Source organism: Gracilinanus agilis, chromosome 3 (genome assembly GCF_016433145.1).
Source record: "Gracilinanus agilis isolate LMUSP501 chromosome 3, AgileGrace, whole genome shotgun sequence".
NCBI lineage: Eukaryota > Metazoa > Chordata > Mammalia > Didelphimorphia > Didelphidae > Gracilinanus > Gracilinanus agilis.
In genome coordinates this window covers 174,321,888-174,393,976 of record NC_058132.1, presented here as the reverse complement: position 1 = coordinate 174,393,976, position 72,089 = coordinate 174,321,888, and the positions used below count along the sequence as shown (strand labels likewise).

At 35.6% G+C, this 72,089-nt stretch overlaps 2 protein-coding genes across 3 annotated transcripts; one reads left to right on the top strand and one right to left on the bottom strand.

Annotated features, from left to right (window-relative positions):
* Positions 1-16,075: 16,075 nt before the first annotated feature.
* Positions 16,076-18,077, bottom strand: JRKL (JRK like). The gene has a single exon (XM_044666238.1). It carries the CDS (start codon positions 17,696-17,698, stop codon positions 16,094-16,096), a length of 1,605 nt encoding a protein of 534 aa, XP_044522173.1. The 5' UTR covers positions 17,699-18,077; the 3' UTR covers positions 16,076-16,093.
* Positions 18,078-18,709: 632 nt separating this feature from the next.
* On the top strand, positions 18,710-67,023 carry CCDC82 (coiled-coil domain containing 82). 2 transcript variants are annotated; one of them, XM_044668389.1, is made up of 9 exons: positions 18,710-18,793; positions 23,756-23,970; positions 25,852-26,585; positions 27,100-27,286; positions 29,524-29,616; positions 33,651-33,775; positions 35,079-35,249; positions 62,793-62,978; positions 66,843-67,023. In XM_044668389.1, exons 3-9 carry the CDS (start codon positions 25,866-25,868, stop codon positions 66,906-66,908), a joined length of 1,548 nt encoding a protein of 515 aa, XP_044524324.1. In that variant the 5' UTR covers positions 18,710-18,793; positions 23,756-23,970; positions 25,852-25,865; the 3' UTR covers positions 66,909-67,023. The 2 variants fall into 2 exon arrangements, with proteins under 2 accessions (XP_044524324.1, XP_044524326.1); XM_044668391.1 differs by lacking the exons at positions 18,710-18,793; positions 23,756-23,970 and having other exon boundaries at positions 25,785-26,585.
* Positions 67,024-72,089: the final 5,066 nt, after the last annotated feature.

Genomic DNA, 72,089 nt, shown 5'->3' with positions numbered 1-72,089 from the left:
CTGCTCCTTTGTACTGGCTCTTCCTCAATTCCTGAAATGCTCTCCCTTTTCACCTGCACTTCTTAGTTTCACAACTTCCTTCAAGACTTACCTCAAATCTCACCTTCTGCAAGACACTTTTCCCAGGCTAATTGATAGTTTCTCTGCTCTGAGTTCTTGTGATATATGTACTACTTCCTTTTCTCCATAAGAATGTAAGCTCAACCAAGGCAGGAAGAGTCTAGCACTGTGATGGCAAACCTATGGCATGTGTGCCAGAGACGGCATGCAGAAACGTCTCTGTGGGTACACATGCCAAGAATCCAGTGTGCCCATCCCTGCAGCACAGAGTTCCTCACAGTTCTTAACTAGAAAGCCAGAGGGAGGCACAGCTGGGTTACTCCCCTCCCCCTCTCCACACCGCCTGAGCAGTCCAATGGGAGTGCTTCCTCCCTCCCCTGGGTGGAGTGAGGTGGGCGGGTCATAATGCAACGTGAGTGTACACACAGTGGCAGGCTGGCGAGTCTGCGAGTCTTCAAGTCTGTGGTAAAGGTGATTGCCGTGGTGGGGTTGGAGAGGAGCTAGGTTTGAGGTGAGCACAGCTTGCAGCGGGGTACATAGAGGGGAGCAGAGTGCTTGCGCCCCTCACCTCTCACACACCCAGCACTCTGTGGGGGGAGGAGCACTGAATCTGGTGGGGAGGAGGGGCATGGGCATGGCACTCCATCTCTAAAAGGTTCACCATCACTGGTCTAGCACAATAAGTGTAAAGCACAATGTCTTATACATGGCAAGTATTTAATAAATGTGTACACTACTCTCTTCTCTTGAGTACCTTGTCCCCTTCTTTGCTGATTATACCTTGCCATACCCAAGTTTTGAATATGTCCTACCTTTGTGCTGACTAGATCCTCTATAAATTTATGTTACATAATGTCAAGAGGATTCTCATTGCTGCCAGGCAATCCTTCTAAACCTCCCTAATTAACTAATTTATCCCTCTCCTCAAAGATACTCTTCTAAACTTTTTCATCCCTCCTGAAACCTTCCATGTATCCTCTTCTCCTTTTCTCACAACTGAGAGCTTTACTTAATGTCTGTACATAGCTTGTTAGTACATAGCTGTTTACATGTTGTCTTTCCCATTAAACTGTGAGCTCTTTTAGAACAGGAACTGTCTTTTGCCTTTCATTGTCTTCCCAGGCATTAGCACAATGCCTGGCACACAGTATAGTTGCTTCATAACTGTTTAATGACTAATAATAACAGTTGATCTATACCACTCAATGATTACAAAGCATTTGAACCTATTATTTCCTTTGAGCATCATGAAGTAGTACTTTGGGGGACTGGGTATCTCAGGGGCTGGCACCTGTGATTTCCTTGGTATAAGTAACTACAAATTGTAAAGCCCCCTCTAACTGTACAATAGTCTCAGAAAGTTGCCTGCAGCCATGACATTTTAAGTGACTTGTTTACAGGCATAGAACCAGTCATTTGTCAGAGGCAGGAATGGACTTGAGGTCTTGACTTCAAGGCCAATCTATCAATAATGCCACATTGCTTAACAAGGCAGGTACTAGAGTTATCATTAGCCACATTTTTAAAAATGGGAAGCTAAGCATAAAGAGATCAAGTGAAATTGTCCATGTTATATAGCTAAGCAATTCAAACTCAGGTCTTTCTGGATTCCAGTAAAAATATATATACTGCAAATATTTCTAAAATAAAACTATTAGTATGTGTCAGACCCTATCTAGGTAATAAGGATTTTTTTAAATGAAACTCTCTTTGCCCTGTAAAAGCAACATGCAAATATGCAGGTAAATATTAGCTACAAAGAATAAATGCAAGGTAATTTGGGGAGGAAGGCCCTAGCAGCTGAGATGTAAGAAGAATGGCATCATGTATAGGATATATTTGAGCTGAGTTTTGAAGGAAGCTAGAGTCTAAGAGTAGACTTCTTAACACAAGGGAGTATATTCCAGGCATGGGAAAACTTGTGCAAAAGACATAGTAACAAGAAATGAAATGTTATATGTGAGGAAGAACAGAAAGACTAGTTTGCTTAGAACAGAACATATATAAAGGAGGATAAACTTGGAAAGGAAGACTAGAGCCAGGTCATGTGCTTGTACCAAACAGTGAAGCCTGTGCTTTATATTAGGAGCAAGAGAAAGCCACTAGAGCTTTTTACATAGGAAACTGACATAGAGATGTTTGTGTATAAATATTACCTGTTTGGTAGCTGTATGGAGGATGCCTAGAAAAGGAGTTAAAGGAAGGAAGAACAACAATTAGGAGCCCATTTCAATAGTCCAGAAAAAAATGGTGACAAGGGACTAAAATAAAATGATCAAGCTGGGGAGTTAAAAGGGGATTAATAGGAGATATGTCTTGGGGCATAAAATTAACAAAATTTGGCAACTTACTGGTTATGAGCCTGGAAATATCCTGCTTTGCTTTTCTCTACCACTGGTTCTTCAGAATGAACAGCCTAGGCCAAAATTCTTCCTGTTCACTTTTAAACTCTCTGCTCAAACTGCTCATACTTGGCCCTTCTTCTGCCAACTGGAGAATGCATGGTTTTTTGGAGAAAAAAAACTCTCTCATTCCACTTATGTTGGTAGAAATGAAACCTTCTAGCTGCTTATAAGGTTATTTCCACTATGCTTTTTTGTTTATTCCTTTTTTAAAATTTTTGACAATTTTTTCTCCAATCACATGAAAAATCAATTTTTAACATTTAAAAAATTTTTGAGTCCCAAATTCTCTCCCTCCCTACTTTCTCTCCCACTTAGCTGAGTCAGTAAACAATCTGATATAGGTTTTATATGTGCAGTAATGTAGAAAAAATTTCCATATTAATCTTTTTGTGGGATAAAACAAAGAAAAAAACAATGAAAAATAAAGTGAGATATAGTATGCTTTGGTCAGGATTCAGACTCTATCAGTTTCTTCTTTGGAGGCAGATGGTATTTTTCATCTCAAGTCCTCTAAGGTTGTCTTAGATGGTTATATTGCTGAGAATAGCTAGATTATTCACAGTTTTTCATTGTGCAATATTATCGTTACTATGTACAATGTTCTTGTTTTGCTTACTTTGCTCTACCTCAGTTCATGTAAGTCCAGGTTTTTCTAAAATCTTCCTGCATTTTTTTTAATTTTACCACTTACATGTAATAACAAATTTCCACATAAGCTTTCCCAAGTTATATGATTGAACTTATCTTCCTCCCTTCCTTCCCTTGTATTCTTATATATTTGACTCATTTCTCTATGTATTTGAGAAATGAGGCCTTTATCAGAGAGATGTAAATTCTTTTCACCATTATAACTGTGGATTAAACTCCATCTTAGTTTCCCCCATTTATCCTCTTTTCATTCATTATCCTCTAACATATGTTGCTTCTTTCTGATCACCATTTCCTATAAGTTGGCCTTTCTTCTATCAGACCTCCTCCCTGTCCCCTTCTCTTCCTAATTCTCTGTAGGGTAAGAAAGATTTCTATACCCAAATGAGTATGTATGATTTTCCATCTTTGAGCCAATTCTGATGAGAGTAAGGTTCAAGTACTTTCTCCTCCTTCCTCACTTTCCCATCTTCTCCATCCACTGTAAAAGCTCTTTCATGTCTCTTTTATGTAACATAATTTACTCCCATTCTATTTCTCTTTTCTCTAGTACATTCCTCTTTCTCACTCCTTAATTTATTTTAGCTATCATCTCATGATATTCAACTCACAATCTTGCCCTCTATCCATATCCACTTACTCTAACTGCTCTAATAATGAAAATGTGCTCAGGAGTTACAAGTATCATCTTCCTATGTAGGGCTGTAAACATTTTAAGCTTATTGAATCTCTTCTTCTTCTTCTTTCCAGTTTACCTTTTCATGCTTCTCTGGAACCTTATATCTGAAAGTGAAATTTTCTATTCAGCTCTATTCTTTTCATCAAGAAAGCTTAAAGGTCCTCTATTTCTTTTGAAAACCGATTTTTCTTCTAGAAGGATTATCCTCAGTTTTGCTGGGTAAATGATGCTTTGTTGTAATCTGAGCTCCTTTGCCTTCCAGAATATTATATTCCAAACTTTCTGATACTTAAATGTAGAAGCTGTTAAATCTTGTTTATCCTGTTTGTGATTCCACATTATTTGAATTGTTTCCTTTTGGCTGCTTGAGTTATTTTCTTCTTGACTTGGGAGTTCTGGAATTTTGCTATACCATTTCTGGGAATTTCCATTTGGCAAACTCTTTCAGAAGGTGTTCAGGGAATTCTTTCCATTTCTATTTTATCCTCTGGTTCTAGAATAACAGAGCAATTTTCCTTGATCATTTCTTGAAAGATGATACTTAAGTTTTTGTTTTTTTTTAATTATGGTAGTCCAATAATTCTTAGGTTATTTCTCCTGTATCTATTTTCCATGTCAGTTGTTTTTCCAATAAGATATTTCACATTTTCTTCTATTTTCTCCATTCTTTTGACTTATTTCTTGATGTCTCATAAAGTCATTAGCTTCTACTTCTTCAATTCTAATTTTTCTATTTGACTAATTTTACTTAATAAAACATTCTTTTCCTAAGTGGATTTTTGTATTTTTTTTTCCATTTGGCCAATTCTGCTTTTTAAAAACTGTTCTCTTCAGTGGATTATTGTTCCTCTTTAACCAATTGGCCTATTCCAGCATTGGTGAATGTTTTTGAAATCATGTGACCAAAGTGTCCCTGACAGTGGAGGAAAGTAGTGCTTGCTTTGGGTGGCTGGACAGAGGAGTGGGGCATGCAAAAAGTCCTCAAGGGGAAATGGAACAGCCTTCTCCATGCCTCCCCAGCAGCCATGCCACGGCTTTTCCAAAACAGACCTATTCTGTTTTTAAAGGTTTTATATTCTTCAGTATTTTTTGTGCTTCTTTTATGAAGTTTTTGACTTTTTTCATAATTTTCCTATACCACTCATTTCTTTTTTCACATTTCCTTTTACCTATCTTATTTAATTTTAAAAATAATTTTTGAGCTGCTCCAGTAATACTTTTTGGGCTTGAGAACAATTCATATTTTTTTCCCAGAGGCTTTGTATGCAGCATTACTAACTTTGTTGTCTTCTTCTGAATTGGTGTTTTGGGCTTCCCTGTTACCAAAATAACTTTCTATGTCATTTATTATTTTTGCTTTGCTCATTTTCCAGCCTTTTTCTTGTCTTTTAATTTGAAAGGCTGTTATAGGTGGGCAATGATCCTATGGTGAAGGGGGCATTGTTCCAAGCTTCAGGTTTTTTATGCAGCTGTTTTCAGAACTAACTCTGGGGATGTATAAGTTTTCAGTTTCTCCAAGGTGGTACTGCCTAATTAGAAGTGTGCTTAATACTCTCCTGACTTATGCTATGGTCTGTGAGCAACCATAGACATTCTTTTTCATCCTAGAACTATGACCAGGGAATCCTGCTCCCCTGTGGCTACAAACTCTGAAGTGTGCTAATGCTCCTACTTGCACTGGGACTGTACGTGGACTGCAAACTAGATCTATGTATAGGCAATATAACAGTCCTACACCCAGGGTGAGCTACGGGATCCTTGTATTCTTCTTTTGAGCAGTTGTCTGACCCCTTTACTATCTGTGGCTGAGAACTCAAGAAACCTTTGCCAATGTGTGAAGGAAATTTACTCTCCCTGTTTTCTGGGGTCACATAGGTGGCATCATCTCCTCCCAACTACCTGCATACCTGGTGTGAGCCCGAATTTGACCCAGAGGGTAGGACAGGGGGAAGGGGACCAGGAAGTTATAAAAAGCTCCACCTTTGGCACTCTGCCTACAAACTTCCTTGCCAGGTCTACTAGAGGAGCCAGGTGGAAAAGGTAGAGTAGGGTCCCTTTTCTATCCATTTCTCTTCTTCTACCTATCCAAATGATCCTAATAAAATTTATTAAAATCTAAGAGATCTACTCCTATTTTAATCTATACACCAGCTGATTCAGCCTCCCTTAAGACCTGAGCTGGCTTGCCAAGGTAGGAACCTGGTCTGCAATCCACTCACCACCCTGTACAACAAACCCCTCCTGCTGAGTTTCTAAGTTATCTTGGCCTGAAAAATCATTTCACCCTATCCTTTTGTGGGTTCTGCCACTCCAGAATTTGTTTTGAGGACTATATTAAAGTTTTTTAGAGGGTAATTTGGAAGAAATCAGGTGAGTCCCTGTACCTTCTCTGTCATCTTGACTCTGCCCTTCCACTCCTGTTTTAAGGAAGGTTTCTTATATCTCTAGCCTCCTTTCTGGGCTTTTAGATAGGTCTTTAGATAGAACAACCTCCTTTGAAACTATTAGTTTTAAGAGCACATTTTACCATCCTTTGGAACTAAGTCAACCATATTACTCTCAGTACAATGAAAGCACCTAGACTAACTTTTCTAGCATGCTATTTATTAATAGATCTAAATATCATATAAGCTCTAATAATTAATATGTCAAATATCAATGAATATCAATCATATATTTCGTTAGCCTTTCTCTTCTACTCTCTATATTCTTTTCCTTCGAGCAATAGGTGTGAATTAAAGCTTGGGTTTTTTGCTTGTTTGTTTTACTTTATATGTATTTGTGCATATGCTATATGTCCCTAATATAATTATTTCATATTAATCTCCTTAATGCATAATCATACCTAATAAAACTGGCCAATTAGCTATTTCCTACAGTTGGCAGTCAAGTTCCTACCTCTATGCCTCTGCACAAGTAGTTACCATCTTGTCCATCACCACTTGTAGAATTCCTAGCTTGCTTCTTAGCCCAGCTCAGGTTGTCATTCAGTTATGCCTATCTGGAGTTTTCTTGGCAAAAATACTGGAGTGGTTTGACATTTTCTCCTCCAGCTCATTTTACAGATGAAGAACTAAGGCAAACAAAGTTAAATGATTTGCCCAGGACCACATAGCTAAATATTTGAGGCAGGATTTTGAAATTATAAAAATAAATCTTCCTGATTCCAAGCCCAGTGTTTTATCTACTCTATCACTCAAATAAGAAATTACCTCTTATTTGAGGTTTTTCCTGGCCTCCTCATTAATAGCCTTCTCTTTAAAAATTTTATGTGTAAAATTTGCATTTACTTGTATACTTATGGTATCCCTCATCTTAATGAAGGTTAAGATAATTTCAAGTTTGTTTTTATGTGTCCAGGAAGTAGTACCGTATCTTAGATGCTTAATATTTTTTTACCCAAGATGAATCAGTCCCCTTCTCTCTAGTGATGGCTTTTTAGTTCTATATCTTCTTAAATAAATACAAACATAAAATACATGAGAAATAAGTCAATTATCATAAGAAGCTGGAAGAAACACTGGAGATCAGGTAGTTAAATCCATTTGTATTACAGAGGCAAAGAGAGGTTAGATGATAATAATGGAGCTTCTATTTAAACCTAGGTTTTCTGACTCTGAATTCAGTGTTCTTTTATTTACAGCTCAGTGTTTTTCTTGTCCTTTCTCTCCTTCCCTCCCTGCCCCACCCCCAAACTACATGAGAAAGAGCTGATAGGACAAAGTCAACCAGCATTTATAGAAGATAAAGAAAGGTGATCATAAATGTACATATTTTTAAATTTTCACTATATAAGATATTTAAAGGTTAGAAATAAGGTAGTTATAACTATGATTCAGATTCAGAGACTTTACATACAGTTCCAGTGTGGGTACAAATTAGCTTAAAAAACTAATTAGTGACTAATAGTCTTTTGTATATCACAATTAAGTTCACTTTGTTTTTCACTACATTTGTAATGCACAGAATCAAAACAGACCAGTCTTAAATACAAATGGCAAATTACCAGTCTCAGTCAGGGAGCCTGATTACAAGACTGAATGCAGCTGCTTGCTTTTGGTTGCCATGGAGTCCTCATACAACATCCCACTGGCAATTTTCTTTAAATGCCTTGCTTGTACAAAAAGCATGGCTTTTTTTCAAATGAGACAGGCTTTATCATAAAGCATAGGCTTCCTAGATTTTAGGCAATACATATATACAGGTAGTGGAAATGTCATTTTTCAATTATTTAGGCTGAAGAAGGGCAGCATTAGCCAATGTAATTCCAGAAAGGCTCTCTTAGGCTCATTCCTGGTTGTCATGGTCACACTTGAGTCATAGACAGAGAAATCAAAAAGGAAAAGGAGCTGTGAGGCAGACTCTGGTCAATAGTAAGATTACCAAGAAGGCAAACACAGTCTGCTTGATCGACAAGTAAAAGGCATTACTATATAAAAGGAAGGAGGCTGCTTAGTTGTTATTACACCGCCATTTGTCTCTCTATTCCAGGCTGATAGCAAATATCCCTGTCAGCCTGACCATCCTTCAGACCCTACTGGCTACTACAATCCCACAAAGGAACATGAATCAGTAGTTGGAGGAACACCTCATTTCTCCTATCCTGTCTGTGCTGGCTTCAGGTTCCTCCCATTGACCTTCACATCCTCACATTTGGCTGACAGTACTTAGATTGGGGAGCTGGAGGGATAGTAAAAAAGATCAGAAAAGAAATTCCAGCCTGAATTAGAAGAGAAAATAGGTTTTTCAGCAGAAAGGAAGTGAGCCAAGAAGCAAAGAATGCTCTTGTTTAGTGAAGCATATTGGGCAGGGGAAAATGGACCCCATTATTCATGGATAATCATATGCACATTTTGTATTGGTTTTATCATTTGTTGACTAGAGAGTGTGACTCATATTTTCTTTTGTTACCTGCATAATGTCTGAAAGATGAGCTGCTGTGCAGTATAGTCAATCAATCCAGAAGCAGTTAGTATCTACAAAGTGTCAGAAGACCTGATTCATATCCCATTATTTAAGGTCTTTGAATACATTGAGACAATGTAGTAAGTGCTGGATAGTACTTAAAACACTATATAAATGACAATTATTATTATTAGCAGGTATTCATTTATTGATAATTTTGAGGCTTAAGTAGTAATTTTTTAAGCCAGAGTATCTCTGGAGTTGGGGGCAGGGGAAAAGGAAGGTTGATCAGAGCAAGAAAGTGACTTAGTTCCCTTTAAAAGGAAAGGAAAACAACTCTCAGCCCCAAGCATTTTCAAGCATTTTCTCTGGTTGTCCCCCACCCCTGCCTAGTCTCCCTTCTCATCTCTGCCTCCTGGCTTCTCTGATTTCCTTAAAATCCCACCTTCTATAGAAAGTCTTTCCTAGTCCAGCTAAATGCTAGCATCTTCCTGCTGTTTTTTCATATTTCTCCTGTATATAATTTGTGCATAGTTGTTTGCATTGTTGTTTCTCCTCTTTGACTGTGATCTCCTTGAGGGCAGAAAATATCTTTTCCTTTCTTTGTATCCCAGCACTTAGCACAGAGCCTGGCACATACTAAGTACTTAATGTTTAATGACCAAGGATGTACACAATATTTCATTTGGGCCAGGTGACTCAAACTCAACAAAGGCAGCTAGCTAGATGTTCTCTTACTATCTCTTTATCATATGTAGTAGCATTACCCTTTACAGGAAAAAAAAAAGCAGCAAAATTAGAATTAGCTTCACCTTCTATTGTCTGCTATCACTTCTTTATTCGTCCTCAGCAGCAATCTTCACCTCCATACTTCCTCTTTCCCTCAAGATGAGTAGAACAAAACGAGTGTGGGGCAATGGATAGGACATCTGTCTTGGTATCGGGGGTGCTCTAGTTTCAGCTACCACCTCAGACATTTTCTCATTATACAGGTGAAAAAATCTAAAACATAAAGGTTTAAGTGACTTGCCCAGAGTCACAGAGGTAGTAAGTCTGAGACCAGATAGGAACCCTGATCTTCTTGACTTCAAGGCTTATTATCTTATCCACTATGTCAGATTCTCTGAGTCTAGATTGAGAACTTGTTTTCATTGCACCAGGCTGCTCCTGGTGTGCCTCAATAGGACAAGATTAAGGATATTCTGATGTGACAGTTAATAAAACATAATCTAAATAATTAATAATTAGCAAAACTTGATAACATAAGCATAAAGCCAATTAAAAACTAAATTTAAATTATAAATACATGTTTTATCTCCAAATGGTATATGTTACTGTGAATAGGATATTTTGGGAAGGAAATGGTAAACTACCACAGTTTATTCCCTTTTCCCACGGAACAAAAAAAAAACAGCACAAAACAATTGAGTAATAACCATGAGTATTCTCCAGGCCATGTTTCTAAAGGGATGTGTGACTCTGGCAGCAGGAACTGCTTAATGGAAGGAATTTTCATCAGTTATACATACAGAACAGGGAAAATTCTTACTGAGAGAACTGTTAGTAACATGAGGAATAACTGCTTTTATTAAAACTATCTGCCAATTGCCTTAAGCATACTCTGAGGGAAAGGGAAGGGTCTCAGAAGAGCTTATCAGTCTCCTTGCAATTCCTGAGGCTGCTATATACCTTCTTATCCTTTTGATGCTTTCAGTGCCCAAATCTCCAACAATGCCACAAAGGGAAAGGATATCATTAGAGTACAAAGACAGAAGGAGGGCACCTTGGCTATCGAAGAAGGTCCATTGCCACCAATATAGGTCTGTAGCAGCAAGAGTATACTTCAATTTAATTTGCTTCTTTGTTTCCCCAACAGGAATCACAGCTTATCTCTATTTTGTTAATTTTTAATTGTTTTCCCACACTTCTAAATAATAGAATATAAGCTATAATACAATAATATGACAATTACATATAATATTATTTCTTTGAAGGCAGAATGTATTTTATTTTTGTATCCCCAGTACCTAACATATAGTAGGAGAGTAATTAATGTTGAATGCATAGATTTGGACAAGGCAGTTTGCTCCTGTCATCTATAGAATAAGGCTGAAAAAGATTTGACAGATTAGGACACCTAGGCGGTGTAGTGGATAGAGTGTTAGTTGAGCCTGGAGTCAGGAAGACTCATCATTCTAAGTTCAAATCTGGCCTCAGACACTTACTAGCTGTGTGACCCTGGACAAATCACTTAACCCTATTTGCCTTAGTTTCCTCATCTATAAAATGAGCTTAATGGAAAACCACTCTAGTAGCTTTTCTGAGAAAACACCAAATAGGTTCACAAACCGAACACGGACAGGACTGAAAATGTCTGAACAACAGAGATTTGCCTCTACAATCTGACATCCTGCTCTTCCAGCTTTATTTTATGTTATTTTCCTTCCTGTACTTTTTCTTTCAAAGTAGATTACTTTCATATCCTAAACATGGCCTTTACTTTCCAGCCACTGAAACTTTGATCACATTCTTCTCTGTTTATGAAGTATCCTTCCTTCTTCTCTGTAGCTACTGAATTCTGATCATTTGTTAAAAGCTCAAGTTAAATGTCATTTTTTCTATAAATCCTTCCTTGATACTCCCCTCAGGATTTACATGCAGGATAGTATGATATAACACATATTTAGTAACTGTCAATTGGGTACAGACAGCTGGAAGTATAAAAGTTTAGGTAAGATGTAGTACCTTTCCTCAGAATATTAAGTCTAGCACAGATATGCAAGACCAAGACAGACAGAATACTACATGATAAGGACATTAGAGAAATGCAAATCAAAATGTTATGTGAGAACAGCAAAGTAAGAGGGACAGACTACACATGGTAACACTCTGGAAGCTAAAGGCAAGGAAGGGAATTAGTGAAACTGCTTAATTTCTCACCCATTCCCACCCTCCTTGGGAATTGGGTGAATGTTGGGCTAGTGCCTTAATAAAAACCAGCTCTTCCTATCTTGTTTTGTTTGGAGTCTTTGCACAAAATAAACATCTGGTTGAGCCCACCAAACCACTCTCCTATAAGCAAATGTTAGAAAGTACACTTTTTCCAAGTTTTCTTAAATCTATAATTTTCTAGGACTTAACTTGATTCTTTTATTAATCAACTTGCTTTTCCTTCCTTTTTAAAACTGTCTCTCTCCCCATCCCACACTCATGCCATTTATTCATTCTTTACTTCCTGCTCCAACTCCCATTTATCTTCCTTGTTTTAAAAGAGATCCAACTATTTCCTGAGACCAGATACTAAAGTTGTTTTGACAGGGAGTTACAATGTGTGCATCTTGGGCACTGAGGGTTAGCAAACATCTCAAACTTGAGTGTGCTTTAGAATTGTTCTCAGGTTATTTGATGTATGGGTATCTTATTGGCTCAACCCAATAAGAGGAAGTTCTGTTCCTACATGGCACCTACCACAACTCTTGGAACAAAACAAATAATCAATCTCTACTGAGTTGAATTGGCTTTGAAATCCAATGAGAATTTTTCAAACTCTAAGCAACACTGTTTCTACATTCATACCTACTTGTACATCTGCCACTACTTTTCTCCCTGAATCAACTCTAAAGAAACATCTGGTAGTGCATCTGAGTTTTAGGGAAGCACCAAAGGGCTGCTGCAAATTGGAGAAAGACAAGACTAAAAATAAGTTGCATCACAAAACACTCTGGAATTGAAAGAAAAGGATCTGATTTGGAACAAGATCCTGTGTTAAAATCTCAGTTCTTATTACTTCTATTGAACCTAAGTCAAAAACATCCTAAGCCTGTTTTCCACATAAAACACCTTCTCAAGCCTCTTCTAAGTATGAAGCAAAAATGGATTGTATCACAGACTTCTTTTCCTAACTTATCTCAACAACCTTATAGCTTTGAGTTCTTTGAGAGTAAGGACCATATGTGTACCACTTTCCAATATAAAGCTTTGTATTCGTTTTGTTGATTCCTATTGTTTTCTTGTGTTCTAGTGTTTCTGCTTTCCATTCTCCAACTAAAAAAAAAAGTTTCTTGCCTCTCTTTATTTTTTCTGCCATCTTCCTTTCTTCTGACCACCTTTCACCATGCATGCGTGGAATTCCTCCTGTAGTTTCCCTATTCCTGCCCTTTCTGCTCTTTCATTGAAGTTGTTAAGTGCTGTCTGATTCTTCCTGACCCCATTTGGAATTTTCTTGGCAAAAATTCTGGGATGGATTGTCATTTCCTTCTCTAGCTCATTTGATAGATGAGGAACTGAGGCTAAATGACTTGACAGAAATGCATAGTTAATAAGTGTCTGAGGTCAGATTTAAACTTAGGAAGATAAGTCTTCCTGACTTCAGGTCCTGCACACTTATCTACTATGCCATTCCTTTAGGTTTATAAGTACCGATGCAGATATTTATTTGTGAGATCAGTTTCTATAAGTGTCCATGGCTCAGCTAGTGCTACCACCTAGGTAGCACTGCTTTAATTTTTAATTCTTATCTAAATTGGCTCATGTGCTTTAGAAAGAATGGGGAAGAGTTTTTGGCAAGTGTTACAAAGGTTTTTTCTAACTACTCTACTAAGTACCATGGAAGTGAAATAGGATCTTCACTAGTCATGTGAAAAAACCAGCATTGTAGAACTAGCCTTGGAGCCAAAAGAACTCTCTGAAAGTCTACCACTTGCTAGCTGTGTGACCTTGGGCAACAATCCTACCTCTCTGAAGCAACTCATATTCATTACCTATAAAATGAGTATAATTACAAATTTGAAGAAACATGGAAAACTTTCTATTGCTTAAAAATAAGCAGACCCACGGTAACTCCAACAATGTAGCTGAAAAGATCACCAAAAGGAAGTCAGAGTAACTGAAAAACCAACAAAAGTCCCAGAGGAAAGATAATGTGCCTCCCCCTCATAGAAGAGGCAGAGGACTAGTAGTACAGAATATTATATACAATGTCAGATGTGATTACTGTATCCAGTATTCTTGTTTTGCTATTTTTATCATAAGGGAGTATAATAAAATCTGTACTATCCCACAGAGTATAGAAGATTAAAAATAAGGTACATGAAAATAATTTGCAGTTATAAGGAACTAGAAATAAATGTGCAAGTATTCTGTGGGACTGTGAATATAGACTTGGGGGTAGAAGGGGTGTTAATATTGAGATATTAGACTATAGAGATGGCAGTAAAACATATTCAAATATGTGTTTTGTTTGTTGTCATCGCAGGACTGTGGGAAAACACATCAATAAAGAAACATCTGGTTCTGCAGCTGTGTTTTAGAAACATGTGAAGCGTGCTATCAAGAACCTACACAGGGAAGCTTCAAAACCTAAGTTGTCAAAGAATATAAAGACTAAAGATAGGACTGCAGGGAAGGACTGCAGGGAGCTCAAAGGCTGGCTGGCAATCACTACTTTTATTTCTGGGGGAAAAAAGTACCAAAGTAGCTAAGTTACCAATAGAGGCAGTTTTCAGATGAGAAAGTGGTTAGCTGAAAACAGGCAAGGATGCAATGGTCATATTGAAAATGAATTCCTTATTTTAATATCAATAGTTTAAAACCACATCACTTAATATGTTCATTTACCACTAGGTGGCAATAATACAGGCTAGATTTCACTAACAAGGAAAGTCAGAAATCATGGGCAAACCTGGACAGAATTTTTGAGATTTTTAGTACAGACTTTTCATTTTAAACAAATGTATGGTTTTTAAAAAACTACTATTCTGTTATTTGTTTCTGTGACCTGAAGCAGTTCATGCAACAGATAGATGCTACTTTAAATCCTAAATATGTTACAGGAAAATTTCATATGGCAAATATGGAAAGTGAGAAATGTCTGTAAGAGGTTTTTAGAAGTCTAAGAAAGGCACTATAAAGATGATAAAATATGTAGATGATAAAGCTAAGTATTATTCTTAATGACTAATGAATTCAAGGGCATTCTTTAAAATTCCTTACATATTAGAGCTAAACCAATAAGTACCAACTTCAGTACAAAGACACTTTCAATTAAATTACAAACTTCTTAAAACAATATGCATATGGTGTAAGTCTCTTGAATGCTTCAACAGCATTAGGTAAACATACCAATTTCACTATGCAAACTTATTAAAACTGATTGCCAAGAATTATAAACCAAAGGAAAGAAATATTACTTTCAAAACACACATCCCCACACACACCCCAATTAAATTCTTTATGGTCTGGAACATTCCAAAATAACTTGTTTCAAATATATGGCTTATTTAAAATAATCACTTCACCTTTTCCCTTTAAAGTTTTCTTTTTCATCTTACAAAGAAGGGGAGAAAATTTTTGTAACTTTGATTATGTAATTCCCAAAAGCCCCAGAATGGGATCTTTTGATTGCTTTAAAATTTTACAAATGGATTTCCTCCAAATTATCAAGATAGAAGGTCTCTGGATTTCACGTATAGTAAGTATTCTTGAACTAGTCAACTGCCTGTCATTGCTCTAATTGGTCAGGCCCACTTAAAAGAGGTCCATTTATTTTCCATTATACATTATCCTGTACTTATTATGAACCCAGTGGCTTAGCAAAATTTAAGACAATATACTTAACTTTAATCCCCCACCTCAAGAGATGGGGTAGAAAATCTTAAATCTTGTTCTCTCAACTGTGTCTATTTTTCCCAAGCAATTTAACAGTAAGAAAATCCAAAATTACCCCACAATTCACATTTCCAGAACATTTTTTTTTCTCCTGCCCCCTTCATTAATGAAAAAGGGAGTAACTACAAGTTTTTGAGCTATTTAAGAAAAACAAACAATCCACATACAATCATTCCCTGTTATCGTGGATACTTTTGAATTAATTTTTAAATATAATTATTACTTACTTTGGGTCTAATGCTATACAATAGATTTTTCCTCATCCTGACAACCTATATAAACACACAAAACAGACAATTGTTCAAGATGGTGGCAATACCTGGCACAAAGAAGACAAATGTAGCAGCCCCTAAATTAGGCAAAAAAATCACTCTGGATATAAAGAAGGTGCTCAGTAATTATTTGTTACTTGTAGAATCTTGCCATTAATACTTAGGAAAATGCCACTTGTTCAAAAATAAGGAATGGGAAAGTGACAGATAAGAAAAGTTGTACATATGTCAGTACTGGTACATTTATATATCATCTCTCTTGATTACCTGCAAAAATGGAGGGGAGAAAGAAAAAGAATATAAAACAAACAATCCCCAAACCATTTATATGGCTTTGGAATACATTTTTGCACTTGAATTTATGACTTGAGAATTTGGAACACTTAAACTAAGCTATATTGCAAATAGATTAAGAGTCAAAAATACCATTACCAGGACAATGAAATTTTAAAATACTGTTATTGAGTTGGATTCATTGTCATCTTCTGTTTATTTCTTATGGTGGCCCGAAGCTTGCGTATTACTAGTTTGTCAGGCAGAATCATATCACCTTGCTGTTCTAAATAATCCAATAAATTTTCAGTCCACTTGAGAGCAGCTGCATGATTGATATTTTTTTCTGGAATCAGTTCTATTTCCTCTTCCTCATTTTCACTTGATTCATCTGTTTGGCCCTGTGCTCTTCTGATTATTTCACTATCTGTTAGCACCTTATAACCTGGTTCAGTACTGTCCACTTCAAACCACCGTTCAATATTATCAGTGTCCATCTTTTCACATCCTTGCGTATGCTGTAAGATGGTGGCTAAAGCAGCTGCCGAAATCTCTTCTTCATCAAAGTCCAAACTTTCTTTCTCTTCATTGCCAGGGAAAATTTTGTTCCATGCTCTTGTAATAGTAACTGGCTTAACCATGTTCCATGCCATTGAAATTTCATATAAAGCATCTAATAATGTTAGTTTCTTCCAAAACATTTTCAGATCATTACCCTCCTCTAAGTTGTTTTGGAGAAGTCCTGCTCTATAGTGCCTTTTCATTATAGCTATAACACCCTGATCCATAGGCTGAATCAATGAGGCTACATTAGGTGGCAGATATTTTACAAATATTTGGCCATCATCTGACCTCAGGACATTTTCATTTGGATGTGTTGGTGAATTATCCAATAACAGCACTGCCTTTTCCTGAAGGCCTTTGGATCTTAAGTACTCTCGAACTTGTGGCACAAAGATCTTGTCAAACCATTGTCTGAAAATAGAAAGGTCCATCCATGCACCTTTTTGACTGAAATAGGAGACTGGCAGATTTGAGGTGTCAGTACCTTTAAAGGAACGTGGTTTTTTTGCTTTTCCCACTACACAAAGTTTAAGTTTGTGTAAACCTGTTGCATTGGCACAACACATGACTGTGATTCTTTCTTCAATTAATTTTCGCCCAGAACCAGTGAATTTACCCTTAGCTGCTGATGTTCTTGTTGGAAGGCACTTCCAAAACAATCCAGTTTCATCTGCATTATAGATTTGCTCAGGATGTAAATTCTCCCTCTTAAAAAATTCCCTAAAATGGCTACAAAATGCATCCACAACGTTTTCATCTCCATTTAACTTTTCTCCTCTGATGTTAATCTCACGAATGCTATGTCTTTGCTTAAAACGAGTTAACCAACCAGCCGAAGGATTAAAATCTCCATCCATTCCTAAGGCATAGAAGAAAAACTCTGCCCTTTTTGCACAAATTGGTCCAGATACAGGATTCCCCTTTGCTCTTTGCTGGTTAAACCATTCCAGCATAGCTCTGTCCAGCTCTTCATACATGGACGGCTTCATTGACTTTCTCTTGGCCAAAAGACTTGTTGAATCAGAACTGCTAGCATAAGTTATAATTTTTTCTTTATTCTTCCTTATATCCCTAACTGTTGTTTCACCAATCCCATATATCACTGAGAGTTGTTTGGAGGAGCTGCCCTCTTCAAGTTTTTTTATTATGTCAAGCTTATCCTTAATGGTCAATACCACACGCTTGCGTTTCCCTGACATTTTAAGATTCTGGGAATGGCACAACATAGAATACTGAAGGAAAACTCTTCCTTCACAGGAGCTCTCCCTTTCCCACACTTGTCACTTTCCGGATCTAGACTCAGTTACTGTGGCACTGTCCCTTTCAGATTGGGCTGGCAAGTGGGATTCCAAAGGAGAGAGGGCCAGAGAGGGAAGGCCCAAGGACCCAGATGGGCAGCCTGGCTGGGGGAGGAAGAAGGCCCAGAGTCTCCGCGGATAATCCGGATTATGAATGTTTGTTTACTTCCTCCTCCCCATCCCAAACCACTGCAGAGGGAGAAAGAACACAATCTCGGTACTGGTCCCACGCGGGGACGGAACAGGTGTCCCCTGCTACCCTGCGAGAACCTAAAGTTGAGCTCGGAAGAGCCACAGCAGGGGAGGGGCCGGAGTCCGCCGCCTCCCTCTCCCCAGGGGACTAAGCGCTGGGGTCGGAGCGGTCGTTCGTTCCCCCACAACCACGCCGCAGGGACTCTCCCTCCAGTTGCCTCGGCCGGGTCGCCAGAGCCTCCCCGCGCCCCTTTTGGACCCACGGGGACCCGCTCCCCACCTCTGAGCTCTCTGCCGGGGGGCCCCCCAGCGCCGCTCCCTCACTATACAGCCCAGCCAGCTCCTCCCCCTCCAGGACGCGATCCCGGAAGGGAGCCCCTCCCACCCTCGAGCCCCGCCGAAAGAAGGCGGGACTTCCGACCTCTAGCTTCCGGAAGGAGCCGCGGGACGCGCCTGTCCGCGGAGCTGACGCTGGAGGCGGAGGCGGGGACGTGGGCGGAGGCGGAGGCGGCCGAAGGCGGTGGCTGCGGCGGTTTGAAAGGTGAGGGAGCGGGACCGCTTAGGGCGGGGGTTTGTCAGCGCTGCCTCGCAGCGAATGACTTTCCCAGAGGGGCGGGGTAGAAAAGCACCCGTCCCTCGGTGCCTGGCAAATACTCCCTCAGCTCTCGGGCGAGGGTGGTGGCCTCGGGTCGGGAGGGGCGGGGGCGGGAACGGCCAGTGACAGCCCTTCCCTTCCATTCCCTTCTCTTCCCAGCGGAACCTAGGCAAGCCGAGCTGCCTGCAGCCTCTGGGGACGCCCCTTCCCCTCCGGGGGAAGCTAGGGAATAGCAGGTAAGCCTAGGCTGGGAAGCCTAGGGTTCTGTTTTCTCTGGGCTGTTGATTCTCCCACCCTCACCCCTCCCCTTCCCACTCCTCCTCTCCTCTCCTCTCTCCTCAGCTCTGTTCTGTCTCTTTGCTCCGCCCTGAGCTTTTCTGTGGCGCGCTGTTATCCAAAGCTGTGCCTCAGCATCTGGTTTCTCAATTATGTTTCCCATCCCGCCTCCCTCTGGCAGAAGTGGCGAAGATGGATGTATGCGTGTGCCTGTGTGTGTGTATGTATATGTATGTGTATGTGTGTGAGTAGGGGGTGGGGAAGGTGCGCAAGGTGCGCGTGAGTGCAATAAGAGAAATAGCATTGCTTATTTTTAAAAAATGCACCGTGTTTGTTATCCTCTCACATTTCCAAGTAAATTTTACTACACACCTTGTAAAGGTGCATGAACACTAATGGATTAACATGGCCAATCTAGAGAGCCAAGTCTGCAGGTTTGACCCAAGTCAAAATTGTGAGGGCTTAGACTGATGTTTGATGTGCATCTGAGGCTCTGAATAATGTGAGTGTGATATTTGTTGCATTATTTTTAAGGCAACGAAGACCTTTGCATGCCAAATCTCATTTCATCCTTACAAAGACCCCGAGGTAGAGCTAGTAACTATTTTTAATCTCATTTTTTTTTACCATTGAGGTAATGGAATATGTCCAGAAAGGGCTTAAGTGACTTTTCTCATGTAAATAGAGGGGATGTAATTCATGCCTCAATTTTCCCACTCTTGGACCATTGATTTGTCTATTGTTCAATGCCCTTAACCCTTCTGGCTCAAGGACCTTATATTTGTTGCCCAGACTCTGGAGAAAAGACTGAATGAACTGTTTCATAATTACGCCATTAGGTCTTAATGAATTCTTTGAATTGGAAGACATCTCAAAGGTAAACTAGTACAAAACCCTACCTGATAAAAGCATAATTCTATTCTGCCCTTGAAAAGTTGTCTTACATTCTGCTTGAAGATCTCTAATGCATCTTGTACAATGTTAAATATCAAATAAGGAGAAAAAATAGAATGGACATGCCTGTATCTACCTATTCCCCTATTTCATCCTTCACTAGAGGCAAAATAGTATTAAGAAGCTTAACCGAATTGTGATTTTATGAAATGTAGCATAAATGAAATTTCCAAATAACTAAAACTGTTCATTTGGTTTCTTAGTTAAATATGCCCCCCTCATCCTGAAAACAGAGAGATAGTTTATCTCTCTTGTCATGCCAGCTTCACCTTCACAATTCTTTCCTCAGTTCTCAGATTTCAGTTTTTCTTTGACCTTTAACCTCTCTCTTCCTGATGACCCAATCTCCTTACCCCTTGAATGTCATTATGAGATCCACTATTAGAGAAAATGAACCAACCATATGTCTCCTTTTTTAAATTAATTTTTAAATTAAGTTTTATTTTCATTCTTTCTCCTGCTTTGTTTTTCTACCAGAAAAAGAAAAACAAACTCAAGGCACATATCCCTTTTAATGCCTTTTTTAGTAACAAAAAATAAAGATTGTACTAAAAGACATCTAGTGATTAGGAAACTACTTGTTTTTAAGGCAACCCATTACACTTTCCGGAAAACTGTGATCAGAAAGTTTTTCTTTACATCTAGCCAAAATTTGCTATTCTACTGAAGTCCATTATTGTAAGACCCTATAGGACCAAGCCAAGCAGATTTAATCTCATTTCTACAGAATGTAATTTGAAGTACTTAGAGAACTTTCATATTGTTTCTCTCCCTTTTATCAATGCTTTCTCTTTTTCAGGCTAAATATACTCAATCACTTCAATTGATCCTAGTCTGGTTTGGTTTCTAGTTTTCTAACTTTTATTCACTTTGCTAAACCTGATTGCTGAGAGGCTCTTGAAGATTCAACACCCAAAACTGAACAATATATTCCAGAAGTAATCTGTCCAGAGCAGTCTATGCTGAGAAACTGTAATTTCTCTCATTATGGACACTCTGCCTTTTTATAAAGTCTAAGATTATGATGTATTTTGGCTGCTATATACCTACCTTATCTCTGAGACTACCTCCAATTTACTCTTTATATATTTTTGTATGAGTAAATTGTTTGCCTGTTGTCTCTCCCATTAAAATGGAGTTTCTTGAATGTAGTTTTACATTTCTATGTATTCCCAGTACTTGGCATAATCCTATTTTATATATATGTAGTATATATAGTACATATAGTAAGCATTTAATAGATGCTTATTGACTACTTGACTGCTTATACTCCAAGTTTCTTGATCTGTTTTGTTTTTTCCCACACAAATTGTTTTCTAGCCATGCATCCCCCACACTGTTTGTACAGTTGATTTTACTTTTGTCCTTAAGTTTCATCCTGTTAGATTTATACTATCATTTATAAGATTTTTTAAATCCTATTTTCCATTGAATTAGCTGTTTCTTCTAGATTTGTATTTTATACAGATTAAATAATCACACTGCTATATTTTCACGCAAGTCTCTGACAAAAAAATTTATTGAGACAGAAAAAGGAGATATCTAAAGAAAGTAACATAGTTGTTCTGGAAGTACTTTGGTGTCAGTGATATTTTTAAAAGGATACATACAAAAGATGAATACAAATTCACAGAATCAAGGACAAATATAAAAGAATAGCATAGACCTATGAAAATAATGTATGAAGGTTAAAGTCCAAAATGTCCTGAAGCATGTGAAAAATACAATGAAACTTTTAAAAAATCTATATTGGAGACATTAAAACTAAGGGAAAAAATTGCCTCTGCATAAGGTAGGTAGGATGATATTAACAGATAAAATAAAGCAGAATTTTTTAACTCCCTTTTTTATTTCAAGGAGAATAATCTTTAGACAGAAAAGGATAGAATTAAGATTGTCATGAGGAAATTTCAACCACAGGTAAGTGAGGAAATTGTATGGAAGTATCTAAATTAAATTATCCATCCAGATTACAAATCTGGGCTTTAGAAAGAATTGTAGATATGATTGCTGACTCAATAGCAGCAAACTTGGAGATATCATGTAAAATGATAGCTGTACCCCCAATTTGAACAAGATGAAATTTGTTGGAGATAAATATAAAATGCTGAACTTAAATTAAAAAAAAATAAATATACAATACCAGATGCAAGATATAAGACTAAATAGTTCATTGGGGAAAGACCTGAGGTTTTAGTTAATTGAAAATTCAGTGTGAGTGAACTGTATGATAAAGTAGGCAGAAAAACTATGATCTTAGATTACATTAATGATAATATAAAATATCCAGAACAAATTACTTGAAAGTCCCATTGTATTCTGCTAGTCAGACCTCAGATAGAGTTCCATTTTAGTGGAACTATTGATAAGCTGGAACTTTTCTCAGAGGAGGGTAACAAGGATGGTAAGAGAGATGAAAATTATAACCTACAATTGATTAACTGAAGATGATCAATGTAGAGAAAAGATTTAGGGAAGAAGTGATAGCTGTTTGTGGAAGAAAGATTAGACCTACTTTGTTTTTTCCCAGAGGGGAGAACAAAGTACAAAGAGTAGAAATTAAAAGGAGGCAAATTTTAGCTAATAGTAAGGAAGAATTTCCCAAGGATTAGAAATGTACAAAAATGGATTGTCCCATGAAGAAGTCATAAAGCAAAAGTTAGATCATCACTTGTCAGGGATATTGAAGAAGAAACTAGTACCTTAAGTAGGTGTTGGACTAGATCACACTAGTAAGGGCCTTTCCAACTCAGGATTCTATAATCCTTAAATTCTTTAATAATCAGCAAGCATTTATTAAGTTGTTACCCAGTGCTAGAACTTTTCTTCTTAAGAGATGGATCTCAAGTGTTCCAAAAGAAATTATATTCAAGGTCTGGAGACCAGTGCAACCACTGTTCTTTGAAAAAAAGGTTGGTTTTTTTTTTCTTAAAAGGAATTTATATTTTAACATTATAATTGCTTAATATCAATGATATGTATAGATAGGGTATGCACATTTTCATCAGTGCTCTGTATTCTCTCCCTGCCCCTGCCCCTGCCCTATGGCTTTCATGGTTTATATAAATTTATGGGTTATGACTTCACCAAAATAGGCTAAGATTTAATATTTTTAAAATCCTGATTTTTCATTTTTGATTTAAGGAATTTTTTCCTAGCATTTTATCCTGAAATTATAATTTAGTAAGATTGCTATATAAACTACTGCCTACAATGTTGACATATGTAATTTTATAGCTCTGGATTTTGTGTCCTAATACCTTTTCCATTTAACATTTCTGTTATCTGGGAAAGGTCACTTAGCTTCTCTGTTCCTCACTTTGTTTTATAGAGGAAGAAAAACAGTAACTCACATCGATATAGTGACTTAATGTCTACATGGAATTTCCGAGAGGATAAAATAGTATTATGGAAAAATGCTTTTGAAAAAATGAAAAGTACTATTACAAGTGTATTCATTTTTTTTATTGTGCAATATAAGTCCTATTTAACCAATTTCATTACCTTAGCATATAATTGGTATATAAATCTTAGTGATGTAACAAGTATTTTAATAATTGACTTATTAATTGGTGCTAAAACAAATTAGATACATACAGTTACATAATGGGACCGATTAATATTTATAACATCATTTTGGTTCCTGAGATAGCCAGCTTTAATTTTATTTCCTGTAATCATTTTATTTGCTTTTACTGATTTGCTAAAATTCTTTATTGGTTTCTTCGTATGTTTTCATACTGGCTTAATTTATTAGTCACATTTAACTAAGTTTATTAGATGTATCGATTACTATATCTTTTGATTGTTATTTTCTAAACTATATTAGGTTTCATACTTTAATTATTTTCTAAAATAATCCCAATCTGAACAACAAAGCTAATTTCTGGTGTGTAACATTAGCAACATTATTGAGTTTGTTGCTAGAAGGTGTGACTGTAAAGTAATATGATTCATTTTTTTAACAGACATACCAGAGCCTATTTCCAGAGAAGAATTGCCTCCCCCAAAGTAGTCACTTTGGAGGCTCTAGTGATGCATCTGTTGCTCTATACATTTTTGAAATACCTCTTTTGGAATTGCCTTTGTAACCTGTAGCAGCGCCAAAAACTTTGTCCTTTGAGAGTGGATTTTATTTCTGGAAAGATCCAAAAGTCATTTGGAGCCAAGGCTGGTGAATAAGGTAGGTAATCCAGAAAATGAGTTGTTACTAGAGTTTTGAGAGTGGCATATATGTGTGTGTGTATATATAAATATACATATAAAATAACTTGCAAATGTTTTGAAGGCATTTCCAAATGAAGAGATCCACAGATATTTTGAGTAATGGTTTCATCAATGAAATGCATACTCCCAAAGTGATGCCTTTGAAGGACAATATTTATTTTGTGTGTGTTCTCTTTTTTTTTTTTTTTTTAAACCCTTGTACTTCGGTGTATTGTCTCATGGGTGGAAGATTGGTAAGGGTGGGCAATGGGGATCAAGTGACTTGCCCAGGGTCACACAGCTGGGAAGTGGCTGAGGCCGGGTTTGAACCTAGGACCTCCTGTCTCTAGGCCTGACTCTCAATCCACTGAGCTACCCAGCTGCCCCCAATGTGTGTGTTCTCTTTTAGTTAAATATAATATTTTTCTACAACCTCAACAGCTCATCATCTGTTCCATTGCTTTGCTAATCACTATATATTTTGGCCTCTATCGTTAATTAAGTTTTCCTTTATTATTTCCTTGTGAAAGTGTTTTGTGGCAAATTGTCATATTTTCATTCTGCAATAAAGTGCCTCAGGGGGCAGCTGGGTAGCTCAGTGGATTGAGAGCCAGGCCTAGAGACAGGAGGTCCTAGGTTCAAGTCTGGCCTCAGACACTTCCCAGCTATGTGACCCTGGGCAAGTCACTCAACCCCATTGCCTACTCTTACCTCTCTTCTGCCTTGGAGCTCATACACAGTATTGACTCCAAGATGGAAGGTAAGGGTTTTTAAAAAAACAAAAAAACTAAAAAACTAAAAAAAACAAAGTGCCCCAGCCATAAATTAAACATAATATAGGTAAAGATGATATGATGAGGTACAGTGTTTTGATAACTGAATGTTCTGTTGAATTATTTGTAGTTTTTTGTGTGTTTTACTCTGCCTTCACATTCTGCTGTTTTATAACTATGATCATGTTTAACAACCAGTTTCCATATGTTAAAGTCTTACAAATTTCTGTAGAATTCATTTCTGAATGGTTCATTTGACACTTCTTTAGTTTTTTGATATTACTTATTACCCAACTACTTTTTCATATAGTTGAATGATTTTTTCAGTTTTTGTTAATTTCATTCTCCTTCTGAGGAACCACACTTCTGACAGAATAAAGTTCAACTTTTCTGCCTAGAATTTAAAGCTTTCCACAACATGGTCATACCCTTCTTCTGAACATTCATTGAACTCAAAAAAAGCTCTATGTCCTTGTCAAGTAGACCTTTTCATTGTCCTCTAAAATATGCTGGCTGAACCTCAAACCTTTATTCTTGCTGTTTTTTCCTACCTAGAATGACCCCCCTCAACATTTCTCCTTTTCCAAACCTGTCAGCCATTCAGGGTCCATGTCAAGTCTTATATTTTCTGCAAAGTCTTTGATAATCCTACCTTAATTATTCTCTTTTGTCTCTGAACTCTTGTAGCATCAGTGTCAGTTTCACTCATTACACTACTAAATCACAGTCCCCCTTGGATGCTGTTACTTAACTGTTTTATGTGTGTCTTGTTTATAAATTTAAGTAATACATTTTTGAAAGGCAGGGAGCATGTCTTGTATTGTTTGTAGCCCTCTCAGGATCTGGCAGTCATATGTACATACTGTAGACACTCATTTTATTTATATATATATATATATATATATATATGTATATATATAGTGAGTAATTATTTTATTAATGCTGCTAAGGATACTATGTGTGATTTTCTATAATGACATAGTATGACACCAGATTAATATAATTGGCATCATAGATTTATTACCTTAACCTGACTATCATCTTATTTATTATAAGATTATTCCTAATAACATTTTTTTTTGTAGAAGCTTAAGTGAAAATGGTACATGTTAGAAGATATGAAACAAGGAATAATTCTAAGACTCAAGTGCCGGCGTTGAAATCCCGGGTTGACTGGAGACGGACTAAGCGAAATAATATCTTACAGTTACTTGATAGTGATGAAGAGCTTGATAGTGATGAAGAGCTCGATAGTGATGAAAGTGTTGATAGTGATGAAAGTCATGACAGTGATGAAAGTCATGACAGTGACGAAAGTATTGCTAGTAATAAAAAGCTTGATGATAAAGAGCTTGACTTAACTAATAAGGCAGAAAATAACAAAGAACACATAACTAAGAGTGGTGGCCTTTCAGATCATGAGGAAGAAAAAAATGAAAATAAATGTAAGAGCATTAACACAGATTATGAAAAGGATCTAAGTCAACAACATATTGATTCTAAACAACAGAGTGACCAAATAGTAACAGAGGAGGATATAGAAGAAGAAGAACACATCACTCGAGGAAAGCGAAAAAGGGTATCTTCTGTGATGTATGACAGTGATGATAGTGATGACAGTGACATTTTAGTTAGAAGAGTAGATGTTAAGCGTCGTCGTATAGTGGAGGATGATGACTGCTCTTCAGTGGAGGTGGATCAAAAACCTCCAAAAACTGAAAAAAGCTCAGCCATTCGGAAACAGGAACAACTGCAGAAGCTGAAAGAGCTCTCAAAACAAAGATCTCGTCAGAGACGCAATAGTGGTAGAGATTTTGAGGTGTGTTTTTTTTATTGAATTTCACTTGAAGAATATTTGCATTTTATCAAAAAGAAGTGTTAATTATCATATGTTTTCAATGAGTCAAAATATTATTTTTTCTTATTTAAAAATTTCCTGTATACATTTGACTACAATGTCATATCTAATTTCTTATTTGTCATAACAACATAAGATTCAGCTAGTCCATCATCAGTTCTGTTTTAAGAATTGAAGACTGCTTTTTGATTTTGTACAGTCTTTTCAATATTCAACTTTTATTAAAGAGCTTTTTGTTTTCAATCATTTTGTATCATATATAATGTCTTGTCTTCATTTTTTAAATTCAGCAATTAATATGAAGAGAGTCATTTTTTTTTACCATAAGTCTTGAATTTACTTAATTTCTCTTTATCATGCTTAGAAGTATGAATTGGTCATTGTATTTCACATTTATATTTAAATTATTGTAATTTCTTTAAAAGTTAAATGTTAAATATAAAATGTACTGATTTGCATGTTCTCATCTAATTAGGATTCTGAAGAGGATAGTGATCTTGATGAAGAGGAAGATGATGATGAAGAAGATGATGATGAGGAAGGCGACGATTACATTATTGATGGTTTTGTAGTTCAAGATGAGGAAGGTGAAGAAAATCAAAATCAGTCAGGAGAAAAAATGACTGCATCACAGCTTCAATTAGTGAAACGAAATTCTCTTTGTAAGTTAAATATTAAGGATCAAGGTTTTTTTTTCCTTACAATTTTTAATCATTATATCCCATTATTTTGACTTTGTTTTGAATAGCAATTTTCCAAGTTAATGGTAAGGAGTATTGATTTTAAATCCAATCAGTCTTTTAGGTAATCCGGTTTTTTGCTGTTCAAGATATTTTGTTTTTCACACTTTTTATTCCTATTATATAGGCAAGAAGTTAAATACTTTCAGTGAGAGGAAATGAAATTCATAGTAGTAGATTTTGCCATCTTGTTATATGTTTGGGTAGAAGTTTAGTATGAATTTGAAACTAAGGTTTAATACTTTTTAAGATATTTCATTGGTTTATTACTATTTCTGTTGTCTTTCAGGATGAATAGTTGAGAATTGTTAGTATCTTATTTCTTTATTATTTTATCTCTATTGGTAGCTTTTGTTTTATATGAAATTCATATTTCTCTTTCCTCCCCTACCCAGCAAGCCATTCATTGTAACAAATATCTAAAAAGAAAAAAATAATAGTATAGGAAAACTAACCAATAAATACCAAATATTAGTTTTTTTCTCCTCACCTCTCCCTAACTTTTAGGGGGGTAAAAAGGAAAGAAAGAATTTTATCACTAGATTGGTGAATTTTTTTCTGAAAAGTTCCATGTTTTTATATATTTTATATTATGTGTAAGAAAAATTAAGGTTATTAAAATTACATCTTAATTTGATCAGACTGTTAGGTCTTATAATTAAGGAGTAATAATGATAGAAATTTCAAAAAAATTCTCCTTTCATGAATAGTCATATAAATGATTAGTCATGTATTCTTTGAGTATCAGACCATTTTGCCTAAAAATATTAAACCATGATTGAGCTGGCATCTGAGAAATAAAATAGAATAAAAATCCAAAAATCCCAGTAGAAATCATAGGGCAGCATATTTCAGTTCTAAAATAGAATAGAAAAGAAAAAAAAATTCCACAGAAATTTAAAAGAACTCTTTAAGTAGCCCACCAAAATGTAATTCTCTCCTTGATCTGTATGTGCTCTGGGTACTAATTTGGATGCATAGTAGTTTCATTTCATGGAACTTTTGCTTTTCGCTCACAAATTTGACCCATGTGTGCCACAAAATTAAACCTCTTGTCTCAAACCAGCTTGAATCCCATATCCTTCCCTCACAGGAGAATTCTTGATTAACTAGGCAAAATTAGCTCCTTGTCTTAGGAATGGATCACATTTAAGCCAGCCAGAAAGTTTAGGAGAACCAGAAAGTAGATAAAATAACCTCTCTGATAAGAAGTTACCAAGATTCAGGAATCCCATCACAAATTTCTTTTATGAGGATTAAGATCCATCTGGTTTTAGGACTAGGACTTAGATACTGCCTCTTTATCATTATGGTAACACTATTTTGGCATTCTTAATACTCCTAATACTATCTGTTCTCACCAGAGTAATATTTCTACTTCATTTATGTATTCTCTTAAAGTTCCCCTACACATCTTCCTCTCTTTAAATGAAAATTGGTATAACTCCATAGGATTCTAGTTCTTTGGCTCTGTTACATTTTTTAAAACGTTATCTTAGGAAGTTGTCCTATTATTACAGATATACTTGCAAAACATTTGTTTAAGCTCTTATGTAATATGCTAACTCAATTACCGTATTCTACCATTTTTCCTTTTTATCCTTTTTCTCTCCCCTTACCTAGCATCAACCTGTAGGGGATTTAAAAGAATTGTGGGGAAAAATTTTTTTCTTCTTTAAGTATTCCAAATTTTTGTGTGAAATTTATGTTTAGCAATACTTTCTACTGAATTGAAGTAGGAGGTAAAATTATTATAAATAAAATATATGGTCCCAGATATAAGAGTGATTTTGTATATAATACTAATAAAATTAACCTTCATACTATGTTTTACTCTATTAGAACTGTTTTAATTACATATTAAAACCCTTCATTTACAGAGGTTTTTTGTTGTTGTTCTCAGTCAGACTTTTCTAGGGAGACAGCATGAGATAGCAGCCAGAAATACTATATTTGGGACTCCAAAATTTGATCAATGATTCAACAAATAAAGAATGTAACACTGACATTAGGAAGATGAAATCAGGTCCCCTATTTATCTATCACAGAGATTTGAACATTAATAAACTGATATTTAAATTTAATAAAGAAGTGGATTTACATGTATAAAGTATAGCTTTTGATATTACTTTCTAAATTTTATCTAAAACACATTACAGATTCTTTCAGTGACCACTACACTCACTTTGAAAGAGTTGTCAAGGCTTTTCTGATCAATGCTTTGGATGATACTTTTCTGGGAACGTTATATGGTAAGTGAATAGTGTCTAATAACATTTCATTATGTATTTTTTTCCCTTCTTTTCTCACTTAAAACAAAGAAAAGCTGTCCTTAAGACCTTTTCCTTATTCACCCCACAATCAACTACATCAAAGTTAGGTCAGTTCATCATGTAGTTATTGGACTCCTACTATGTTCCAAGTACTGTATAAAACATTTAAAAATGCAATCTTAAGAAAAAATGACCTATGCCTTCAAATACTTACAGCCTAGTAGGAGAGACAAGATTTATGAAGCCTCTAAATAGCAATACAAAGCAATGTATTCTAAATGTCAAAATAATTATTATGGATGATAAAATGATATAAGAATTCAGAAGAAGGAGGCATTACTGAGGGTTGGGTTGGACTGGAAGGTTTTCATGGAGGTAGGACAAGTATAACTAACAAAGGAGAAATAGTATGACTAAATGAAGAATATGTATGTTTGAAGAGCAACAAAGAACCTCCCTTAGTTGGAGTGATAGTATTAAGTAGGAGTAGTATGTGATAATATTGGGAAGGTAATATGGGAAGATTATGAAGGGCCTTTGAATATCAGCCTCTGAGGAGTTTTAACTACTATATTTTCTAATGGCATTAGAGAGCTTTTCAGTGAGGAAATGAAAGGAGATAAAATGGCAAGCCTGTACATCTGGTATTGGCCAACTTATTGCTCTCAGAAAGTATTGGGTAAATACTAAATTGTATACAGTACTATGCAAAATATTGTACAAAGTGAACTAGAGCCCTCTTCCCTGCCATTAGGGCATTAAGTGATTTTTACTTCCTTTTGATAGTGTGATTTTTACTTCTTTTTGATAGCTCTCCTCCACAAAAGTCCTACTCTGATGCCTCATCGTGGTGTGGAGGTGACCCTGGGTTCTCGAAGGCTATGCCAGCGGAGCGCAAGCTCTGACAGGTTCTACCAAGCTGGAAAGGCTTCGAGTATGGTCCCAATGACAGACTGTGTCTGCTGTCCAAGGACCAGCCTAGCTAAGTACAGAGAGGCTCATCACCAGAAGGCTGGCCTCTAGGTGATGAATTCTTTGTCCATGCTGACCTATGAAATATAAAAGTAAAAGATGGCCTTTCATCTTATGCAGTCCACTTCCATTTCCACAATGTAGTGGAAAAAAGGGGCAGGGGGTACTAAGAATCACAAAGTGTTTAAACTGTCTAGAGACATTAATTTAATGGTTGGTACTCTTTACTATGAGATTTCGGTCCAACAATCAAATTGACAGGCTCTTAGAGAAATTGAACCACATCTATACTGACATTTTCTAAAAATGAAGTCTGAAAATATAAGGAATTTTCATCTAAAAAGAAAGATCATACACAAGTTTTTTCTTGAAGAAATGAATAAAGAAGATAAAGGAGTTGGTTTCATGGCATTTCCAAAGACACCAAAAACATCATTTCACTAGCCACTTGGTCATTTTGCCTTGCAGTGCTTATGGTGAACATAGACTGTCATGAAGTTTTGTGTCAACATCTGCTGCAGAAAATGAAGATGTGGAGAAATGCTATGAAAAAAATTGAATGAATTCTCCGAATTAAGTCAATATTCTCAGAGATTTCAGTGAAAAAGTGAGCACAAGATATTAGGGTAAACATGTTGGAAAATATAGTTTAGCATTAGGGATGAAAGTAAGTTAAGTCTTGTAAACTACTCAGAAGCTTCATGCTTGTATATCCTGAATAAGCTCTTCAGGAAGAGATTTGGAAATCACTGCACATGTCCAAAATGTATCATAAAAGATGAGATTAAGCATATCTTAACAGAAAAGAAATGACTAGTTGTTGACTAAGGAATCATTTCAGAATCATTGGTCTTTGTGCAGTAAGTTACTAGCTTGTTAGAGCAAAGGTTAGAACTAATAGCAAATTAGAAGAAAGAAAGAAAGAAAGAAAGAAAGAGAAAGAAAGGAGAAGACAATAATGCAAGCAATTGCAATTCTATTTTAACTTATTTAAATAATTTATTGAGCCTCAAAATTTGGAAATAGAGAAAAATAAATACATTGACTTTGGTTGTTAATATTTATTAGAGAACTTAAATCTATTTAAAACAGTTGCCACAATAAGGGGCCAAAATGGCCAAGGAGCTACCCTAGTTGGCCAATTCTTGATCCTCTAACCAGGCAAGGAAATATAGAAGACAATGACATCATCAGTTCAGACAACAAGTTCATTTATGAAACATGGAATGGAATGGTGCAAGAACGTCCAGCAGGAGGTTTATTCCAACAAAATAATGAAAAACCATAGAGGATAAAACTAATCCTGCAGAGACCTTGGTGTGAGATTCAAGAGAATTCATAGACGAAATTGGAAAAACACCAGATAGATGTGAAATGGAACCAATTTTCCAACTTCCTTTTAATCTGTTCTCATCAGTGATGATAGAATTACCACATTTTGATTCTTCCACCAAAATACTAAGTATGCTATACGAAAAAGTGGGAATGATACTTAAGAAGATACAAATATGAATAACATCTGGATTTTTACAAATACAGAAGAAATCTATGTAGAGGATACATACAACATATTAAAAGGGACTCAAGATTCATCTTTTCAAGATAAATCTAAAAGAGGAAACATCCAAATGAATAGAAAGGATCATAGATGATGTTAACAGACACAAAGTGAGCAAGAAGAGATTATCAATTATTAGATGATATTCCTACTTTCCTCTTCTGTATAAAATCTTCATGAGAAATATACACAAGGTATACTTGATAGAAACATAAAGGATTAGATAGGCTTTTATAGGTAATTTTTCTGCTACATTCTACATTTTCACAGTCATACAATTGAGAGACATAGAAAACAAGATTACTTTGTGTTTGTTGATTCAAATAAAAATTGATTCAGTAGAGCAACATGCTTCCTTAAATTCTTTCCTTCAGCAATGTCTCCCATGCATATATTAGAATCACATAAGTATCCTTGATAATCAACAAGGTTAACTTTGTTCAATGATCTTTGGCATATCAATATGAAAAAAGCATAAAACAGATTTGCTCACTAAAGTTGTTCACAAATATCATGGAGGTTGTTTTGCACAAAGAAGAGAACTTCTTTATAGATGAGAAAGTTTTCTTTGTGCTCTTATTTGCAGATGACATCATTAGTATGACAAATTATAGAACATTATCAAGCTATATAAATGAGATAGTTGGCTCAAATAAAATCAGTTAGCAGTTCACACAGGAAAACAAGTGGATGAAGAATGCATATTGTCCAGATTATTAAGTGTAGTTGGATAATCTGCTCATTAAATTTGTCCATCTACATATACATACACCTTGGACAGAAGAGATTGAACTAGATCACATTTGGGAAATGATACAGTACTTTCAGCGATCCCAAGCTGCTCTCTGCCACACAAACCTGTTTCTCTAATAACAGTGTTCTCTTCTTGTTGCTGTTTTACTGACAATCATGGAAAATCATGACCTCAGAAGAATCAGTTGCAGGTGACTCAAAGGGCAATTGAAAGGAGCATGGTGATGGTAAACAGGCTGTAGTAGTATGCCAATGATGACTTGTATGTGAATGATAGACATCATGGACACACAAGATCAAAAAAGACACTAGACAAGTCCTGTAATAAGAATCAGAAATTATAGATTGTGCAACTTGAGTGCTTACCTACTACTCATGAAATATTAAAATAACCTAGGAAGGCCTTCAGCATTTTGAATAGATCCTCTATGGAGGATTTATGGAAAATAATGGACAAAAATCGTACAGGATGAGCAGGCGTGGAAGAGTTGTGATCTGTACTGTTGGAGGGATTACCTTTATCGATGGGCTCACGGATCCATTGTATCAAAGTAAGTTTGATAGCTCATTTTCTCTCAAAATGTACTTTGTTCTTCCTGACTAATCATGGAATCTATCTGAAAATATAGGAAGAGCTCCTTCAGTATAAAGTTAATTAAATGTTTTCATGGCTGCAAAGTTATTTATTATTTGCTTACTTGCTCATTTTTTTTAAATTGACTCTTAATAGATGGCACAAGGCAAAAGTCATATGCACAAGACATGTTAACATCTCTTCATTATTTGGATGGCCGCTTTGTTCAGCCACGCCTAGAAAACTTAGTTTCCAGAAGTCGCTGGAAAGAACAATATAAGGTATTACGTTTCTTTATGTATGAAGGTCCTAATGGCAACAATAATGATTTATCATAGCATTAGGGAAAAGTTTCCCTCACTATTTACATTTAAATATTCAAAGCTTTTGACTTTGCTCAAGTATAGTGATATTTCTGTAAATTTATAAAATCAACTTGTTTTCCCTCTCTAATTTTTGGAAGTTGTTGGCTGTTTTGATTATTCTTACTTCTCAGTAATTACTGATTATTTTAATAGTCGATTAATTTCAAATTCTTTAATTTACTATTGAACATAACACTTTTTAGGTCCTAAACTTAGCTAACATACCTTGAAAGTCTTATTTACTTTTGTACTGTGCTGAAGACCAATTATTTACAGTTCTTTAGTATGTGTTATTTAATATCTAAAGATAAGGGAGAAATAAGTCTACACATTACAATCCTTTTTCACTACAGTATTATTCTAGGAAATTCCCATCCTAAATCTCTACAAGTACAAACTGTAATAATTTTTAAAGGAATTAGAAAAAAAAACAAAACAAAAAAAACCAAAACCTAATACTGTACCACAGTACCACCTACATACATAAAACAGTATGTCTGTCCAGAAATAAGGCAGATTTCTTCAGTTTGCAACTGAACTATAGTATTTTGCACATCAATTATATTGCAGCTTTCCTATAGGTGAAACCTCCCTTTCCATATTGTTTGTTTTCAAGCTCCCCAAGAATTTTGACAATAATGTGTAAGGCAATTTTTATTACAGTACTGGTTGTATTAGCATTTGAGGTAGAGTAGCATTTGAGGTAGAGTAACAGATAACAGTAAGGGTACTTTAACCATTTCCCCCCACACAGATCTGAAAAGGATTTGATTCTTCTTGGGACCATTTAAAGCAAACCTTTATAAGAAGTTGAATTGGTTGATATGCATAAAGTAGAAAATCCACTTTGTGCATTATTCAGGTTCTTTGCCTCGTTTTCCTGCAAGTTCTTTAATAGAGAAAATCATTCAGTTTTACTACTTGTTATCAATTCTTTTAACCTAAAGAAGATGATAAAAACAAATACTATTAATATTTTCTCATATATATTTTATTTCTTTACATGAGTTCAGTTAATATATTGAATGATAAATTAATTCAGTAGACATTTAACAATTGCCTGTTGTATGCAAGACACTGTGCTAGGCACCAAAAAAAAATATTATTGTTAGTTTTCCTTATGTGATACCTGTGAGGTCATTTTGAATTTCCTTACTTTTTAAAAAAAATATGCTTTTAAAAAGCACCAGTCATTATTTTATTTATTAACTGTTTTCAGGAACGGGTGGAAAACTATCCTAATGTAAGTATCCGTTGGAAGACTCCGGAAAATTGCTCTTGCCAAGCCTGTGGACTGCATCGATACTGTAAATATACAGTACATTTGTCAGGAAAATTGTACAACGACAGGACCATGGAAACCGATGATTTCATGTCACATGACAAACAGGTAATTTGTTTTCTTCTAAATTGTTTTCAATAGCTAGGATTTAGGATTTTGTAGTAAGTAAGCCTATACGTTAACTATCTGCAGCAATGGAAGAATATAGGTTGAAAGAGGAAAGGATAGTACTAATAGTTAATGGCTGATTGAACCTAGATGACTTTGAATCTTGATGACTTTATGCAATAGTTTTACCTTACTGTTTATGTTCTGGTTATATTAATAAGAACATAAAGTTTAAGTTCCCTAAATATTAACTGGATAGTGATTAAGAGGGTTGATGGGTATCAAGTAGGCAGTTTAGGAAGGTATTAGGCATTGGGTGAAGTTGATCTAAGATAAAAATTTTACTACATATAATTCACCAAATAGATACTACTAATGAAAAAAAAATTTACTCCATTTCACCATACATAAAATCATGATTTCAGAAGTATCTTCAACCTCACTGTAGTTTAAGAAATATATACAGGGTTCTTACTTTTCAGTACAATGCATTCTTAAAGATATATCTTACAGAGGATTGCTATAAAGCACAATCCCAACTGCATATGTATTATTATCCTTGTTTGAACCTCAGCAAAAAGCATCAAGTGCATGAATAAAGTTGTGAAGAATAGCCTCGTTAGCTAGTATCTAATGAAATAAAACAATGAAATGTCTGTTCTCCCAAAAATGGGGGGAAATATTAATATACATTTTTGGGAAAATTACTTTCTAAAATGTACTGCATTTATAACCCAAAAAAATGTCTATAATTGAGAGATGTTCCTGGAGATTAATCAACATTTCCATTGTCTGGAGTTGGAAAACCAAATCTGAGCTCTTTAGTTCCTCCCAACCAGTCATCAATATGGCAAGGCCTGCATTTCTCTATCATGTAAGGTAATGTGTTTTTTCATAACTATTGTACAGTGACCAGGTTCCTTTGGGGAATTTATGCTATGAATACTACTCAGAAGGTTCATAGCAGGAAGTGAATTCAAAATTAGGTTTTATTGATTAACTAAATAAATCATTGTAAAAATGACTGCCTTCTCAATGTTTTATGCATTACTTATACTGTCTAATTAAATTATTCAACAAATTACCATACGAGTCAATAGACAACCATATAGCATGTGCCTTTTCCAGTTGAACATAATCTTTTGACTGTGGGAATAGGATTTACCCAACTATGTGTATATGCTTATCTGGGTGCAATTAAAAATCCTTCTATTCATAATTGTGTTTGTCCTGTTTAGCTAACTTTGGGCCTGTCCCTGAAAAGCCTCTTGTCTGTTTAATCAAGGAGCCAGCTCACGGTGGCAGGTGAATGACAGAGGATAGTGATAAATATCAGATCTTAATAGATTGGGATTTGGAGGAAGAGGGAGAAAGCAGAATAGCTGTGGGAAATTTACTAGGCATGCTTTTCTGGGGTCATCTGATAAGGGATGGACTAAGAAGGACCATCAGTTACATTAAACCTCCTCTGAAGTTCCCATTATCCATAACTCAGGAAAATTAAGTTTCTCTCACTTTGATAGAGGATATCCATAGTCTTAATGTCTTGGGATAAGGCTCTTGGGATCAGGATCTGCTGAAAGGTGATACTGTTTTTAGGAATTAGGAGCCAACATAAGCCAAATGCTGAAGTCCTAAGCATTTTTCCTCTTTATCAAGAAAGAAGGGTCCTTCCAGAGTGGTCCATGTCTCAGTCTCTGGATTTAAATCTGGTAGGACTGGCTGAAAAAACATTTAAGTCAATCAGCAAATGAAAGACTACCATAAATTTACCAATTCTACATCATAATCTACAAATTGGGGACTCCTTGGAATAACGAGTTCATTTAAAAAAATTTTAAAGTCCTATAATTTAAGACAGGCTCTGAGTCATTCATAGCTTACTATAAACTGAAAATAAGGAAGCTTTCATGTGAATAGTTAGCTTGCAAGAATGAATATTTTAATTGAAACCAACTTCATAGGAGTTACACAGTTCTTATAGACTACTTAATTTGCTCCTTCATAAAACAGAGCCCACTCTGACTGGACTTACTTCATATGTCAAGGAGTATGTTGTGGCAGTGAAATCAGGGAAGAGCAGTTTTCTAATCCTAGGATATAACATTTTAGCCCACTGAAAGAAAGATCATCTCTGCTTATTAGTAAAGGGAGTACTTTCCATGGACAGGAGAGTTAAGCTCTTCCCCTGACTTACTTCCTCAACACATTTAAGATGTTCTTTGTTCATCTCTCAGATGCCTTTAGAGCTGAGCTTTCACAAGTGACTGCCAGTGCCAGATCTACCTGAAAAATGCAGTCTTTGAAAAGAAAATTGTTGGGCTCAAGTGCAATCAAGGAAAGGGAGTAGGTCCGTCAAGTAGTAACAATTAAAGACACCTCATATGGAACATTTCAAATAAAAGAACAGGAAGACTAGTACACGTGGTATGGAGAAATTATGATAAAACACAAATAAGAGTTACATAGTTTGAAAAGGCAGTATTTTTGTGATCTGTATTAATGTGAGCAGTGCCCATTCCACTGAAATTTTGAGGTCCTATAGCCAGAGTACACATATAGGAAACACCAATTTTATTAGGTTATTCAGATATAACTTGTTTTTTTACTCATTTTCATACTAGTAGCATTAGCTAAATTTAATTTCTATCTCATGTGCCCAAGATCACAAGGTATTAAATATAAATAGCAGGTCTTTGTTTCAAACACAGGACCGCTGACTCCAGTCCAGTACCTTTTCCACTGTATCACACTGAAATCTTGTAAGCACATGATAAAACTAGTATATCAGCAAATAAAGGGTTGGAACAATAATTAACTAAAATCATGTTCTGAAAATAATGTAAACTAGTACAGTTTGATTTAAATCTCATTTAAATAACAAGTAATATAAATTCTGGTAGTAAAATTATCCTCCATAATTTTTCCTTAATAGTTATCCATGTGTCCTGTTTACCAATTAATTATTGAAACTGCTTACTGGATCTGATTATTTAGAAAAGCTGCTTCCCTTGGAATTATGATCTTATCTTTGTAGGTACCTCTTTGAACATTGCCAGTTTCAGTCCATCCATATATTTTCATGCTGCCTAGTTTTTGTCCTTGGAGTCCTTCCCTAAATTCTCCCTAGGGTGGACTAGGGACATTTTTGTGAGTACCCACATAACATCTGGACTTTCAGCACTCAATTTTACTATATGGCCATCCTACCTTATTTTCCTCTCATATATTTCTTTGGGAAAGCCTATTTATACCTGTCATGCATCTCTCCATTATTAATTTGGGCAGCCTACGATTTTGATTCTTTGGCGATTGACTCCATGGTGTCAAAAATATTTGTGTTAAAGATAAGGGTTTTTGTTTTTTGGGGGAGAAAATCCTTAGTACTCTTGAAAACACAATGCAATTTGTGAAATACAATTCATGCCACTCTTTCTTTCATGTTCAGGTCTCAACTTACCTTGTTATTTATATGCTATATCCATCCAAAATACATGTATTGATAGACTGGCATTATTTTAAATATTAGTATTATCATGGATACACATGCAGATCACACTAGTATATAATAAGCATCTGTTTAGTTGTATTTAGACATCGAAAAAGCAAAGTAGATTCTGGAAGTTTTGAAAAGGAGTTGAACCCAATGGGAAAATTTAATGCAAAAAGAAATTTTTGACTTACATTTTCCATCTATTTCTCCAATCACATGGCTACCATCATTGTTCAAGTCCTTATCACTTCTCACATGAGCCATTACAGTGACTTAATAAATTGATCTCGCTCCTAATTCTGTTCTCTCCAGTCCTTACACACAACTGGTAAATTGATATTCATAAAGAACACATCTGAAAATGTTACTCCTGGGCTCAAGAAGCTTCTTTGGATCCTTATTACTTCTAGAATAAAACATAAATTCCTTTGTTTGGTATTTAATACCCTTCCAGGTCTGGCTTCAGCCTATCCTTCTAGAGCAAAGGTTCTTAATTTGAGGTTCATGGATATTAATGGGAAAAATGTAATGATAACTATATTTCAATATAGTTGATTTCCTTTGTAATTCCATGTATTTTATGTATTTTAAATCATTATTCTGAGAAAAGGCCATTAAGGTTCACCAGATTGTCAAAGGGGTCCATGACATAAGAATCCCTGCTCTAGACTAATTTCACATTACTTCCCTCATGCATTCTGTTTTCTAACCAAATTGGTGTACTTGATGTTCCCCATACGTGATATTTCATCTCCCACCTCTGTTCTTTGCAGTCTATCCCTGATGCCTGGAGTGTTCATCTCTTCACCTCTGCCTTTTAGAACCCTTAGCTTCCTTCATGGCTCAAGTAACACCTCTTACACAAGTTCTTTCCTTATCCCTCTAATTATTAGATTTTACCCCCACAAACTGTTGCATATTTATTTTGTATAATTTGTATTTATATCTTTGTGTACATTCCATCGCCTTATTTTCCCCTCTTAGGTAGAATATAAACTTTGTGGGCAAGGACTTTTTTGTTTATGTATCCCTAGCACATAACCGGCTTGACACATAGTAGGCACTTAATAAATACTTGTTCAATTGAATTCTATCACTTTTTCAACTGATGCATCAACAGATAATATACTGATAGTGTAATATATTGAGAGCTTCTAGTTCTTTTGCCAGTTAAACTCTTTGAGAGTCTTCCTACAGTATTTTACTCCCAGGATTACTATTGGAATTTCTTATATTAATCTCTTTTGTTAGAAAAAATTCCCAGTTTTCCAGAAATATATTTAGGAACATATAGCATTGAATTGGTTAAGTAATGATGTACCTGTTAAATTGTGCAACTATGCTTTACTTCATTGAAGACAGAAAATGAGTCAAAGGCAACACGAAGTATGCATTCATGTGAACCAGTTTTTAGGGCAATTTAAATTACTTTCAGAGCCCAGATCTATTAGAGTCATGCATGCTCTGTTGTTTTTTGGGGTTTTTTTTGACATGGAACATTGTTCTTTGTTCTCTAATAATACAGTTGCAATGGATTTAGTGATGGTGTTTGATTGCTGACTAAAGAAAATTTCAGGGGGCAGCTAGATGGCTCAGTAGATAGAGCACCAAACCTGGAGATTGTTGCTAGATACATCTTAATACCTAATCAATAACTAATCTTATCTTCCTCACAACAAGATGAGAGGACCTGGGTTCAAAAATGGCCTCAGACAATTCCTAGCTATATGATTCTGGGCAAGTCACTTAACCTTAATTTCCTAGCCCTTACTACTCTTCTGCCTTAGAACTGATTTTTAGAATAGATTCTAAGACAGAAGGTAAGAATTTAAAAAAAAAAAAGAAAGAAAAGAAAAAATAAAATTCCAGCCATGATCTGGCCAGAAATGGACAATATAGATGTTATAATTATTGCAATAATCACTTTCCTTGCCTTTAAAATAGGAATTTTGTAATATTTTGAAAAGCTAGTCATATATCTGCAATGCAAAATCTTTTAGTATTCTAAAGCTGTGCCCAAAAACAGCACTGTTGGCAATTACAACAACTTGCAAAGGATAATTTCCTATAACTGCTTTTGATACAACACAAATAATGGATAATTCAGGAGGTTTGGATTTAATTGCAGTTGCATAATATTAGAAGCAAACTTTTTTACATTTACAAAATACTTCTAATATATTATCACATTGGTCTACAAAACAGCTTTCTCAGATAGGTAAAATAAATATCATCTCCACTTGAAAACAGGTCTTCCAAGTCTAAATCTATCATTTTGTGTTTTTTTCTGCAGAGTAGAGGAAATATTTTGAAAGTCAGTTTTCAAGTTGGAGAGGAGAGAAATAAGTGTCATTTTACATTTCAATTCCCAAACAAAAGAATTATAGATCTTACTTATCAAGTTACTTCCATTAGCAGCCTCCTGGATTAGATCTTTACCTATCCAAACTACTATTCTCAAACTTTTCTTTAAAAACCTTTACTATAACCTTTGCTACACAGTGGTTGTTCTGTTTTGTTTGCAAAATCTTCATAAAGAATTTAAAATTTTGATTAATAGATGTCTATTGTCAAATTCCCCCAATGTTAATGTGTGTTTGTTTTAATATACCCTTTTTGCTTGTTACATGAATTCTGTGGTAAAGCCTAGAAAGTAAGGATTAGTCAGAATTAACAGTAGCTTTGTAATATAAAGTACTTCTGCTGTAATTTTGAAAAATTCAATGAAATTATTCAGAAGATATGGTTAGATGTTTCCTCAATTGTGACCCTTTTCATATATTGAGGGGAGGAGGAAAGTTTATTATTTTAAGAGAACAACTATTTTGGTTATTTTATTTACCTTTTAGCTGGCAATTGCTGACTTTATAATATTCTTCTCCACCCCCCTTCTCCCCACCCCCAGCATCCCCATCCTATCTACTAGGCTTGAATTTTTCACAAAAGAATCAGGACAAGTTCATTTATGACATTATATTACAGCAATGAATCTGGTTTATTTATTTGGATTTTAACTATGTAGAGGAAGCTTTATGGTCTTTTGTGTTAGTTATTTTCATTTTAAATCATATTTATAATTGCATTTTTATTCTGTAGCAATCCTGACAGGACGAGATCATTGCTTCCCATAGATATTGAATATTTATTGAATATCAGCATGCTTTTATTTCAATATTAAACATGGATTTTGTCAAAGTCCCTATTTCTTTCCTTTCTTTTTTTAAACCCTTACCTTCTGTCTTAGAATCAGTACTGTGTGCTGGTTCCAAGACAGAAGAGTGTAAGGGCTAGGCAATAGGGTTTAAGTGGCTTGCATAGGGTCACCAAAGTCCCTATTTCTTAAAAATCTAAACCCAAAAAGTTCAATAATTTGATGTGGCAACGGTTATACCAAAAAAGGAGAGGCATTGAGACCCATAATTAAATGTAAGATAATATACACTAGCACTCGGTTAAATCCTGAAGTAATCACCACAGTTAGAGACTTAAAATCTCGAAAATATCAATTCATTTTTTAAAAATAGATCTCTAGCTCTCAAAAAGGTGTTTTTTAAATTGAACATTTTAGTAAATTAATAGTGTCTTGAGTACAAAACATTAGAATATTTTTACAAGATTTCTATTCACAAATTTGGTATATATTTATGTAATTAGATTTGGTAAAGAGCCCATTCCCCTTGTCATTGCCCTTTGTTGATAGTGACCCATTATAGCCACATTGCTCCCCAGTCTCTGGATAGAACAATTTTTTGAAATAATATATTTTTGCCCTTTATATTAAAAGACTCACTTACCAGAAGAGACCACTCGGTGACACTTTTTTTTTCTTTCTATAGCAACTGTAGATAAAAATATTAAGTGATTCTCATTAGATGCTATTATGAAGGGTGGCAGAGGGGCAGGAAAGTGGGGGAGGGGAAACAATAGAAAATGTTATTAATACTGTCAACAAACATTAATCATCTTTGTATGGACTGTGTCCAGTGACCACGAGTAAACACTACTGGAGAAATTGCATAACATGAATAATGACATTTTTCCTGTTAATGAAATAAATCAATAAATAAGCATCAGCAAGCATTTTTAAGTGTGTGCCAGCCACTATACTAATTATTGGAATTAGAAAGAAAAACAAAACAGTGTAGTATCTAAACTGAAGGATCTGTGGGGATGATTTTATTGTGTGCAAAAAGACAAGAAACATTTCATGAGATATTTGGCCCTTTCACCTTACATTGTCCACTGTGAACATAAGCAAAAAGACCACTATGAAAATAATTTTAATTTATATGCTAAGATCCATTGAAGAGAAGGAATAATTAGAGGAGTTAAATAAAGAACTTGGCAAGATCCTCCAAGTGAATTAAATATATGTCTTGATACTTAGTGGATTCATTGCAAAAATAGTTGCAGAAGAGGAGGCCAAAGCTTATTGGAATATATCTTTGGGATTGAGAATTAAACATCTATATGATACTCAGAAACCATAAGCATATACATTATGAATATTCAAGCAAAGATGCATAATATGTTGCTTGTAGAAAGCACTGAAACTCGTCATAAAAATTTTAAAATGACTTCATTTTTAACAGATTGATAGTAGTTTTTTTAAAGAAGCAGGAGTCATTTTGAAATAACACTGAGAAAATACCTTTTTGCGATTACAACAGTTCTAATAGAGCCTTAATAAACAGCTAATTAACTTTAAAATTAGAAATGGACAAAAATGTAGTTCCAAACAAGATACAAAATAGGGAGCTATATAATTGCCAGTCTTTTCCATTGCCATTAAAAATATGTAAAGTGCCAACAAAAGAATTCCCTATTGAGATTATACTTTAAAGTTGTTGTTGTTTTGTTTTGTTTTAGTAAAGACCACAGTACTATAGAAAGATTGATCTAACTATCCACAAACAAAGAGGGGGGAAATTGATATTGTCCAAATTATGGCATGCCTCTGAAGGAGATACTTGTTGAGTTAATCCATCTTTGGTATAGGAAAATACCAAGCGATGAAATTCCCTCTACCAGTGCAGATCACCACCTTTTTAAAAATGTATCAACCAAAAAATAAATATTAAGTACTTACTATAAGCAAGTTATTGAGAACACAATGAATAAAACAATCCTTACAAGGAATTTGCATTCTACTATATACGGACTTATAAATAATATACAACGGACCTATATAAATACGTGTAAAACAATTATAAATGGAAGGAAATTTGAAATGCAAGGTCCTAATAATTGAAGTAATCAGGAAAACCTTCATATAAAGGTAGTGCCAAGGTTCATTTTGAAGCATGAAAAGTAATTTCCGAGGCAGAATAAAAGAGAGTATTTCTGTTATAGAGGATAACCTTTGCAAATGCATACTGATGGGAAATAAAGTGTAAGTTGTGAAGAACAGAGGGAAAGCCAGTTTGACTGGATCATAGAGTATAAGAGGAGAGTATGGTTCCATGAGACTGGAGAATAAATTGGAGCCTGATTGTGAAGGGCTTAAGTCAAAGCCAAACAGAGGCATTTATATTTAATTCCAAAGACAAAGGGAAACCAGCAGAATTTATTGATCATCATTTGCAATTGAGGAAAATCACTTTGGCAACAGTGTAAAGGACTGAATTAAGGAGAGATTTGGAGCAAGAGACCATGTAAGAGGCTGTGGCAGTTATCTAGGCAAGAGGTGATAGCAGGCTTAGTTCTAGAACTAAGGTTGCAGTGTTAGTAGAGAAAAGTGGTTGAACATAAAGAGATATAGTGGGGGAAAATGACAATATTTGAGAAGCAATTGGATATATGGGGTGAGGGAGAATGAAGAGTTGAAAATAATGCCAGGGGATCTTGGATCCTGAAAAACTGTTGGTGCCTTCAGCAGAAGGAAGTATAGAAGAGGTGGGCAAGGTTGGCAGATGTGGAGATAATCTTGGTTTGGACATATTAAATTTGAGGTGTCTCTAGCACTTACAGTTTGAAATGCCCAATAGACAACTGGAATTGAAGCTCACAATAGAGCCTGAGGCCAGATATATAAATTGTAGGAGTACTTAGTAGAGAGAGTTTAATTAGATCCATGGGAACTAATGATGTGTCAGAGAGAATATGTAGAGTAGGAAGTCTATGAGATATCCTTGGAGAATGGTCTGAGTGATAATCAGGAAAGGAGCCTAACAAATATGAAAAAAACCAAAAAAGTGTCATCAAAGTCCAGAGAGGTAAGAGTGGTCAGCAGTGTCAAGTACAGCAAATATGTTGAAAAGGATAAGGACTGAAAAAAGATGATCAGATATTATAGCTTAGAGCTTATTGTTTACTTTGGAAAGAGCAGTTTCAGTTGAGTGATGGTGTCATAAGCCAAAATACAAAGAGTTTAGGAGTGAAAGGAGAGGAAGTGAGGCAATGAGGATACATAGTTTTTACCAGGAGTGTGCCTGACAAAGGAGAGATATATGAGATATAAATACTGAGAGAAAAGAAGTGAGTGTAGGAAATGATATGCATGGATTTTGAGATAGAGCTAGGGAGGAGAAGCCATTGTCAACTTGAAGGAGAAAGAAAAGGTTTAGGAAAGCTTTTTAGGGAGTGGTGAGAGTGAGGTTTGGAATCAGCTGGGAAAGAATAAAAGGGCTTCCTGGATGCAGAGGCCTCAGTTATAAAGATCATAATGACAATTCTTGGTTTGACTGTGGATTCTTGGACACCTTGCAATAACTACATACTCTCCAGGACTCTGACCTACAACTTTAAACCACCATTTGAGGTAAATATTTTTGTAGAGATCCAGGTGTCTTTGTGCCCAATTGAAAATGATATAAAAGAATTTATCTCAAGCAAATCCACCTCATGCTTTATCTGAGAGAATAAAGTTGGAAACATGATGGACTGAAGCAAATGCACATCTTATTTCAAAAAATATAATTTATCAAACAAAGGTCAATAGCTAAATAGTGACTCATCCTAGAAAGCTCAGTGTTGACAAATACAAGCAGTTGATTCATTGCAGACATTTCCTTTTGTCATCATTCTGCTCTGGGAAAAATACATGAAATGGTACTTTTTTCCTCATTAGGCTTCAGGAGACATAAAAACTGATTCTCCAAAAGAAGTGCAATTAATATATAATCTTGATGTGACCTAAAATGTTCTTTTAGAGCATTTCCTGGGGCACTAAGAGAATTTACATTGGGTTACATAGCCAATATTTGTCAGAGGCAGGACTTGAATCCTGATCTAACTTCAAGGCCAACTTTCTATTTACCACACCACACTGCTTGTCTGAGCAATAGACTAAGACGAACTGAATTCAGAATGTGTTGCCCAGATTACTACATGCAGTTGGATAGGCAGCCCATTCAGTTAATTCATCAGCTCTTTATATCTTGGTCAAGCACTGGAGCAAAGCCTGGAAATGAAGTGGAGAAAGAAAGCAAATTGGATAGCATTTGGGAAATGTACAGCATTGTCTGTCATCCCAGGCTATACTAGAAAAACATCTTCTAAAAACATATTCTTCCTATGAAGGTATAAGATTTTGAATTATGAAATATAACAGTATCCAAAGAACCAAGATTTTGGTAACCTAAAGGGTGTTGGTGGGTATAAGTAGGCTGTAGCATATTGCCAGTAATCATGTATATAAAAATTGGAGCAAAAATATTTCATCCAAGTAAGAAACGTATGATGAGGAAAGGAGTTAGGCAGTCATGTTTTGAAGGCCAAGGATAACCAATGACCATCCTGATTTTTATGCTGGTACTGAAGAAATATTAAAAGACCTAAGAGGAATGTTTTCATCATGTTTGGTAAATCTTATATGGAGAGTTTCTGGGAGAACATGGACAAGAAATGCATGATATGAAAAAGCCTGAATGGTTTTGTGATCTGAATTGTTGAAAAGAATAACCACATTAATGAAATCACAGCTCTGTGAAAGTTTTAATTCCAAAATCAATGATTCTATAAAAGGCTATATTTTGTTCAAGTAAAACTAAAAATAATATCTATTTCCACTTCATAAAACTTCACAAACTGTTTTTAAAAACATTTTAAATCTGTTCAAAGAACTGTATAACTCTAAAAACGTAATCAAATGCCATAGATTTCAGTTAAAAATAATTAGTAATTTCTCTGGTTAACAAAGGCTTTCCATGCTTTTTACAAGTTAGCCCTAAACCCTTTCTATTAATTCTTTTTTAAAATGGCTGTGTTACAAGAAAGTTTGAATATGAATCATCAGTGAAAAGAATACTAGACATGGGAGTCACAAGATCTGAGTTCTGTGTCTTGGCCCTAATTACTAGGTGACCTTGGGGAAATGACTTGGACTTTCTGGGCTTCAGTTAGATTAGAACTCTAAGATTAGACATGCCCACATACATCACCAGATAATTTTAATTTTTTTAATGTGTAGAAGATGGAAGCAAGAGTTAACAGAATAAATATAAAATCATAGGGCAGTGTTTCTAAGAATATTGTGCGAGTATTGTTTAATTTCAGAAATAAGAAAAGGTGATAAAAAAAAGGTGAACAACAAAAAATTGGGGGTGATGAGGTAAGGAGGGGTTCAAAGAAAGGAAGAGACTGATAATCCAGGTGGATAAGACAATATCATCTGAAAATAGAAAAGCACAGGTGCCCCATTCTTATTTGCTTCTTATAATTGATGTGATGTAGTATAGAATAGTGGTCTCGAAAGTTGTCGCTCTTTACCCTCATAGATTTACCTTAGGTTGACCCTTTGGAATTCCAAACTAATGAATGGAAAGATATAACCCATCCTCCCTAAAATATCATTTGAGAGACTTGTTTCAAAGATATCACACCTCTTGCCTGTTATCACCTAACATTCCCTATCTCTAAGAAATTTCTGACCTTTCCCCTTCCACTGCAGGAGTCAGCTCCTCAGGGTAATTATAACATAACCATCACCCAGACACCCACTACTACAAGGTACCATTGAGAAAATCCCCTCTCCCCAAAATACCTAAATCCTATTTACATTACTTCATGATTTTAGTAGGTGTCCCTTAGCTGGTTCTGGCTACTGGGATAATAATTAATGAGAAAGATCTGTTTCCTCCCACCTATTCATTTTCAGTAGGACAGCAAAAGATATTTAGGCATGAATTGGTTGCAGTCTGCATCACACAATATTAATATTTTCCCCCAAACATACCCTTACTCTTAGTTACCCTATATCAATCAAGTTATCCTTCCTATTCCTTTTACATTACTGGAGTCATCCTTTGCCTCATCTTCATTCACTCATTATATCCAGTCATTTGTCAAGTAAGAAACATTATTTCTGTCTCCAAAGTATCTTGGATCTTTCTTCTTATTTTTATTTACAGAGTTAATAGCACACAGTCACCCTTACCTAGATAAATGCAATAGCTTACTAGTCTCCCAGCCCCAAGTGTCTTCCCCTCTCAAATCAGTCTTCTACCAAATAAGCTCCAGTGATATAAATTCCTCTATTTGGAATTAAAAACCCATAACAACATGGCCTTTTTCCCAACCTTATATCCTTATTATGCACCACTCTCCTTCCTGCACTATTAAAGTTCAACCAAACTAGCCACCATGTTGCCATATGACATTCTGTCTTCCTTCCCTGTGCCTATCATTGGCTATCCTCTATACATGGAAAATACTCCTCAATTTTGCCTTCGAGATTCTTGTTTCCTCTAAGACTCAACTCAAGCACCACTTTCTATATAAAGATTTTTCCAATCCCACCTCCCCAACTTCTAGTAACCTCCCTCTCCATATTACCATGTATATATTCTGCATACACTTATTTATGGACTTAATTATTACCCACCCAACCTCATCCCTTAAGAACATAAGCTCCTTGAGTGTAGATAGTTTCATTTCTGTCTTTAGTACCTAATGAAATGTCTGGCACAATGTAGATACTTGATAAAAGCTATTGATTGATTAATAATTGGAAGGAGCTTCTAAAGCAATGGAATCACAAATTAAATTTCAACATTGGAATACTTAGTTGAATCATCAAGTCATGAAACAAACCATGGGAAGAATAAATGTTTTTTTAAAAGATACAAAAAAGATAAGCAATAGATTTTAAAAGATTTTGCAGAGTTCTAGATTCAGAGACTGGGGAGAAATACAACTGTTGGACCATAAAGTATTTATTTGGCAAATGCTACCAAAACAGATTAAAAACCTTCACCAGGAAAGATTATATAAGCCAAAATTTTCTCCCCACAAATATCTGCTGTATGTCTCCTGAAACTGTACTTAAAGGAACTACTGAACTTAAAGATGAGTTATACATTTTTCTTTTACAAAAAGAGGTTTCCTAAATTTGCTGACCTTTTCTGTGACAGTGGCTGTCAGTAGCATATGACCTAGCAGATTTTTTGAAAAATAAGAGGCATTTAATGTGTTCCTTCAAGATAAAAGTGACATTTTTAAGTGTTGATGTCTTGCTTTTTAATATTTTTAATCCCTCTTCAACTCTCTCTTATTACAAAAATAGTTTTTAAAAAGAGAGGAAAGCATGCTAGCAAAGCTAAACAAAGCATCCAAGGTTACCTTCCTCTGCAAAGAGGGAAATCAGGTACATTTTCATATCCTTTATTCAAAGTCCAATTTGGTAATAATTACACAGGACTCTTTTTTCCTTGTTTTCTTTATATTTAAAATATTATCATTGTATATCTTTTCATCTTATTGCTTGCATTTTTCATCAATACGCATAATTCTTCCCTTGCATCCCTATAGTCTACATTCTTTTTTTATGGTAAAGTCCCACAATCTGTATATCCATAAAAAAAAAAAAAAAAAGAATGTAGACTACTTGGTTTGAGGTTCTTTGATCCTTTAAAAAGTACCCTAAATCATCTTTGTTTTTTGACCCAATAGTTCTTTAAGATTGAGTTTAGTTTCCAATTAATTTTAACACTTTAAATATATTTTTTCTTAAATTGTGATCAGTAAAGGGCATGTATAATATTTCTGCTTTTCTGAATTTGTATGAGGTTTTTAAGTTCTAAGATCTGATCAATTTTTGTAAAGGTGCCTTCCATAGCTAAAAAATAAATAAGCTCCTTTCTGCTTCTATTCAGTAATTACCAAATATCTAGATATATTTTAAAGAGTTTTTTTTAGTAAGTATAAAAGAAGACATAGTATCTCACAGTATAGCAATTCACTTTGCAGAATCAAGCAAAAAACCAGAAAACTTCATAGTGTAATGCCATGAATCATGTTTGATTATAAATAGCTATTAGTGATTTTTTTATTTTTAAAAATTATTTTAACATGCTTTTCTTTTTAAATATTAAGTTCCAAATTTTCTCCCTATTTCCTACCCTTCCCCTATCCACTGAGAAGGTAAACAATATCATTTATACATGTGAAATCATGCAAAAGCTATTTCCATATTAGCCTTGTCAGAAAAATAAAGTGAGAAAATTATTTTTCAGTTTGCATTTCATCAATTCTATCTGGACATGAATAGCTTTCATCATGAGTTCTTTGGATCATTTTATTAATTAAAGTAGCCCAGTCTTTTGCAGTTAATCATCATTACAACATTGTTTTTGCTGTGTACACTGCTCTCTCTCAGTTCTTCTCACTTCACTTTATATCAGTTCATATAGGGTCTTGTTATGTTTTTTTCTGAAACCACCACCCTTCTCATTTTTTAGAGCACAGTGGTACTCCATGACAATCATATGCCACAATTTGGCTAGTCATACCCCAGATGATAAGCATCCCCTCAATTTCCAATTCTTTGCCACCACAAAAAGAGCTGCTATATTTTTTACGTATACTTTCTTTTCCTTTTTCTTTGATCTCTTTAGGGTATAGATCTACTAGTTGTATTTCTGAATCAAAAAGGTATGCATGATTTTATATTCCTTTAGGCATAGTTCCAGATTGTCTGCTAGAATGGTTTAACCAGTTCACTTCTCCACCAACAGTTCATTAATGCATCTATTCTCCAGTATCCCCTCCAGCATTTGTCATTTCTGATAGATATGAGCTGGTACCTCAGAGTTGTTTTAATTTATTTTTCTCTAATCAATAGTAATTTAGGCATTTTTCATATAACTATAGATAGTTATTTCTTCTGAACACTGCCTATTTATATGCTTTGACCATTTATCAATTGGGGAATAGCTCTTTATTTTTTTAAATTTGGCTCAGTTCCCTATATATTTGAAAAATGTGAACTTTTTCAGAGAAACCTACTGTAAAATGTTTTGATTCATTCTGTGATACCTTTTAGCAAATGTAATAGAGTTGCACAAAGAGGAATTTTTATAGCTAAGGTAAAGAAGAAGGAGTAATGCTTGATTAATTGGTTCAAAGAAATAAGAATACATATACACACACACAGTTAGGTTTAGATGTCTGTCTTACCCAATAGGAAGATAGAAGAGGAAGGGGAGAAGAGAGATGGCAGAAGGAAGGACAGCATGAATGATAAAAGAGAGGACAAATTATAGGGGCAGAAGCAAAACAAACAGAAGAAAATAGAGTAGAGGGAACTACACAGTCATCATAACTATAAATGTGAATGAGATGAATTAATCCATAAAACTGAAACTGATAGCTGAATGGATTAGAAACCAGAATCCATTAATATGTTGTATAGAAGAGACATTGAAACAGAAAGACACAGTTAAAATGAAGGGCTGGAAAAGAATCTGTATTATGCTTCAGCTGAAGTAAAAAAGGCAAGGCCAGCAATTGTGTCTCAAATTAAAAGCAAAAACAGACCCAATTAAAAATAATAATCAGGGAAACTATAATATCTTTGAGAATGTCATATTCCAAGCCCTCTGCTCCCTTACCATGGAAGCTTTTTCTGGTATGATTCTACTATGGCTCTATATCATTTGAACTGTTTCTTTCTGTCTGCTTGCAATATTTTCTCCTTGACCTGAGAGCTCTGGAATCTGCCTGTAAAATTCCTGGGAGTTTTCATTTTGAGAATTTTTTCAGTTGCTGATCAATGGATTCTTTCCATTTCTATTTTACCATCTGGATCTAGGATATTAGAGCAGCTTTCTGTTATAATTTTTTGAAATATGATGTCTAGGCTTCTTTTTTGATCACGGCTTTCAGGTAATCCAATAATTCTTTTTAAAAGTTTTTTTTTCATTTCACAATTACATGTAGTAATCTTCAAAATACATTTCTCAACATTATGAGATCCAAATTATCTCCCTCCTTCCCAGCAGTAGTGAGCAATTTGATCTGGGTTATACATGTATTATCATGCAAAACTTGCTTCCATATTGGTCATCATTGTAAGAGAATACTCATAAAACCCAAGCTCCAAAATAAAAACACAAACTGAAGTGAAAAATAGTATGCTTTGATCTGCATTCTGACTTACCAGTTCTCTCTGGAGGTAGATAGCATTTCCTGTCATAAGTCCCAAAGTAGCTAAATCTTTCACAATTGATTATCATATAATATTGCAGTTGCTATATAAAACATTCTCTTTGTTCTGCTTTAACTCTTTGTCAGTTCAGGTAGGTCCTTCCAGCTTTTTCTGAAATCATCCTGTCCATCATTTCTTATAGCACAATAATATTCCATCACCATCATATATCACAATTTGTTTAGCTGTTCCCTAATTGATGGACATCCTCTTAATTTCCAATTCTTTGCCACAACAAAAAGAGCTGCTATAAATATTTTTGTGCAAATAGGTCCTTTCTCCTTTTTTAAAAATCTCTTTGACACAATCTAATAATTTTTCATTATATCTCCTCATTCTGTTTTCCAGATCAGTTGTTTCCAATGAGATATTTCACATTTTCTCCTATTTTTCATTCATTTGACTCTGTCTTATAGTTTTTTTGACATCCCATTGAGTCATTGGTTTCCATTTGCCTATTTCTGATTTTTAAGGAATTATTTTCATCAGTGAGGTGTTCTGCCCTTTTTTTCCCATTTGATTAATTTTTAAAGAGTTCTTGTGTTCAATGAATTTTGTACCTTCTTCTCTGTTTGGCCTAATTTTCTTTTAAAGGAGTTCTTCAGTGAATTTTTGTGCTTTTTTTGCTATTGGACCAATTCTATTTTTTGTACCTCTTTTGTTTATTGTTCAATCATATCTGACTTTTCATGATCCTATTTAGGATTTCCTTAGTGAAGATATTGGAGTGGTTTGCTACTTCCTTCTCCAGATCTTTTTACAGTTCAGGAAACTGAGACAAGCAAAGCTACATGACTTGCCCAGAGTAACATAGTTAGCATGTGTCCAAGGCCAGATTGGAATTCAGGAAGATAAATCTTCTTGAATCAGGCCTGCCACTCTATCCCTTGTATCACCTAGCTGCCCATGCCTCTTTTACTAAGATGTTAATTTTATTTTAATAATTTTCTTACATCACTCTCATTTGATTCTTCTTCTACTCTTAACTTTAGTCCAGTTAACATTTTTCTTTGAAGCTTTGTTTATACCTGTTTTCACATTGTTATCTTTTCCCAAATTTGTATCCTGGCCTTCCCTACCATGTAGTAGCTTCTTATGGTAAAGTTCTTTTTTTGTTGTTTGCTCAGCCTATTATTTCACTTTGAATTTTATATTAAAGTTAGTCTCTGCTCCCAGTAAGGCAGTATACTGAAAATACTGTTTTTAGTAATAAGATAATAGAGTGTAGGTTCACTATTCCTCTTTCGCATTGTGGTTTAGTACTTGAGTTTTCATTCAGAGCAATGATAGTACATAGCAGTAAATTGTATTAAAATAAATAGAGTGTGTCATAACTTACATATCTTTTGTTTTCTTTTGTTTTCTTTTGCTTTTATTCATCTGTACATCCCACAACTCTCTCCCTCCCCATTCCCTATTGAGCAGTTAAAAAAAATAAACCACCAAAAGAAAGCCTTCAAGATATAGTCCAACAAAACAAATTTTCTTATTGGCCAAATCTATAAGTATATATCTCTTTCTGAATTTTAACTTCATCACCTCCTAGTCAGGAAGTAGTGTGTTTCATCTTGATGATTTAGGTTGTCATAGTTTAGCTTGTATTGATCAAAATTCTAAAGTCTTTCAAAATTATTTTTCTCTATTGTTTTTTCATCATATAAGGTTTTCCCCCCTAATTTTGCTCACTTTCCTTAGTATTAATTAGTAGAAGTCCTCCCAGTTTTCTCTGAAACTGTCAACAGTATTCCATTCCATTCTATATGCTACAGTTAATTTAGCCATTCCCTTATATATAGATATCCCTTTAGTTTCCAATTTTTAGCTACCACAAAAGAAGCTGCTAAGATATTTTGTATATATAGGTCCTTTTCCTCATTCTTAAATCTTTTGGGAATACAGAGCTAGTAGTGTATTATTGGATCCAAAAATACAAACAATTTAGCAGCTTTCTTTCCCTAATGTCTGAACCAATTTATAGCTCCACCAAAAGGGCATTATTATGCCTGTTTTCCCACATCACTCCAACATTTGTCATTTTCCTCTTTTGTCATCTTTGCCAGTCTTGGAAATGTCTGAAACTTAGAGCTGCTTTAGTTTGCATTTCTAGAATTATTAGTGACTTTAAACATTTAAGTGGTTTTTGATAGCTTGGATTTCTTCTTTTGAAAACTGCCTGTTTATATCTTTCAACCATATTTATTAGTTTCCTATACTTAAAAACCTTTCACTAAATCCTGTCAGACTCTGAAGCTATATCTCTCCTCCTTTTGTCAACCAAATGCACTGAAAATGCTGTCTATACTTACCATCCCCAATTCCTTTCTTCTCATTGACTCTTTAACCCTTTGCAGTCTAGGTTCTAATATCATTATTCAACTGAAACAAGTCTCTCCAAAGCTGCTAGTATCTCTTAATTGCCAGATCTAATGGCCTTTTCACAATCCTCATCTTTCAACTTATCTGCTGCATACTGTACTGTTAACTCCCCTTTTTCCAATGAGATAATACATGTAAAGTGTTTAGCACAGTGCCTTGTACATAGTAGGTGCTATATAAATGCTCATTTCCTTCCCTTCCTTTCAAACATATCTAGAAAATGTACCAGTCTGAATCTTGTGGGTAGATTTTTTTTAAGTCAACCATGAGTCATTTTTCCAACCCAAGGTGACACAGGAAAACAATCTATAAGTCTGAGATACTGGGGTCAGAATATGGCCTGGAGCCAGTACCCATGTGGAGCATCAACACCCAAGAGGAGGTTGTACCCTAGGGCAAGAGGAGGTCCCAGACTCATACCAGGGTACAAAGTGAAAGAAAAAGGAGGAGGGTATCAAGGGAAAAATAAGGGAAGATATGTCACATACTACATCTTTCTGGGTTATCAATATAGAACAGATTGAGGAGGGAAACTGTACTGAGAGGTTGTATTCCTGGGTGAGGAGTGGTTGCTGGCCTGATGAAGTGTTTCCAGAAGCAAGTAGCTGCTCTAATGGTTCAGATTTCAGGAGCAAAGAAGAGTCTTAATTCCAGCTTCTAGTCCAGTCTACAACCTTCAGAGGAATAACCAGGGCTGAAATTCCAGACCAAAAGGAATGCTGTAGTCCTACTGCTGAGCTAGTAGACCTCCTCCACTGATTGATAGGGGCCGAGTCCAGTGGTAGTCTACTGTTGTTCATAACCAAAACTAGAAAAGGAACTTGCAGCACTAAGTAATCAGACTCTGCCTTGGATTGGACTGCTTCGAAGGTACTGAAAGCTTACAGGACTCCTGCCAGAGCTGTCCCTGAGAACCTGGAATAAAGCAACACTCAGTGCCCCAAGAAAGATGGAGATCTAAGCAAGCAAACAAAAAAATCCTACTGCTAAAAGCATTATGACAACAAACCCAGAAGAAGAGAATGACTTCAAAATATCTACGAGCAAACCCGTAAAGAAAAACACAGCTTGGACATAAGTTACTGGAAGAGGTGAAGCAAAGATTTTAAAAAGAAATTTAAAAGAAATGAGAACAAGAAAGAATTGGAAAGGGAATTAACAGCTTAGTGAAAAAGGTAAAAACTAACTAAAAATTAGAATGGACCAAATAGAAGCCAATGAATACATGAGATAATATAAAAATGTTTTTAAAAGGTCAGAAGACTAAAAAAAAGAAGAAAAATGTATGGTACCTCATAGCAAAAAACAACTGACCTAGAAAGCAAGGTGAGAAAAAAATTAATCATAAGCATACCTGAATGCCACAACCAAAATAAAAAGAGCCTAAACATATAAGAGAAAATTGCTCAGGTCTCTTAGAACCAGGGGACAAAGTAGAAATAGAAATAATACATTGATTACTTCTTGAAAGAGACCGCAAAATGAAAATTCCTAGGAACAAAATCCAGAGATCCCAAGTCAAAGAAAAAAATACTGAAAACAATTCAAAAGAAAGAATTCAGTTACTAAGGAGCCACAGTCAGGATTACATATGAGTTAGCAGCCACCACTACAAAGGATCAAAGAACTTGGAGTACAATAAAAGCAAAGCACAGAGCCTAGTCTTACCCACCAATATGGAGTACAATCCTGTTATTGTTCAGTCATTTCAGTTGTGTCTTGTCTCCTTGTGATCCCTTTTGTGGTTTTCTTGGCAAAGATATTGGAGTATTTTGCCATTTCCTTCTCTAATTCCTTTTACAGATGAGGAAACTGAGGCAAACATGGTTAAGTGGCTTGCCCAAGGTCACACAGTTAAGTGTTGAATTTGAACTCAGCTCTTCCTGACTCCAGGACAGAACTCTGTCTAAAGCACCATCTAGCTATGCAGTCCTATAAGAGGAGAAATGGCTCTTTAATAAAATAGAGGATTTCTAAATTTTCCTGATTAAAAGACAAGAGCTGTTTAAAAACTTTGAATTTCAAACATAGAACTTAAAAAAGTAAAACATGATTGAATGACAGTAAAAGACAGAGATAAACTACTTACATTCAAATATGGAGAGAGGATAGATATTTTCCACCTCTCTGATCATCAAGTGTCATCGAGGGAATCTAATTGACAATTAGGGGAATAATTATTTTGTGTCTCATTGGTTTTAAGAGAAGAGTGAAAAGAAAAAACAATAAAAGGCTTGGAAGGAACAGAAAGGTTAGGGGGAATTATCACGTAATCAAGATATGAAAGTAGACATCTCTACAAAGTAGGAAAGAGAAGTAGGAAGAACAGCTAATAATTGAACCTTACTGTCCGAACTGGGAAAGGAGGAAAGAACACATACACACTTAGTTGGGTACAGAAATACGTTTCACTTAACAAGGAAATAAGAGGGAAATGGGAGAAGTGAAAAAGGGAGGATTAGAGGGAGGGTGTTAGAGTAAGGAAGACATTAGTCTTAAGCAAAAAAAAAATTCTAAGTATGTATAAAATTCTAATTTTTCAATTAAAATTGAAGTGGCAAAGAATGAGAATCAGAAAAGATGCCAATAAATTGTTGACTGAATAAGTTATGTTATAAATGTGATCAAACACTATTGTGTTGTGAGTAATGAGAAAAGGATAGTTTCAGAGAAACCTGGCAAAACTTTTATGAACTGATGCAGAGTGAATTGGACAGAACCAGAACAATTTTCACAATGACAATAATATAGTGGAGACAGACAACTTTTAAAGAATTAGGCACTGATCTGGGTAATGACCAACTATGATTCCAGAGGACTAATGATGTTTACCTCCCTCCTCATAGAGAAGTGAAGGACTCATTACAAAATGAGAAATATTTTGGAGCATGGCCAATATGGAAATTTTGTTTTGCTTGACTATATGTGTTTGTAACATGAGCTTTTTCTTCATTCTCAATTGAGAGAGAAGGGAAAAGAAGGTGGATTTTTGCTGATAGAAAAAATGAAATATAGTTTTAAAAAACCTTAAAAGTGTGTCATGTACATTTTTGCCTCAGCTATTCATTAAAACATTTATCAGCACACTCCTGATACTTTTTCTTCTGGTTCTCTACCTATTCAACTATTCCATTCCTGCTTTCCTTGCTGACTCATCATCTAGAACAGTGATTCCCAAAGTGGGCATTACCGCCCTCGTGGGTGATGCAGTGATCCAAGGGAGCGGTGATGGTCACAGGTGCATTTATCTTTCCTATTAATTGCTATTAAAATTTAAAAAAAAATTAATTTCCAGGGGGCTAAGTAATATTTTTTTCTGGAAAGGGGGCGGTAGGCCAAAAAAGTTTGGGAACCACTGATCTAGACCATAACCTTTTATTGTTGATGTTCCCCCAGGCCAGTGATGGCAAATATTTTAGGGACTGAGTGCCCAAACTGCAAACCTTACACTGCATGTGAGCCCTCTGCCTTATCTCAGAAAGGGTAGAGAGGAACTTCTCCCATTTGGCTCTTGGGCAGAGGGATGGGTGATGTGAGCAATGTCCTTAGGCATGTGTGGAAATGAGGAGAAGAGCAGCCCCCTCTGGCACACGTGGTTCACCAACATGACCCTAGGCTCTATCCAAGGCCCCTAACTCTTTATCTATTCTCTCCCTGTTGGGGACTGTATAATTCCCTGGATTTAATTATCATGCTTATTTTCATGACTCCCAGACCTATATGTCTAGTCATAGTCTGTCCACTAAGCTTCAATCCTGTGTCACCAATTGTCCATTAGACATTTTCAACTGGCTGTCCTGGAGATAGATGAAACTCAGTTTGTATAGAACAGAATTCATCTCATGCCCCACCTCCAAATCCCTCTTCCAAACTCCCCTATTTCTGTCAAAAACCATAAATCTTCCAGTCTCCCATGTTCATATATTGACTCCCAAATACAGCCAGTTGCTGAATCCTACTTTTTTCTAACTCAAAAACATCTCTTGCATTTGATTCCATATCTCTACTCAAACAACTGCTACATTAGTTCAGGTCCTTATTGTTTCATCTAGATTTTTATAGCAGTCCTATTTAGTCTCTTGCCTTAAATCTCTCCATAATTCAGTGCATCATCCATACTACTGCCTAAATGATTTTTCTTAAGTAAAAATTCACTGTTACTCTCCTACTCAGTCAACTCCAATGACTTTCTAGATTTTGTAGGAACAATTGTATTCCCCTCTATTTAGTTTTTAAAGCCCTTTCACAATTTGACTTATCTTTCTAGATTCATTGTTCATTGGCCCCCTTCCTATACTCTGTGATCCAACCAAATTTTACTTCTCTCTGTTTCTTATAATACTTCATCTCTTGTCATACTTGGAATGCTTCATAGAATTCTAATTTACCCTCAAGATGTGGCTCAAGGGCCATTTTATACATGAAGCCTGTCCTACAATTTCTAGTACTCTCAAATTACCTTTATAACTATTTTGTATTTATTCTGTATATCCATTTACCTGTGCATATTTATATATCCCTGTTGTTTCTCCTTTACAATATAAACTCTTTGCAAGAAAGGATTGTTTCATTTATTGTATGTGTCCCCAGCACCTAGCACAGTGCTCGGCTCAGTCAGTGTTTAATAAATATTTATTGAGTAAATGATTCCAAAGAGTTTCAGTAGTATTTGAACCCATTTCTTAAAAATATAAAAGTCAACATTTCTGAGTTTGCATGTAGTAACAACTGATTTATGAAAATAGAAATTCATTATTTGAATTTCAAGAAAAACCTTTGCACACTTGGTTGAAGTTTGAAAAATAGGTATCATGATTTAGAAAGCAGAACCAACAATGCATTTCTTCCCTTTGAAGCTGCATATCTTTGTAAAATATCTTTTTTAGATATGATAACCAATAAAACAAAACAATCCAAATTTGAATGTACATGTATAGGGATAAGGACTAGGACTCATCTTGCAATTTGATTTAGAGAACTCCCTGATAAGAACCTCTACCAATGTGGATTGGCTCTTTCTCCACAACTGATTGTCTTAGTTGCCTACAGCAATAATTTATAAATAAATATACATATGTTGAGGGCACATGTTTTTATATTTTTTTATAAAAGTGTATGAACAAAAGTGAAGAACATCGGTGTAGTGGAATGCTAATTGGGGTATCTAGGAGACATGATTTCAAATCCTATAGCATACATTTCCTAGCTTTGTGACCCTAGGTAGGTCAAATGACATCAGAAAATAAGTTTCTTTGAATATATAGTTAGCAGAACAAAAACACTGCCTTATAGGATTGATGTGTGGAACAAATGAAATAATTGTATAAAACACATTGCAAGTCTCAAAATGCTAAAGCAGTAAAATGAGCTGTTTATATCTATATTATTGCATATCATAGAATATATATAATACATTTTATCTTTATCTCCATCATAATTCTCTTCTCTCATGGGGAATAACCTTCAACCAAAAAACACTGAATTAAAACAACTTAGAGGGAGTTGATACTTGATGAAATGAGGACATTGTAAGGGAGCACTTAGCTGTAGTTGATTAATTCAAGTCACATTGCACAAAATTATATGTATTGAACATATTGTAGGATGAGCCACCAGTAGCTATATTCGGAGATTGTGTTGAAAGCAGGAGGTGCTACCGGACTGAAAAGGGGCACATTTTCTGATTTTCTTCAAAAGAAACAATAGAATCTACAAATTTCTAATCCAAAGAGCTGTACCTCAGCTACTCCCCAAATTCTAGAATATGGCATCTGATCTCATCTTTCAGCTAAAATTTCTCTCTCCAGATTACTGCCAAGTAATTTGGAACTAAGCCTAGAAAGTTACTAAACTGTGAATACCTATTAGTCCAGCAATATCACTACTAGGCCTAAGCCCCAAAGAGATCAAAGAAATAGGAAAAGGACCTATATATACAAAATTATTTCTAGATTTTTTTTTGGTAGTGTCAAGGAACTGGTAACAAAAGGGGTGACCACCAATTGGGAAATAGCTAAACAAGTTGTGGTATATTAATCTAATAGAATACTATTGTGCTATATAAGAAAATGGTGAAAATGACAATTTCAGAGAAACCTGGGAAGACTTCTTATAAACTGATTCTGAGTGAAGTGAGAAGAACTAGAACATAACAACACTGTAAAGACAACTCTGAAATTCAGGGATCAACCATGTGGACCTGTGATGAAAAATATGCTACTCACTTCCTAGCAGAGGTTATGGACTCGGGATGTTTATTGAGATACATACACACACACACACACATATTTTGGACATGGCCAATGTGGTACTTTGTTTTGCTTGGCCATGTATATTTGTAAAAGGGGATTGTTTCCTTTCCATCCTCCCCTTCCAATGGGCAAATAAGAAGGAGAAAAAGTAGATCTTTCTCTTTTAAAAAAATAAAATTTAATTTAAAAAGAAATTAAGACCCTACAGGTTTCTGGTTTTGCTCTTTGATGTTTGCCATTTTCATTAATGGCTTTAATAAAAGTAAAAGTGGCATGCTTATCAAATTTTTAGATTATGCAAACCTGAGTATGATAATGTACAAAATGACAAAACTAGGGTCCAAAAAGAAAGGTAGAATTCGATAAGTTGAAATCTAATAGATATAAATGTAAAATTTTACCCTTGGATTCAAGAAATGGATTTTTTTAAGTACAAGATGAGGGAGACATGATTAGATAGTAGTTTATCTGATAAAGATGAGGAGATTTTAAGGAGTGAAAGCTCAGTCTGAGTCAGCACTGTCATGTGACTGACAAAACAAAAAACAACATGAACTTGGTCTACATTAAGAAAGGCATAATTTTCAGGTGATAATCCTATTATTATACCCTGCCTCATGGAATAATACATTTAGTTCTGAGTACAATGTTTGAAGGACTTTGTCTTTTGGGCAACTAGATGACAAAGTGGATAATAAAAGTGCTGGGTCTGGAGTTAGGAGGACTTGAGTTCAAATATGGCCTAAGACACTTACTAGCTCTGTGACCCTGGGCAAATCATTTAACCCCAACTGCCACTCTTCTGCCTTGGAACCAATACTTAATATCAATTCTAAGGCAGAAGGTAAGGGTTATTTTTTTAAGGACTTTTTTCTCTTTGGATGGTTAGGAGGTGAAATGGAGAGAGTACTGGGCCTGGCATTAGGAGGACCTAAGTTCAAATGTGGCACCTAGCTTGGTGACCCTGAGCAAGTCACTTAACCCTGTTTACCTTGGTTTCCTCATCTATAAAATGAGCTTGGAGAAGGAAATGGCAAAGCACTCCAGTGTCTTTGCCAAGAAAAACCCATAAAGGATCACAAAGAGTCAGATGTGAATGAAACTAAAGAACATCAAACTTTATATAATAAGCATAGAGTAGTGATAGTTTTCTTCAGAGTTAGGAAGACCTCCTGATATGTGCTCTATTTGCTCTATTTGTTACCATGGGCAAGTCATTTCACCTTTCAGTACCTCAAGCACTAAGAGAGGGTCCAGATTAGCTCTACAAATGCAATCACAGATCTGCAAAAAATGTATACACATAAGCATATATAACCTATGTGTAGGTTTCTTAATCTCCAATTAGCCATAAAATCTGGAACATATAACATAAATATTTGGCTAGTTTTAAAAATAGGGAGCAGCATGGGTAGGGCATGCATTGGAAACCTGGATTCAAATACACCACTCCTGACACTTAAATCATTAGGCAAGTCACTTTACTGCTCTGAATCTAGACAGTTTCCTAAAAGCTCTCTACTGTGGTGATATGTATTAATAGGAGAATTTTCCTTATACCTGATATTGAAGAAATCATAGATCCTTCAAATATTAACTTAGCAATAAAAATAGTTACATAGGACAAAGAAACTAAAAAAAAAGTGAAATACAATTTAGCCTAAAGTTGAAATAATGGAAGTTTTTGACTATTTGAACAACCCATTTAGTAAAAGAAGTGCCAAATGTTATTGGGGTTTTTTTTTTAGTAGTAGTAACGGGAGAATTTATATTTTGTGTAGAAAATTCTTGGATCTCTTCCTAGTAAATATGTATCATGTTCTTATGTTGCTTTTAACTATACTATTAGTCACTAAAAGTCATAGTTGTAGAAACCTTCTCATGATTAATCAGCCTTGGGATCTGTTTTGGTTGTAATTTATTTTCAAAGTAAGTATGTAAAACTGGTTATACTGTCATCACTAGTCAGATAACTCTGCATTTCTCTCGTAATTTAGGTTCTAAAGGTTGGCAAAGTTTGTGCTGATCGTACTAGGATTTACCATCAACTGAAACATTTCAAATACAAGTTGTACCAGGAATGTTGCTCTATTGCAAAGACTGAAGAAGTTGAAGATGAACAGGTCAAAGAAACTGTTGAACGAATTTTCAGTCAATCAAAAGAGAGTGGCTGGATTCAGGAGGTAAATTGGATTCTATATTATTATAACAATGATCGCTTTCCATTAAGTAAAGAGCCTTTCACAACTATACTGCAATTGGAAGTTACTAGACAAAATAAAATTTAAAACAGTTTTCCTCATTTCTTGCTCTCTTCTTTATTTTCTCTTCTTTCTTCCCACATAAGGCTTTTCCATGCACATTGTTTTTTCTCTCTTACATAATCATTTAGACAATCTCATGCATTCATTCCATAAATAATTATAAGAGGCAGTAACACTATGGTAAACATATTAACAAGTCAGTAGAACAAGACCTCTACCTCTACCTCTACCTCTACTTCTACATTTCTTGTTGTCTTTTATATTTACTGAATCCATCCCACTCCTTATTGACAGAGTACAAGACTTAGCATATGCCTGTCTGTTTTCTATTCTTTTATTTATTCATTTTTGTTGTTGGTTGTTGTTTTTTTGGGGGGGAAGGGGTAACTGTTACCTTCCATTCTGAAATTAGTATTGTGTATTGGTTCTAAGACCTAAGAGCCATAAGAGCTAAGCAATGGGGGAGATGTGACTTGATAAGAGTCACACTGCTAGGAAGTATCTGAGGTTAGATTCGAACCTACCACCTCTCATCTCCAGGCCTGGCTCTCAATCTGCTAAGCCCCCTAGTTTCCCCCTGCCTTCTATTCTTTAGACTAGTTCATATGACTTGGGATTGAGTAAGCATCCTGCTGCCTGCCACCCACATCTTCCTCTTGGGGACATAGAGCTAGGTAGTAAAGACTAGAACTGGCTATTGAGAGGAGTGCAGAGGTTTAGGCCAAAGTGCTGATTTTTTTTTAAACTCTTATCTCATTAATAGTAAATTTGATAGCAGGGATATAGCTGATAGTTTTTAAAAGTGTACCTGGCATCGCTTGGCAGCCTTCAGATACTGTCATGGTCCAGCTGTTAGGACTTTTTTTATTTTACATTTATAGGGAATGTAATAATCTTTTCAATCATATCTATTTATAAAATTGCTGAAGACATAACAAAGAGATTATCAATTTCTAGATTTAATTTTCTAGCTAGCGGTTTACACCAACTTTTTTTTTTTAAACCCTTGTACTTCGGTGTATTGTCTCATAGGTGGAAGATTGGTAAGGGTGGGCAATGGGGGTCAAGTGACTTGCCCAGGGTCACACAGCTGGGAAGTGGCTGAGGCCGGGTTTGAACCTAGGACCTCCTGTCTCTAGGCCTGACTCTCACTCCACTGAGCTACCCAGCTGCCCCCTTACACCAACTTTTTAAAAAATTCCTGATCTGTCTAATGCCTGAGGCTCTTTAGAGGAAATGTTTTAGTAGAAAGGAAATAAAAGGAAGTTAATTTAGAGAACTAAGTCTTCATAATAGTTAGCAAAATGAAAAGGAAAAAAGGGAACCAAAAAGGAGGAACTACTCAACCCATTTCTTGCTCTTTAGAGAGCTGTTCTCACAGCATATGACATTGTTATTGGTTTTCTCCTTCAGTAATTATTCTTCCTCTGTGCTCTCCTTTACCTCTCATTTTGACCCCTTAGATTTTTTTTCATTTCTTTACTTAAGCTTTTTACCTTTTGCTTTCTTCCCCTCAAACCAAGTTTTACTCTTTCTGACCTTTCTTACTCTTTGTCATCTACCTTCATGTTTTGTCACTTATATTAGAGAAGAGAGGAGAGATCTGTGCTCTATGCAGCAACTTCTGCCACCAACCTTCCCAGGCAGCATCAAATCTTTGTTTCCCTTTGTTATTGTTTAATCTTCTTTACTTACCTACTTGAAGACTTACCTGTCACATCTTTGCTTCAGTAGAAAATTGTATCAGTCTTTAGAAAGGTACTATATAAATGTTCAATAAATTTTTAAAAGTCAAATAAGAGCTAGAGAAACTGAAACATTTCCTAGAAACAGCATCTTTTAACAATCACATATTTCATCAAAAGTTTAAGAAAACCCATCACAGAGGTTTGGGACAGCAGAAGTGACTCAGTTTCTGGATCTAGAATAGGGAAGGCTATTCATGCTAAAGGAAAGACAACTGCATTTTATTGCATTAGGAAGAATATCACTTTACATTTGACATTAAAGGGATTTCAAGGTTATTTGTATTTGAGGCTTAATATTCACAAAAAGATCTTTACTTTATGCTCCATCTTCATACTCTCTTTTACCTCTTTCCTCCCACTTAAAAATATTTTGTCTCTAGGACTTCTTTAAAGACTTCTTTTAAAGCTAAGTACATTAAACCCCAGATGAATTCCAGTACATCCTTCATGCTACAATTAAATCCAAAAGTCGTAAGGGATCCTGGTATTCTCAAGTTGACAGCATACATCTATCCCTTTCTCTCGGTCATCAGCATGCTACTGCATATACTCCTTTCATGCATGGCGCTTCTCATTCTGTACCCTCTCAGCAGAATTACTACAATCCCCATCTATCCCTGCCATTCTCTACTATCTGAATGCTCATATTCCTGATTTAGCTTTTGCTTCCCAAACACATCCATCCCTACTGCCTGACTCAGATTTTATGCTTATGTTATTCCCACCTCCTACTTGTATTTTTCTGCTTTCTGTTTTCCTTTATAATCCCTTTCTCCTCCTCCCCATAAACCCAATTTAGCTTTCTTCCCAGAAAAAGCCCCAGCACCCTACAAAATTAATAGACATTATCCTATTTATGGATATCTCAGGTCATGCTCCCAAAGACCTGCCAAATAGGCCATCATTTCATCCTGATTATTCCTTTCTTACTTTCATGATCTATTGCTATTTTGATATTAATGAAAGGGCGTGATTTTCAGTGAGGGAAAAAAGGAGCAAGCTACAGCAAACTATAATGCAGTACATCAAAATTATAACATGTTTTTCCTTTAAGATGGTGGACATAAGTGCTGAAAACTTCCTGAGCAGTTTAGTAGACTATTGCTCTCTGGGAGAGTATGTAAGAACCAAGAAACAAAGAAAGCATTTCAATTTAGTATCCAGTTTCAACTTTGCAGTCATGAGTAATTTGTAAATAGATTGTGTACATTCAACATTATATAAACAAGGGTTTGAGTTGACTGAATACTTGCACTTCCATTAGGACCCTGATAATTGGGTAAATAATATGTTGCTTAATAGAGCAAATTGAAAAACTGATTTTTCTCTTTTATGTGTATCTTTTGAGAGGCAACATGATATACTGGAATGAGGACCAGCCTTAGAGACAGGAAGACAAGTGTTCCAGTCTTACTTCTGACACAGCCTAGATAATAGCAGGTCAATTAATCCCTCAAGGCCTCAGCTGTTGTTATTGTTGGAAGCCAGCTATTTTTCAGACCCGTCCAATTCTTTGTAATCCCATTTGGGGTTTTCTTAACAAAGATTCTGGAATGATTTGCCATTTCCTTCTCCAGTTCATTTTATAGATGAGGAAACTGAGACAAAGAGAGCTAAGTGACTTGCCCAGGGTCATAAAACTTTTAAGTGTCTATGGCTGAATTTGAACTCAGGAAGATGAGTCTTCCTGACTCCAGGCCAGGCACTCTGTCTTCCTCTGTGCCCCAGGTAAATCCCTACAACTCTAGACTTCACATAAGTATCTGATCTTCTTGAAAAAGAGATTTTTCAGCATTGAGTTCCTTATACAAATAAAATTGCAGGTCTAACCTTTAAAAAAACAAAATGCCTTCCCTTTACTTTTCTTAAATTAGAAATCTTTGAATCAGGGTCCTTATTTATACCATTGATTCTTTTTGCTTTAACATGAAGTATAATTAATGCTATTCTTATTTATATGCAAAATAAGGCCTAATTCATCTTTAATTGGTTTCTGCCCTCTATGAAATAACCAGTATTTTTATTGTATGTGCAGAAATATGACCAACTTGAAGAATATCTCAATTTCGCGGATTATTTTCATGATGAGAAGTTTGACTAAGTTGTAACACTTCCTTTGGAGAAGACTTTATAAAATTGCAATGAACATGAAGAACAATGAATACTTGTTTCTGCATACCATGCTGAATATATTTGCACATTTTTGAAGATTTTCATAGCAAAAGCTCTTGTTTTTAAATATATAGGTCCATTTTAATTTTTGTGAAATCAAATCAGTGATCTTATTTTAATATTTTATCTGTGGTACATAGAAAGTGTATGCTAAATAATTTTTTAAAAGCTAATCAATGTATTTTTAAAATCATGTCAGTGACTGTGTAATAGAATACTATATGTCAAGTAAATATGAGTTGTTTATTTCATGCCAGTTTGATGGAGATATGTTGCATTTTAAAGTTGTATTTAGTCTTAAATATTTATGTGTATTTATTGCCTTCCCCCTCCCAAATCTTTTTGCCTGTCCATCTTGCAGTATTAAATGACCTTTACTAACATGTTATTCTTGCTATGACCTAAATCAGTGGGCTGGAAGAAATCTCAGTAGACCGTCAGTTCATTTCCTACCCATCCTACCACTGCAGGACTGTACCTCAACCACCTAGACAGAGTAGTATCATATATGTTCTTAAATATCCCTCTGAAGGGAATTTCAGACCTCTTACTAATCCATTCCAATGTCTCACAATCCTCACACTCAGGAATACTTTAATGTAGTGTCCTTTCATGATTTGGGATGTTCTTTCTTTGTGCTTGCTCAGTGTTAAGTCTAGATATAAATGACTGAGGTATATTTTATATTTTTAAAATCGTAATGTTCCCTTATCTAAGTTTATTTAATCTGTGGAGATGTAAAAATGTCAAAGGTGATTTTTAGCCAAAAAACAAAAAACAAAAAAACTTAGAAAGTATATTTTGTCTTGTGCCAAATCTAGAAAAAGCCAGTTTAGACTGGTAAATAAGTTGTACAGTTTCAGAGGAAACAAATGGGCCTTGTCAGTTGTTTGTCTTTGTACTTGGGGGTCCCAGTGTAGAAAGACCACCTCTTATAGTGTGGACTTCATTATGACACAAGTTCATCTTGGCCCTTTTCCAATGTGGCTTAGATACTGGAAGTATCAGATGGACACCATTATAATATGGTCTCAACAATATGTTCCATGGCATAGATTGCAAGGACAGAATTGAGTGAGGCTTGTGGCGTCTAAGGCTGGGTACTATTAGAGACTGCTTAATTATCATGTTTCTTCAAGTCATTTCTTAAATATGGCTCCTCTCACAGTAACTTACTAAAAAAAATCCCACAAAGTAGAGTGGATTTGTCCATGTATAACAGTATTGTGGAGCACATAGTCTTAAAAGTGTGGATGACTGAAATTTCATTTACAAACCTCTTCATCCTTCTGGATGGCTCATGGAAATAATTCTTAGCCGTTTTCTAGGGAAGGAAGCAGACACAGAGTTGGAATAAGAGGATAAAATGTTCAAAGAGGAACTTTTTAAGCAGGGAGAGAAGTGATGCTCAAGTAGGAAGGTAGATGGAGTATAAGAAGATGGGATAAGAAGTGAATTAGAACAAAGAAGAGCAGGAGAAACAAAAACAAATTGACTTCCTCTCTTGTACTTGACTCTGGAAACTATCCTTTCTGTAAAGTCCAGGGCAAGGCAGACCAGGAAAGTGTCAAGACTGGATAATTCTTGAAATAAATCAAGAGCCTAGTGAACTGAGGCATTTTATAATAGTGAAGTACTAGTGTGGCTGCAGTTGGGATGTACTTAGAGTGAGACTTCCCAAATATCTGTAGTCTTTTAAGATCCTGAGATCATTATTCCCCATCACTATTCCAGAGTTATCAGTATTTGTTTTACCTAATACAAAAGGAGGAGTTTTTGAGCAGGATTTTAATAATATTTTTGAAGAAAAACTATTAGGAACCGTCAGAAAGGGACAGGCTGTTAGGCGATACAATTGGTATCAGTCAGGTAAAGAGAAAAATAGTTTGTACCAAAAGCAGTCTGTAGGCAAGTTAAGAATTCTAATAATATAGAAATATTCACAGAATTATTGTATTTCAGCAACCATTAATGATAGTATATACATCATCTCTATGGTATTTGGAAGAACTAAAGAGTTTGTGAACTTTTTCATGGGTCACTGAATTGGAGGTGAGAGGAGAACTACCTATAAGAGTATTGATTTTCCAGAGGTGGTTGTTGTTATGATTTCAAGTGTTTGAGTGCATTTGTCTGAATCAAGTAAATGGAGACTGGTGGTGGCAGTGGGAGAAGGAAAGGAAGGAAGAAGCCTTTCTGTAGACAGTTTGTATTCTAAGGGTCTGCCTTCTCCTTTTGCCCGGTAGCTTTGTTTGAGGAGAAAAACGTAGTGCTTAGTGGTTATTGGAGCCACTCATTCTTTAGGCTGGCCACCCTGAATCCCTCTCCCCCATCCACTTCCCCTGATCCCTAGTGAGGCTCAGATATTATAAGGCTTGCTTAAGTCAGGACAGCTAGAAGGTTGAAGCCTAGTTCTGGAGCTGCCCCATGGGTGATTTGCTCAAAACCTTAAGTAACACTCTTCTGCTTTACAGACTGTCTTTTTCACATTTCTTGGTTTCCTTTCAGGACTCATCCTCTGTCTAATCTCTTGGTGGTCCTCTCTGTCTACATGCTCTCCCATGGCACTCACATTCATACGAATGGCTTAAACTACCCTCTTTATTTGAAATAATTCCCAAATCTGTGTTTCCAGGCATGACCTCCTTTTCTTAGTTCTAGACCTTTATCTTCCCCTGCCTTTAAGAAATCTTAATCTAGATATCCCCTGGCACTTCAAACTCAGTATGTCTGGTGCTGAGTTTATTATCTTGTCCCCTGTTAAACCTTGCTCCTTCCTCTGAATTCTGTTTTTGCCACTGGCGCCTGAATTCCCTGAGTCTCCTGTGTTCATATTCTTAGGGTTATTTTGACTCTTTCCTCTCCCTGACTTCTGTCTAATTAGTCAAGTCTTGTGGATTCCACACCCATGTCACTCAAGGCCACCTTCTCTTTTATTCCAACTGCTCCCACCCAGTATAGACCTTATTACTACCATTTCCCCTAAGTCATTCATATCAACTCTCTCCCTTTCCAAACTATCCTTTAGCATGGTATAGTGGATAGAGTGTTAGACTTGGAGTCAGGAAGTTCTGGGTTCAGATCCAGGCTCTGACACTAGCTGTGTGACCATAGGCAAATCACTTATCCTCTCTGAGCCTCAGTTTCCTCATCTGTAAAATGAGGATAGTAATACCTGTAGTACCTACCTCACAGGGTTGTTGTGAGGATCCAATGAGATATTGTATGTAAAGCGCTTTGCAAGCTTTAAAGTGTTATATAATTGTCAGCTATTATACTTCTGCCAGAGTTATCTTCTTATGCATAGGTCTGGTCATATTGCTCAGCTCAGCTATCTTCAGTGGCTCTCTATTGCCTACTGAGTAAACTTCATATGCCTTTGCCTGGTATTCAAGGCCCTCCACAACCTGGTGCCCCTCTACATGGTGAGGTGGAAAGAGCACAGGAGTCAGGGGAGTCAGGGGATCTGAGTTCAAATCCTGGCTCTGCTATTTACTACCTACATGACCTTGGTCATTTAACCCTCTCTAGTCCTCAGTTTCTTCAGTAACTTGAGGAGGTTGGACTAGGTGATCCGGAAGGTCCCTCTCGCTCTAAATCCTATGATCCTACCTTTCCAGCCTTATATCGTACATTAACCCCCTCCATATACTCTGCTCTGGCCAAACTGGACTTCTCTTTCTCCCCTAACATACCCTGTGCTCTCTTGCCTCTGTGCCTTTGCTTAAGCTGTTCCCTATGCCTGTAACGTTCTCCCTGCCTTTTGAATTCCTTACCCATCCTTGAAAGCCCAACTCCAATGCCACCTTCTCCTAGAAGCTTTCCCCGATCCCTGTTGTCAGTGATGACCTTCCCTTTTGTACCTCACATGGCACTTTGTTTTGCACTGCTCTAATGCACTTGTTATGTATTATTGTATATTATGGTTGTCAGTGTATGTGTCTTATTTCCCTACTAGATTGTAAGCCCCATGAGGGCAGGGACCACGTCTTAGCTAAACTTTGTATCTCAGCTCTCGCACAGTGCTCTGCACACAGTTGGTGCTTAATAAATATTTGTTGAATTGAGTCAGCTGTGTACTTGAAATTTAATGGCTGTGGGAACAGTAGTTAAAAGAAAGAGTGGATAGATTTCATCCATACTCCTGAAACACAAAATAGAGATTTTATCATTGCATTATTTATGAATCTTTGACTTTGAAAAATAAAAGTATTTCGAAACTGTGCTCAAGTATTAGGGCTTACAGTTTTTTAGAATAACTCATTTGATACCCCTGGACTGCTTGTTGATATTCAGAAATTCAAACTATTCCAAGACATTTTCTAAGTCAAATTATGTTGGTTTTCATCCCATTAACTTACTGAGGTATGAATGAAGCCTTCAGTTCCCAAACACCTTGTCAAAAATACACGAACCTCCAGAATCTTTTTACATGTTCTGCCCTTTTGATATTAGGGGACCAGGGACCTGGGAGATGTAAGGGACAAATAAAAAGAATATCCTTATTTTAAACATTTTAAAATTATGCACTCAGGAAAGGCTTAATAAAAAAAAAATTTTTTTTCCAGTTGGAGTTCATTTCAATCCAGTTCCAAATCAACCCATAAGAATCTGTGGAGAAAAATACATAACCTGGGCAATATACTACTATATAGGGAACTAAGATGTTTACATTTTTAAATGAATTAATTTATATTAATAATATATTAATATGGCATATTAATGTCATTAATAATTATTATAATAAACTACAGGTGCAATGTGTTCCCCTTTATCTTACCAACCTTACCAATTCACTAATTAATTTACTCATCTGTAAAAATTGCTAATGGAGAGGCAGGGTAGAGTAGTTGGATGGAGCTGGAATAGGAGTTAAGAAGAACTGGACTCAACTCTGACATAAATTTCTGTCGGATGACTCCACCAACTCCATCGGCAGACCCCATCCTCTCCATCCCCAGGACTAGGACCAAATCTCTAAGCAGAAAAGATGTTGGTCCATGCTGATACACCTACATCAGAGACCTGGCCTTAGGAAATGCTAGGGGAAAAACAATCCACCAAAAAGATGCCATGCCATTAAATGCATTTTAAGCTGTTAGGGAACCAC

Excerpts from the sequence above, each read along its gene's own strand:
- JRKL (XM_044666238.1), bottom strand. The coding sequence starts at position 17,698 with ATGTTGTGCCATTCCCAGAATCTTAAAATGTCAGGGAAACGCAAGCGT.
- CCDC82 (XM_044668389.1), top strand. The coding sequence starts at position 25,866 with ATGGTACATGTTAGAAGATATGAAACAAGGAATAATTCTAAGACTCAA. Across the intron at positions 26,586-27,099 it reads ATAGTGGTAGAGATTTTGAG|GATTCTGAAGAGGATAGTGA; the intron begins GTGTGTTTTTTT and ends TCATCTAATTAG. Across the intron at positions 27,287-29,523 it reads AGTGAAACGAAATTCTCTTT|ATTCTTTCAGTGACCACTAC; the intron begins GTAAGTTAAATA and ends AACACATTACAG.